The sequence below is a fragment of the Chrysemys picta genome, chromosome 2 (assembly GCF_011386835.1).
Source record: "Chrysemys picta bellii isolate R12L10 chromosome 2, ASM1138683v2, whole genome shotgun sequence".
In the NCBI taxonomy this organism is placed as follows: domain Eukaryota; kingdom Metazoa; phylum Chordata; order Testudines; family Emydidae; genus Chrysemys; species Chrysemys picta.
Window position 1 is genome coordinate 248,043,611 of NC_088792.1, and position 72,089 is coordinate 248,115,699.

The 72,089-nt window shown below is 41.8% G+C and overlaps 1 protein-coding gene across 2 annotated transcripts; it reads right to left on the reverse strand.

The window, feature by feature from the left end:
• Window positions 1–14,643: 14,643 nt before the first annotated feature.
• Window positions 14,644–55,040, reverse strand: CDH17 (cadherin 17). 2 transcript variants are annotated; one of them, XM_065585910.1, is made up of 18 exons: window positions 54,893–55,040; window positions 51,943–52,019; window positions 46,472–46,573; window positions 45,328–45,465; window positions 42,332–42,470; window positions 38,699–38,857; window positions 37,216–37,415; window positions 35,750–35,881; window positions 32,704–32,854; window positions 30,174–30,389; window positions 28,454–28,530; window positions 26,638–26,829; window positions 24,484–24,728; window positions 21,183–21,313; window positions 19,403–19,639; window positions 18,113–18,229; window positions 17,873–17,989; window positions 14,644–15,944 (listed from the first exon to the last, which is right to left on the reverse strand). In XM_065585910.1, the coding sequence occupies exons 2-18, from the start codon at window positions 51,991–51,993 to the stop codon at window positions 15,844–15,846; spliced, it is 2,505 nt and encodes an 834-aa protein (XP_065441982.1). In that variant the 5' UTR covers window positions 51,994–52,019; window positions 54,893–55,040; the 3' UTR covers window positions 14,644–15,843. The 2 variants fall into 2 exon arrangements, with proteins under 2 accessions (XP_065441982.1, XP_023961073.2); XM_024105305.3 differs by lacking the exon at window positions 54,893–55,040 and adding an exon at window positions 54,631–54,767.
• Between the last annotated feature and the right edge of the window lie 17,049 nt (window positions 55,041–72,089).

Genomic DNA, 72,089 nt, shown 5'->3' on the forward strand with positions numbered 1-72,089 from the left:
GTACGCGGCGTCGACGGGGGGAGACTTCCGGCCGCGTCTGGACCGCGGTAAGTTCGGACTAAGGTACTTCGAATTCAGCTACGTTATTAACGTAGCTGAATTTGCGTACCTTAGTCCGAAGTCCGGACTAAGTGGGGACCAGGCCTAAGAACAGGCAGGCATCTGCACTGCCATGCTCCCTCAGGTTTTCCACTAGAATAAGAATCAGCTTCACATCCTTCCAGAGGCTCCAAAAGAGCTTTGTCAGTGGTACTCATTCGTGAGAGGCACCGACAGTGTGGTCTCAGGCTGCTCTGGCCAATCTCCTTTTCTGGTCATCAAGGCTAACTTTTGGGGCTGTGCTAGAGAAAATGACGTCTTTCCAGGTCCAAAGTAGGTGGTTGAACTTTGCATTTACAACAGCATACAATCATAGCAGAGTAAGACTGGAAGGCACCTCAATAGATCATCTTGTCCAGTCCCCTGCACTCAAGGCAGGACTAAGTAATAACTAGACCATTCCAGACAGGTGTTTGTCTAACCTGTTCTTATAAACCTCCAGTGATGGAGATTCTACAACCTCCCTAGGCAATTTGTTCCAGTGCTTAACTAGCCAGACAGTTAGGAAGTTTTTCCTAATGTCCAACTTAAACCGCCCTTGCTGCAATTTAAGCTCATTGCTTCTTGTCCTATCCTCGGAGGTTAAGGAGAACAATTTGCCCCCCTCCTCCTTGTAAAAACCTTTTATGTACTTGAAAACTGTTTTCATGCCCCCCCCCCAGTCTTCTCGTCTCCAGACTGAGCAAATCCAATTTTTTCAATCTTTCCTCATAGCTCATGTTTTTTAATAATTTTTTGTTGCTCTCCTCAGGACTTTTTCCAATTTGTTCACATTTTTCTTGAAATGTGGCGCCCAGAACTGGACACAATACTCCAGCTGAGGCCTTATCAGCATGGAGTAGAGTGGAAGAATTAGTTCTTGTTAACTAGGCTTTATCTAGAGCATCTTTGTTTCATTCTTGTTTGTTCTGTTCTATTTTAGAAGTTTATTGGTACATAGTGATCATAGCCATAGTAGGTTGGTACTGTGACACTAATTCATGCAATCAACAGAAAAATAGTCTCTCAGTTGAAGATTTGGCTATTATAAAGGACTAGACAGTAGGGTTTGCCATAATAGTTAAGTAATGCCCTGATTAAGCAGATTTGCAATGAAATATGGCTCTGGCAGACTGCCAAAGAGAGCAAACTCTGCAGGTGAGGGCCTTCTGTCATTGCTGGGCAATGAAATTCCAGGAATTTACATCAAAAGCTGCCCATCAAATCTTAATTGTGTGGAAGACATACATTATAGGAAGAGAAAATCTTCAAGGCAACCGGGTCCAAGACCATTTAGAAGTTTAAAAATCATGGGCTTGTATCTAAAAGCAAATGAATAATCAATGCAGAATGTGGCAGGGAGGGATAGCTCAGTGGTTTGAGCATTGGCCTGCTAAACCCAGGGTTGTGAGTTAAATCATTTAGGGAACTGGGGTAAAAATCTGTCTGGGGATTGGTCCTGCTTTGAGCAGGGGGTTGGACTAGATGACCTCCTGAGGTCCCTTCTACCCCTGATGATTCTATGGATGATTGGTGACATGAGTTCACAGTGATCCATCCAATTTAGGAAGTAAACCATGGTATTCTGCATCTTCTGAATCTTTAAGGGTAGTCCCAAGCACTTATATAGCCAGGAGATGAAACAAGTGAGAATCCCTGTGGTAAGCGCTGAACTGGAGAGGAGAAACCACAGTCTCCTGGGCAAATTTGGATGAAAGACAGCACTAAGAGCCCCTGCCATCCTCTGGGTTTCCAGGACCAGAGAGAGACTGAATATGACCTGCAGACCATATCACTAAAAGAGTGCCCACACATACCCAATAGAAAGTGCAGGTACTACAAACTGCTTCCAATGTTTCTGCTTCTGACTTCCATCTTGTCTGGGCTGGCCTTCTGCAAGTTTGCTGTCAGCCTCCTCCTCACCGATGTCAGTCCTTGGCAAAGCTAAAAGATGTCAGTATTCAGTTCCAGCAAGAAGGAAAGGTAGAACTCTGTGCCACATACCTCATTTCTGTAGAAGAGGGATGGTGTCCAATCCTGTTTAAGGGATGCACTAATAATACTATTTTGCATTGATGCATAATGCTTTTCACCTGGGGATCTCAAACCACTTAACGAAGATTAGTGATGGTTAGTATTGTCAGGAAGAAACTGAGGCACAAATGGGTTAGTTGATTTGCCTAAGTCAATGGCAAAGCCTGAATCAGAACTCAGGTCTACTGCTTCTCACTCCTGCACCCTATCTGCTGGGCCACACTGACTGCCTTTTTATGCAGCCATAACAAAATGCTATTAACTGTACTTTTCTTGAAAGAAGTGCATTGTGCATCATGGGGAAAAAAGGAGCCCAGTGAAACATTTATGAATAGGACCTAAGACAATAAACATAAGGCTCTAAAAATTAGATTTGGCAAAATGCATTGCAGATAAAATCAATGTTTTTAAAAAAGGATAAGAACAGTATTAACATAAAATATTTCCCCAGGAAATGGAAAAAGTTTCATAACAGTCATTTTTAACATGACAAGGTTATCTGAAGGGCAAGAAAATAATCTGAAACCTCTCACATTGGCCAAAAATGGAAAGAAAAAAACACGGTGACTGCTAAATCAGATTTGGAAGCAGCCAGAAAGAACTTGTGGGGGAGATCTATGGAAATCTCCAAGCCCCAGAGCTCCTGGTCCAAATTAGTCTGCATTGGCTGCCTCCCAGCTCCGCTGCGACCACAAGACCCAGAAGGATGTACCTGGGTCACTAGATCCCGAGGCCCCCTTCCAGCAGCAATTGTGAGGAGCCTTCACAGCCTCCAGGCATCATCATTCACTCAGTTGTTAAAACTGGGCTCTGCATACATTGTCCTCATTTGCTGTATTGTCATTGGTATTGGTTCCACTTTCCTTCTGTCCCCCTCCTACCACTTACAACCCTTCAGCTTCCCAGCCTGACTCTCCTTGCCCATTATGCTTGTCATCTTCCTTCTCTTGTCCTGTCCCTTCTTTCTCTTCTATCTCTCCATCAGTTTCTTCTTCCTTTCCCACTCCCCTCTCTTTCTCCAATAATCCCTTCCTTTTTTCCATTTCAATCCCTAGTGCCCATCTCCAAACCCCCACTAAAATCAACAAATAATGATAAAAATAACGTAGAACCGGTAAGACCTGTGCCCATCATCACCTTGATCACTTTAGCTGGACAAGTTACACCTATTGTCTGTGTTGTGTCCTTTTAGACCTTGTCTTCCATAAGAGTTAACTGGAGTTACAACTCAAGAGTTGCCCCTAACTTGAGTCCAGTCCACACACACAACTCTTAAGTCAAATGTGGTGTTGCTTGTAACTCAGGTTGGCTGGCCCACTAGTAGGTATAATCTAAAGCTCAAGTGAGCACAATTTGTCAGCTGCTAACACTACCAGTCTGTAGTGTGGATGTAGGCTAGTTCCATTTCAGTGTGGCTAGTTCTCAAATTCCCCTTGTGTACCCATAAAGGATAGACACATTCTCTCACAATTCACTGGGAAAGAATTCATAGAGAGTCTTCAGCTTACTGCAGTGCAAAGAACCATAGGAAATGTCCTCAGAAATCTTAATGCCACACATGAGTGAATTCAGGTTAGTGTGGATACAGCAGCTCGAGTGTTGTTTCACAGTGCTCTGACTCAAACTAGGCTAACATGAGAGACGTAACTCAAGTGTAGATAACAAGCTAACTCTGCAGTGAAGACATACCCTTATGCTGTAAGCTCTTCGGGGCAGGGACTGTGTTTTCCTCTGTGTTAGGAATAGTGGGTGCTAGAGTCACTTAAATTAATATGTGCCACTTTCCATATAATGTCAATATTCACTCTCTCTCTTATTCCTTTCCCCATATGTGTATGTTATTAATGACTCCAATTCATTTTCACTAGTTTTACCCTAGAACAATATTTCACACACTTCCAATATGAGTTTAAGATTAAAGTCATGTGACTTGACCTTACCTTTGCAGACCGCATCCAAATTCGGCTTCCAGTTAAATCCAGTGTAATGCCATTAAGATCCATGGATTTAGTCCGGATTTATTGTTGTGTAATTAGGCCCAGTTTGTTGTTTAACTTCCATTCATGCCATTGTTTTCCATTAGCTGTCTCCAAAAGACTGTCACTGTGCTGAGATGTCTCTCAGGAAATTGCACTATATTTCCCAACTATATGTCCTATTATAAATTCCTCTGAATTGTATTTTCCATATAACATAGTACATGCAACCATTCCACTCTGAGTTTATGTTCATTTTAAAAATGTCTAGAGGATCTCTAGACACTTCAGAACAAGTTTTCCAAACTGTCCCCCTATAACTGGCCCCACATATTTTGTATATGCAAATTGGGTAGTTACTGTTAGTATCTAGATATTTGATTGGTGTGTACACAACTTGAAGGCACAATTTTAGAAAACATATGAAATGTAGTCCTTTCTGATATCTTACCTTTGATAGATACGTCCTAATATATAACTATTTTGGTACAGTCACACCAGAATCAAGTGTTCCCTAAATCTCCATTTCCAAATCTTCCTGATCTATATCAAATCTATTTCCTTTGCATTTATTTATTAACAATTCTCTGGTAAAGGTGTACAATTCATCTCTTGATGGGTTTGTTACATCAGAGACATCTTTCTTCTTTCCTAGCATATAGATTATATAGAGGTGACGGTGTACCCCATAAGACTTCATGGAAATATGCTTATGAATGTATATATGATATAACTGGAATATGTTTTATGCTACATATGCCATGTAACATATCTATGTAAAGGTTATGATCTACTGAATACATTCCTCCTATTTGTATGCATGTATCATTTTTGTACTTGAAGTTAGGAATATTGGCTGTATACTTGCTTGATTTCTAGGTAGCCTTAGTAAGCATTTGGTCAGCTTCTTGAGAAAGGAATGTGCAAATTAAGTGCCCAATCAAGAACCACTTAAGCCAACAATGAACTCGAAGATGCCAATCCACATCGGAGCTTTCCCAGGAATGTGGTTTGGCTGGTAAGAAACTCAGTCATGCATGGACATGTGACTTGACCACGTGACTCCAAAACTCCATCTTGGAGCTGGACTTTGCATAGGAGAGAGGAAGGGGACTCCACCCACAAGAGAAAGTCTACTTAAACTCTTGGGAGACCCCTCCATTTTGTCTTCAGCTGTCTAAAGATATAGCCTCTCCACTCCCAAGGAAACCTGAAAGAAATTGGAACAAAGGACAGTAACTACAGGGGGTGTGAGTGATTGCTGGACGCAAACTAGAAGGAGACTAGTCTGTAAAAGGAAGCTTACTGGAATTCCTCTAAGGGTGAGGTTTTATCTGTATTCAGTTTTCTTAGACATAGACTTGCGTGTTTTATTTTATTTTACTTGGTAATTCACTTTTTCTGTCTGTTACTACTTGGAACCACTTAAATCCTACTTTCTGTATTTAATAAAAATCACTTTTTACTTATTAATTAACCCAGAGCATGTATTAATACCTAGGGGGTGCAAACAGCTGTGCATATCTCTCTATCAGTGTTATAGAGGCTGAACAATTTATGAGTTTATTTAACGGATTTATTTGGGGTTTAGATCCCATTGGGAGTTGGGCACCTGAGTGTTAAAGACAGGAACACTTCTGTAAGTTACTTTCAGCTAAGTCTGCAGCTTTGGGGCACGTGGTTCAGACCCTGGGTCGGTGTTGGAGCAGACTGGTGCGTCTGGCTCAACAAGACAGGGTTCTAGAGTCCCAAGCTGGCAGGGAAAGCAGGGGCAGAAGTAGTCTTGGCACATCAGTTGACAGTTCCCAAGGGGTTTCTGTGATCCAACCCGTCACAATAGACTTTTTGGTTTTATTATAAGGACCAATTATTCTCATTAGCCAATGAGAACTGAAAGAGATGTGTTGCTTACTCATACATTATCTGGAAATGGGGGTGAACAGTGAGGTGGCAACATTTTCAGATGATACAAAATTACTCAAGACAAGTCCAAAGCTGACTTTGAAGAGTTACAAATGGATCTCACAGAACTGGAGGACTGGGTAAGAAAATGGCAGATGAAAGTCAATATAGATAAATACAAAGTAATGCACACTGGAAAACATAATTCTAACTATACATATGTAACCCTTCTGCCAGGCAGAGCCAGCATCAACCAGGGCTGCGTTCAATATCTAGGGGTTACTTTCAATCAATACAATACAGAACTGGCTCGATCCCCCACCCAGTGACCTGGGAAAATTACACACCACCCCTGGGTGCCTCTGAGAGGCAATACTTCCCCACTCGCCAGCACAAAGTCTGAGTGTAGAAAAGACACTTTTAATAAAAGGACGGAAGTAACTCAGTGTTAATTTGGGAAAACACCGCAAACAGGGTTCATAAACATAAACCATGAGCAAAAGACCCACCCCAAATAAGTTGGGCTGTGTCCTTTTCCCCTTGGGGTCTTAAGTCCAGCAACCCCAAAGTCCCCTTCACATGCCCGACCCTTCTCTGCACCCCACTCACAGTTGCTGTCCTTCGTCAGTGCAGACCCAGAGTTCAGAAGTGCATCTGCAGAGTTCACCTCCCGCCCTGGGTGGAGATAAGGAAGCACCTTACTCACTCCATGACCTCTCTGTGCCAGCTACCCTGCTGGCCACTCTCTGAGCCTCTCCACTGGCCGCCCCACTGGCCACTCGCTGCACCTCTCCGGCAGTCACCCCACTAGCCATTCGCTGCGCCTCTCCACCGGCCGCCCCACTGGCCGCTCGCTGAGCCTCTCTGCTGGCCTCTCACTGCGCCTCTCTGCCTGCCGGCTGCTCACTGCACCTCTCTGCCAGCCAATCTGCTGTGCCACCTGACCACCCCGCCAGCCGCTCGCTTGCTGTGCCGCCTGCTCGTCCCACCAGCCACTCATTCTGTTCACTGCCTCTGCAGCCACTCATTCATCAACTGACTGTCAGTCACCTTATGCTGCCACCTGCCTCTCTGTTGTGACCTCTGCACATCAGTCTCTTAGTGATTTTCAGCTCTTTGCAGTCTGGGCAGAGACACTGCCCCATCTCAAGTGATTTCAGCTCTCAATAATTTTCAGCTCTGGGCAGAACACAGACCCACCCACAAGTGATTTCAGCTCTGAATAAGTATTTAAAGTAACACAGAGGCATCTAATGAAGCCCATTTAGCTCTTTCTTTAAACAGTAGGGAAGAATAGGTTAAATGGGTCTAGGGAAGACCCTTAGTGAGGGTGTGCAGCTGCCTAGATGGGACACCTGTCCCCACCTCTCTCAGTTTCACAGGGCTCTGGCATTGGAGCCCCTGGCTTAACGAGGTTCTTTCCACTGATGGTGATCCCCTCATTTGGGACAGGTTAAGCACAATCCTGTATTCCTACAATAATTACAACATTGGTAACCATATTTCACTACCCCTGCATTTAGTACTAAAGTGATTTGTAATCCCACACCAGCCAAAGTTGATTATTTTGACACCGCCCTCTCTCTCTCTCTCACTCTGCAGAATATCTAAGCAGAGTAGGAGCAAACTCTGTTTACATAAACACACCCAAAGTCTCTCCCGTTCCCAGCTAGCTGTCAGGGAAGCATTCATTCAGACCCTACTTACACATACAAAATGGTAGAGTCTAAATTAGCTGTTAGCACTCAAGAAAGAGATCTTAGAGTCATCATGGATAGTTCTCTGAAAACATCTGCTCAATGTGCAACAGCAATCCAAAAAGCTAACAATATTAGGAACCATTAGGAAAGGGATAGATAATAAGACAGACAATATCATATTGCCACTATATAAATCCATGGTACACCCACATCTTGAATACAGTGTGCAGATGTATTAAGATGGTTGCCCAATCTTAAAAAAGATATATTAGAATTGGAAAAGGTACATAGAAGGGCAACAGAAATGATTTCAGACATGGACCAGCCTCTGTAGGAGAAAAGATTAAAAATACTGGGACTGTTCAGCTTGGAAAAGAGATGATTAAGGGCGGAAGGGTATATGATAGAGATCTGTACAATCATGAATTGTGTCAACCATTGAAATTAATAGGCAGCAGGTTTAAAACAAACATAAGGCAATACTTCTTCAGACAACATGCAGTCAACCTGTGGAACTTGTTGCCAGGGGCTATTGTGAAGGCCAAAAGTATAAATGGGTTCAAAAAAAGAATTAGATAAGGTCATGGAGGATGGGTCCAAGATGGTTAGGGAGGCATCCCCATCTGCTGGAGTTCCTTAAATCTCTGACTGTTAGAAGCTAGGACTAGATGACTAGGGATGGCTCATTCAATAATTGCCCTGTTCTGTTCATTCCCTCTGAAACATCTGACACTGGCCACCACAGGTGCCAACTTCTCCTGGTGCCAGTGGGTGCTTGACCACCCCCAGCCCCGCCCCACCCTGACTCTACCCCTGCCCCTCCCCCTCCCACCCCAATTCCAACCCCTTCCCCAAAGTCCCCACCCCAATTCCGCCTCCTCCCTGCCTCTATTGGACTCCTTCCTTAAGTTCCTGCCCCGGTCCCGCCTCTTCCCCGCCTCCTCCCCTGAGCACGCCATGTTCCTGCACCTCACCCCTCCCTCCCACAGCTTGTTGCACCACAAAACAGCTGTTTCATGGCGGCAAGCACTGGGAGGAGAAGCAGGGATGCAGCGTGCTAAGGGGAGGAGGCAAAGGTGAGGTAAGCTGGGGCGGGGGGGCAGGGTGGGGCGCTTGGCTGCCAGTGGGTGCAGAGCACCCACCCTCCAGCCCTGGAGCACCCATGGAGTCAGTGCTTATGCTGGCCACTGTTGGAAGACAGGATACTGGGCTAGCTGGACCATTGATCTGACCCGGTATGGACATTCTTAGGTTCTTATGACTTAAACTGCATCAGCGAACATCTGGTTAAATATTAGGAAAAGCTTTTTAGCCATAATAAGTCAGCTAGTGGAATATGTCGGTAAGGGAGGACATGGAATCTCATTTATTGAATATATTCAGCATTAACCCATATTGGTCAGGGTTGGTTTAGGAATAATTAAAATTAATCTGATTATGACACTGGAGGAAGGAGCAGATGATTCAGTAGAGGTCCTATCCAGCCCAAATTATTGTATGAATAACAATTATAGTATTCACTGCAAGTTACATAACACTACATTGTCATCATTCTGCTGAGTTAACTTGCAGTGATGTCCTTCGGAACTGCACTTGGTTTATATTGATTCCCCTGTGTATAGCCCTATGGTTCTGCTTACTCCACTGTATTTATAACAAGCCTACCTATTTTAGCCATTCTGCATCATTTGGCTGACAAATACCTAGCAATGTAAGAACAAGCTGTTCAGCTATAAGTTCAAAGATCTGCTGTTACATGTTTTTTATCTTCTGTTTTGCTTTTGGAACATGTAATATAATGAACAAGTTAGAAATGTTTTTCCTGGCTCAAGTCACTTGAAATTTTGTTTACGGAATCTAATTTTTCATTCTGAGTATCTTCAGGCATTTTCAACTGTAGTCTGAGCGCTCACGAATGTAGCCATAACTCACTGGTCAGTGGGTGTTATACGTCCCTTTCTATACCCAATCAGTCAAGTATGTGATTCTGTTACTGCGTCCAACTAGAGGACCTGGCTTTATGGTTCAAGCAGAAGGCTCATGAGATCTCTAGTTCATCCCCTAGCATCAGCCAACTCGGTGACCATCACAGAAGTGGGGGCTTGTCTGGGATTCGAACTGCCATGGGCTTCAGATGCTGGAGATGAGTTTCATCCATTGAGGGGTAGTATGTAATCTTCTGGTCAGTGTGTGTTGCGCATCCCCTCTCTGACCAATGCACATAGGATCCTAGTCAGTTACAGTCACTGCATAGTGTCACAACATACCAGTTTTAACTAAAGCTGCCATCCAGTTTTGAGGCAATAACAAGAGAAACTGATTTTTCAAAAAAATCTTCCAAAACTCCTTATGAATTGTACTTAGGAATACCTGTTAGACAGGAAGGATGGGGAGACACCTTTGCCACACGAAGCAGTACGATCAATGTGATCTATAAGATTTTATGGGCCAGGTTCTTAATTCTTCCTAAGTTCCCTTTTTCCATAGTCCACACACATGATATGGAATGTCTTATTCCAAATAAGCCATAGATCCTAAAAAACAGAATTGGCAATACATTTCTGCCAGTTTTAACAGGCAAAGCAGTAGATAATGTAGTGTAGGGTGCAATCGTGCATCAACTTGGAGATTGGCTGAGTATTGACTAGGTCTCTTCCATGTAGAGTGTCTATGATTATATGATTAGTACAGATGTACTGTATTTTAAAAGCAGGCATTAGGACAGGGTCTGAACCACGCCCCCAAAGCTGCAGACTTAATTGAAAACAGCTTAGCAGGTCACCTCTCTCCAGCACCCAGACACCCAGCTCCCAATGGGATCCAAACCCCAAATAAATCCATTTTACTCTGTATAAAGCTTATGCAGGGTAAACTCATGACTTGTCCGCCCTCTATAACACTGATAGAGAGATATGCACATCTGTTTGCTCCTGTAGGTATTAATCACTTACGCTGGGTTTACTAATTAACAAAAGTGATTTTATTCAGTATAAAAAGTAGGATTTAAGTGGTTTCAAGTGATAACAGACAAAACAAAGTAAATTACCAAGCAAAATAAAACAAAACACGCAAGTCTAAGCCTAATACATTAAGAAACTGAATTCAGGTAAATCTCACCCTCAGAGATGTTCCAATAAGCTTCTTTCACAGACTAGACTCCTTCCTAGTCTGGGCCCAATCCTTTCCCCTGGTAAAGTTCTTGTTAGTTCCAGTTCAGGTGGTAACTAGGGGTTTTCTCATGACTGCAGGCCCCTTTGTTCTGTTCCACACCCTTTTATAGCTTTGGCCCAAGGCGGGAATCCTTTGTCTCTTTGGGTTCCCCCCCTCCTTATAATTGGAAAAACACCAGGTTTAAGATGGATTCCAGTACCAGGTGACATGGTCACATGTCCTGTGAGACTCCAACCCTCCATTCTTTCCGGCCTGACTCACATGAACACAGGAAGGCTTACAAGTAAACAGAGCCATTTACAACCAATTGTCCTGGTTGGTGGGAGCCATCAAGATTCTCAACCACCATTAATAGCCCACACTTTGCATAGTTACAATAGGACTTCAGAGTAATACTTCATATTTCTAGCTTTAGATACAAGAATGATACATTCATACAAATAGGATGAACACACTCAGTAGACTATAAGCTTTGTCATGATACCTTACAAGAGACCTTTTGCATAAAGCATATTCCAGTTACATTATATTTACACTTATAAACATATTTTCATAAAACATATGGAGTGCAACGTCACAGGTCCATGGTTTATCACTTCAAGGGCAATGTGAATAGTGTAACACAACACACACAGACTTTGCACAGGATTCTAAAACCATTGCTCTTTACTTAATTGCACGAGAAATACGCAGAACTATACAACAATAATAAACCCTACATGCATTTCCCTGCCTCAGTTTCTTCACCACTCTGAAGTGTTCTTTGGTCTGGGGTCCAGGGTCCTCTAAGGCCATGCAGGGTCCTTCTGCTGCAGTGCACAGCTTATGTTCTGAAACATGGATTCTTCATCCCCCTACCCCCCACCCAGTTTGCGGTCTCTGACCTTGGCGAATGCATCCTCTTCCCCCTCCTGCCCAAAACTTCCTTTGTGTCTTTCCCCTGTGACTCCATTTACAAACTTTTAGCCCCTCAAACAGGTGGCCCCCCAGATCAGCCTCTTCAGGTGATCCCAGACTTTGTTGCTCGGTGACCACTCCCCTGAGAAACCAGTTCTCCTGGGGAGGACCCAGCAGGGCCGGTGCTACCATTTAGGCGAACTAGGCGGTTGCCTAGGGTGCCAAGATTTGGGGGCACCAAAAAGCAGCGCCACCAATTTTTTTTTTACAGCGGCTACTGCGCTGGGAGGGAGAGGGAGTCTGAGCCACAGGCAGGCAGCCCAGGGGTTCCCCTGGGTCAGTGCGCCTCCGGCAGTCCAGGGGAACCCCCGGGTCAGAGCTGCCGCACGGATCCCCAGGCCGGGGTGTGGGGAGCTGGCGCGGGGGGGCGCCTCAGGGCAGGGGGGGAGCTGCCGCGGGGGAGTGGGGGAGCACCTCAGGGTGGGCGGGGAGCTGCCGCAGGGCTGGGGGGGGTGCAAGGTGGAAGTTTCGCCTAGGGCGCAAAACTTCCTTGCACCGGCCCTGGGAGCCAGCCTATTGTTTAGAGCAATTCAGTTTCAATGGGACATTGTCATTGGCCCTCTATTGTCAGCCCTTTTCCATCAGCCTTCGGAGTGCCAGTCCAGCATGGTGGTAAGAGGAGAGAGAAGGTAAAGACCCGCACATCCAAAATGGAGTCTGCAGTCTGACACAGATACATGTAAAGAGCCCCCAAGATCAAACAGAAGTCATAAGTTGTACATACAGATTTCCCACGTTTCTCCCCCTCAAAAAAGAGCAGAGCAGGGATACATACCAAGTATCCCAGAGATGTTCTGGAATCCCACTTCTAGACAGAGTATCTGCTATTACTTATTAATTCAAACATCATACATTCAGTCAGTAAACAATCCCGCTGATTAAATATACACACACACATACACGCACACACACACCAATACACGTTTTTATGAAAAAGGGACAGAATAAGTATGGGCAGAGTTCCTGGGCTCCCATATGCTCTTGTCACTTCAATACTTCTGACTGGTAAGGGTGTCCCTGAGAGACGTGTCCCTCTACAAGGTGGATCTTGGCACTACAGTGCTTCTGGGAGATGAGTGGTCCCTGTCCTGGGGCAAGGTAGAATCTCCCTATTTTCTCCCAAGATGAGTCCCATTCTTCATACTCCTGGAGAGAGGTGAGTTGTGCTTCCTCCTCACTGGGATCAATTACATCTTGACTGACCACCCTGAACCATACACTAAGAAGAACCTCCCCCTCTTTTCCATCTTCATCAAGTGATTGCTTCATACCCCTGTGAGGATTTTCACACCCTCTGGCAGGTATCATTAGTTTAGCAGTATTATTTACCACCCTCAGGTTCCCTTCTCCCAGCAGAGGTCTGATACAAAGCATCGTTCACCCATGCCTCAGTTTCCCTGCTCCCAGCAGGATTTTTTACCCTAGATGCAATCAGCACAGACTTTGTTTCACCAGTAAGGAATAGGCAGAGAGCCTGAGCCCTGCAGCACAGAGCATGTGTCAGGCTGTGCTGGTCTTACAAAGGCAGGCTCAGGTTGAGTTCTGGCCCAGAAGAGCAAGGAATTCTGGAAGTTGTAGTTCCCAGAAGGATCCAGGCACTGTAAATTGATAGCAAAGCATGTTGGGAAGAGAGGTTAATGAAGTTCACTTGCCTTCCTCAATACAGAGTCAAAAGGAACAGGTCCTGTTCTCTGGCAAGGGAGACATGGATAGCAGCAAACTTCTGCCAGGGCTAAGTCAGGGCCGAGAGCTGCAGTAGGGTTCTCAGCAGAGAGTGAGCCCATGAAGGAGCTTGGGAGGGGCTGAGCTGAAGAAACCTGTGGAAGGACTGGGGAGAAGGCCTAAGAGGCAGGCCGACAAGCATGGGGGACAAGTAAAGCAGGAACACCTGAGGCTGGAGATGCTAGGAACTTTAGTATTTTGGGCCTCAGTGTTGGAGCCCATGGTAGGGAGAGGGCACAGGCTGTTCTGTGCCTTAATAGTGCCATATAGAAGTAGTTTTGCTGAGACCCCTGCAACCTAGTGCAAAGGATTGTTTGTAGACCCCTAGCTGCAAGAAGGGTGAACCCTTGTTGAGGGGAGGAGGTTGAGGTCTCACACACCTTGAAGAGAGGGCTGTGGCCCAGGGAAGATGAAAGACTTTGTGAGGTCCCTGCACTGAAGGATTAAGATATGGAATGGGGGTGTTCTCTTTTGGATTTTTCCTTACCTTAGACCAAGCAGACTTTTTAATTTGTCCTGAAGGCCAAACTATTCACAGCTGGGAGGGAAGCTTTGCAGAGAGCAAGGTAAATTACTCAAAGGAGGTGAGGAAACTGAGACAGCGCCTGCATCTCCACAGGATGAGATAAGAGCTCTGTGACAGAGCACAAGAAAGGTAGAATCAGGCTCATAGTGTCAAACTCAATAATACAGTATGATGTCTTCTAGCTGGGGTGAATACAGGTGAACCATAGAGTGTATTTACCATCCTACAAAAAAGTTACGTGTCCTAAATGGGAGACAGTCTGACTGAGTGAAACTAAAACAGAAGTTAAAACAAAATGGAACTTTTGCATATTCTCTCTTGAGATAGAACCACATTGGTATATACAAATGCAGTGGTGGTCTTTGATTCCTAATCATTTATTTTATTTATATGATCTATAAAAATATAAATACACTCATCCCTAACACTGCACCCTCTGACGTAATTTAGTGTCAAACACAATGGACTGATCTTCCCACCATAAAATACACTTCAGCAGATGAAATAACCCCCACAGCAAACAACCAAAGCTCTCCAACCTTCAGCAGCTGGACAATGTGATGTGGTGAGACATGGCTGAAGGCCAAAAGCAAAGTTTTTATTGGCAGTACTCTAAGAAAACATATTTTAATGCAATGCTACCAAAGTAATGTTCCTTTCCTTCCAGCTCTGTACTTTATACAAAAGTGACCAAAAAATTGCTATGTAAACACCCACCCTCCCACACCCCTCACCTCCCTTTCAGAAGGGCTTTTTTTCTATCCCTTTCAAAAAAACATAGCCTTTCACATTTGGGACATACATGCATACTTTGTTTTTTTTTAAGCAGGGAATAAAAACTTACAAACAAACAACCCTTCATCAGTGTACCGCCAAATAATTCATCAATATAAGCCTGTTTTTTAAACCATGAATTAGGCACAGCCCACTGGCAAGTTACCATTTCAGGTCTCTATTATGGAAAGTTTTGTGTTAAACTCCACCAACAGCATTGGTTTTATATCCTTGTTTCATGGACAGCAATAAAGCCCTTGGGAGAACATATAATTACTATCTAATGTGTACAGAGCCAGAAGTTATTTGCAATATTATAATACAGTAGCACATCAACAAATTTGTACAGACTTTAAAAAAAATCTCTCTTTTTTGTTCTTCTTGGAACACTAAAGGAGGACAATGGTGCTTATGCAAACAATATAGACTATCCCAGTGGATACATGCAATAAAGGGAAAATTAAAATACCTACTATTTCACTAACCTAGGTTGCTTAATATATTGGTGAGTCACAGTCATTCTTACTGTCCTAAATTTACAAGAATAATGTAATAATATAAGCAGGTGTGGTCCAAGTCAGAATATCTCCAGGCATAGCTAGCTTTGGGGAGCAGTTAAATTTATGGTCAAGGGATCCCTCCCACTTTGTGGGAGAAGCCTAAATTGATTGACACTCTGTTAACTTGTTGTAAAGAGAATTGTAGGAAAACGAAAACTTTCTCTAAGAATATAGAGCAGTCAATATTTACTAATAGTTTCCACACTACAGGACTATAAGTCTTTCTGGGATCACACGTTAACTCCTGGCAAGGGCTGATATTTTTATTAATGGCTGCCACTGAACCTTGTATATAGATTTTATAACCGAATCTTAATATCTAATAGAAGTGGGCAGCAGGGGGAACCTGCATGTATGTGTTTGTGTCAAGAGTTTCTGAAAATACATTTATGGGAGGTCTGAGTTACAAAAGCCATTTGTTCCCCTAATAAAATAAACAATGATTATCTTAATGATTTCAGTTCAGCTGACTCAACTGCATTTTTCTTAAGTTCTTTCCTTTTCTTGTTTTTCATTTTGAGAAATACACCTCCTACAACCAAACCTGAAAGAGAAGAAAAATCATGGCCTAATAAAGGGAATTTTAAAACATTCTTAAAGTATTTCAGCAAGGGATTAAGCTTCATTAATATACAAACTATTCACAATACTTTCCCATCCCTAATTGGAACGAAATGGATTTTAGGGATATAGGAATTACCAAACTGGACCAGACTTGTAGTTCTTCTGGTTCAGTTGCTTCTCTCTGACAGTGGTCAGGATACTTCAGAGAAAGGTATAAGAAATCTCATACTGGACAATTCTGCGATGACCTGAGAGGAGGTTTCTTCCTTAATCCCCTTCAGTTAGAGGTTATTTCATGGCCTGAGACATGAGGGGTTTTATCCCTTATCATTTTTCTTATCCTATAGTGTAACTGTAGATGTTCTCACTATCAATATAAATGTTCCGTCTCTTTCTAAAATTGTACTAAGCCCTTGGCCTCAATGATATTTTGTGGCAATTATTGCACTGTGTAAAAAAAATTTCCTTTTTATCAGTTTTAAATTTATTGTCTTTCATTTTCAGTGAATGTCCCCTTGTTCTTCTCTTCTGAGAAAGCATATGAGTGAGTGTTATCCTCTGTACACCATTTATTACTCTGTACGTCTTTACTGTGTCACCTCTTATTAGTCTCCACTCTGAATTGAAGAATCCTAATCTTTTCAATCTCTCCACACATGAAAGTCTTTCCAGATCTCTCATCCTTTTCATTGCCCAGCTCTGAACCCCCTGCTAAATCTGTCTGAGTGGCTATGGTTCTTGTTCCTGATTCAAAGGGGAAAAGGTCCTTTATATGTGTGAAAGTGAAGCTGTATGTTTGGCATAGTAGTTTATTTTAAAAATCATGAGTCGTATACAGTTTTTTTAAAAACTTACTTTCACTGGCCTCTTTAAAGTAGGCCAGCATAGAGCTGGACAAAATGTCTTCACTGAGTTTGCTGGCAAACCAACAGCGAATAGAAATTTCAAGTAAGGCAGTGACGTGGGATCAAGCCCTTAGTACTAGGAGTCATGTTTTGCTATTCCTGTTAATCTAATTTTCCTATGGTACACTTTGTCTCTAGTTCATATTAAATGAGAGATCGGATGAAGGCATTACAGGGAAATAGTGATTTCAGAGGGTTGAACATAGATCTAATGTAAAGGGTTTCTCTGGCAATCGCAAACTCTGATCCTGGCTTTTTTTCCATTCTCTTAGCTTTCTTTGAATCACACTCTATTCTCCTTCCCCCTTTCATCTTCTAAGGACCAAATTATAGTCATAGGTAGTTTCTCTTGTTCCAGAGGCTTGTGAATTACACAGCAAGTGTCATCACAAAATCTTGGTTTCCTTTTCCTAGTTGCAGGGCAGAAAACTTGTTTTCTGGTGCCCATTCTTTTTTCCTATGTAACTGAAGTAATTGAAAGCTTACATAACTTCTCTTTATATCATCTTCTACGTTTGTCTGATCCCTTCGGATATGATGTCTACATTTTATTTAATTTTAGCTTTTTGATATTTTCGCCCTCTCTAAATCTGAGTCACAGTCAGTCAGTCTGCTGACTGTAGCTACGCCATCCAAAAATCACAGACTGTGCTCTGAATTCTTTTGTTTATTTACTTACTCAGTGGGATTGGTGGGGGGGGGGGGAGAAGAGGAGACTGGATCTCATCAGTCAGTCATCCCGACTCCTTTTGTGCTTAAGTTTATTAAAAGAATACTCAAAAGCATTCTGTCTTGGTTTTGGGGAAAAGGTATAAATCTGTTTGCCTGCATTCCATCAGCTCATGCCTATCCGAATAAGATCCTGTGCAATACAATCTAACTTTACAATCATGCTTGTTGGCACCATAAATGTTGGTGTTCCACAGGCTCACGGGAGTTAAAACAATGAATAATGTTAAACTGAGACATTAAAGTAATCATGTCTCTAAGAAATATCACCTACCGATGAATATCAATACTCCAAGAAGAATACCAACTGCCATGCCTGTGCTTGGCATCCCAGGATGGTTTTCTACTTCTATAAAACATCTCTCCTCATCGGAACACCTGCAAATGTTTACTGCAGTCAAAGAGAAATGTCATAAGATTAGTGGAATCGTTTATCAGCCCTATAGAACTGTCCATGAATATTGCCATTCTCTGTAAATCAGTAACATAAATGCTGTGTGTGTGTGTAACGTACCGTGAAGATTCAGGTTTCCTTCCAAAGGTGGTTTTCCGTTGTCGTTAATTATTAACGGAATGCTATACTGTTTCTCCTCTAGATTAGTGTGCTTTGGGGAAAGGTAAGCATGGGTGCCTGTTAACATGAAACAGGACATACACATCAGGACAATGAGGAACTGTAAAACGTGCTCAGTTTCGCTAAACACCTCCACCTGCAGATGCCCTAATGCCCAGGTCTTTTTTTTTTTAAGATCTAGTGGTTCCCCAATCCATTCAAGCTGCTGTAAAGGAGCTCCAGGGCAGATGCAAGGGCCCCTGGGGAATAACTCCAGGTGCAGACAACCTTTGTGTCTGGCACTTAGCTGCCTCCATCAGCTCTATGCCGCCTCTGCAGGGACCCCAGGCACAGGGGATATTCTAGGACAGACCAAGGGTGGGGCAGAGGTGGATGTATGAGAAGGACTCAGAAGCTCAGGAAGTTCTTACATGTGGTCTATTCTGCCCCCTGCAAAACCACATAGGGACCTTTATGATCATCTCCTGCAATACACAGGCCATAGAATCTCATCCAGTGCCTTCTGCATCTTAACTTCTATAATATACCACCTCTTATATTCAGAAGGAATTCCACACTCATGCAACCATTTCAGAATATCTAAACCAGCTGGGTAGGCCATCCTCATTTTACACCCCATGATAACCTAACATCGCAGGCTTTCCTAAAAAGTGCCCCCAAGGTCACCTAGCAGGACAAGCCACCCCTTTGATGCATGCAAACTAAGCCAGTGTAGTGGGGAACCTGCGCCAAACATTCTAGCTACAATACATACCATAAATCTATAGTCAGGTTTTGCACATTGCCACATCCAACATCAGAATATGACCCTTAAAAATGCAATGTCCTGGGAAAAGTCTCTAATGCACAGTATACTCTAGCTGCTCTGTTTCTTTATCAAAAACGGTTTTATACTGTTTATATTGAAGTAGACTCTCAGAGCACTTTGAGTCACATGTGTTTCTTCTCTCTTCTTGTCAGAAAAATCCCAGTTTGCTAGCACACTAATAAAAGTGTCATCTCTTACAGACAATGGGTTTTATCAATGTAAAATAAAGCCAAATACAACAATCTAAAGTGTTGCCATAATCATGTACTCAAATATGTATTATTTTCTCAACACACCTAAATATTTCAATGTACGGAATATAACACACAATGGTCAGAATGAAACAGGAATCCAACCATTTCTTAAATATACACAATAAATACATGCACATGCTACATTTTCCATATGATTGAAAAACTTACCATCTATTCTAGAAATTTCCCAGTCACTCTTTATATTTTCACCACCCCCGAGAGAAAAAGTGAATTCTGGAGAATACAGTTGTTCATCATCATCGGTGGCCTGGATCTCTGCTCTTACTCCTCCACGGAGCGGATGGCAGAAGAATAGATGATTACCCTTTGCTAACCGGGGAGGATTATCATTCACATCTTTTATGTATAGCATGAAGACTGCTGTGGAGCTCTGAGATTTTTTATCTATAGAATTTAAAACAGTGCAAAATTATACTTCAGGTCATAGACTTCAAATTCACGGTCGCCTGAGGCTGGCTTGTTGATTTTGCAGCCACAGTGGCCTTGAAGAGAGTGGGTATGGTGGTGCAACATGAGAGAGGCAGGTGTCAGAGCTACTCTGTCTGTAGAATACAGAGGCAGTCTCTGGAGCCAGAAGTGGTAGCTAGTGTCACTTTTTAAAAAGCGTGGGGGGATGGGGGGATGGGGGTGTTAACACACCCCTACACATTTTTAAACGTGGCACTAGCTGCCACTTCTGACAGACTAGTGCTGGCTTCTGAGTGCTAACTGGTGAAAGAGGAGATATATTAAGCCACCATATCCAGCAAGCCCTCTTTGGAGCGAACACAAACCCCAGCTTTTTGGCTATTCCCTGCGTGAGCAGGCAAAAGGCAGGATATGGTTGCCTGAGCTGTCTCCCTTTCTTTGCACATCCCTGCAACAGCAGCCCCAATCTAGTTCTTCATCTAAGACCTTCTCTTTCCCCAGTAATGTCAACTATTCTTTTGATAAGTCAAAAACAATGGACAGTATTACAATTTAAGTAATTGCTGTTGTGTTCTAGTTAATTAGGGAAACCTGGGTTTATGCCTTAAAAGACAGATTTCAACCCAAATACATCCCAGTCTTGTTAGCCATCCATGCAGTGTAGCTGGCAAAATGAAATCCCCTGCCGGGATAAACAAAAGAAATACTATTTTTCAGTTCACATCACACAAGCACTATAGTGCAATCTCTTTATCGTGAAAGTGAAATTTACAAATGTAGAATTATTACTTTTCCACATAACTGCACTCAAAAACAAAACAAAGTAAAACTTTAGCGCCTACAAGTCCAATGAGTCCTACTTCTTGTTCAACCAATTGCTAAGACAGATACGTTTGTTTATATTTATGGGAGATAAAACTGCCTGTTTCTTATTTACAATGTCATCTGAAAGTCAAAACAGGCATTCGCATAGCACTGTTGTAGTCGGCGTTGCAAGGTATTTACTTGACAGATATGCTAAACATTCATATGCCCTTTCATGCTTCAACTTGTATCTTGCACTGTCTTGTTTTTATCCTTTTTACAGTACAAATATTTGTAATCAAAATAGTAATATAAAGTGAGTACTTAACACTTTGTATTCTGTGTTGTAATTGAAATCAATATATTTGAAAATGTAGAAAAACAACCAAAATATTTGTAATAAATTGAAATTGGTCTTCTATTGTAGTTTAACAGTGTGATTAAAACTGCAATTAATTGCAATTTTTTAATCTCACGATTAATTGAGATTATTTTTAAATCATTTGACAGCCCTACTCCATATTATCAATAATTTGAAGTTTCATTTTACAGAAAGTATTTCTTAAATGAATATATCCTCCCAAGCATAAACAGCAAGATACATCAAAAATAATTTGACAATGCAACTTCTATAGTTGTATCAGACAAAGTCAAGGTCTTGCTGTTAGCTGTGCATGTAGCCTTGGAAAACATACATGGTGCTTTCATTGCTTACTTTCTTCTGTTGCAGTGACTTCTACTTTGTATTCATGTTCTACTTCTCGATCCAAAGGAGCAGCGGTATATATCTCTCCAGAAAATGTATCAATCCTCAGCCAGTTTCTGTTGTTGCTTTTCAACGAGTATCTTCACAAAGCATAAATATAGATGTGTATATATATTCTGTACCAAGCCATAATAATTTTTATAAAGCAAATGTCTCTTCATTGGTTAAACATTAAATTATCTGTACTGATTTAAAAACTATCAGTAAATAGCTTGATTAATAGTAGAGTATCTAAAGGCCAAGGATAGAATTCCTTGGGGAAAATTGATCGTCCTTCCACCAAAAAAGAGAGAGACAACTCAACAGATGCCCTGGGGTCTGCCCTTCAGTTAGGGTTAAAGGCAAGTGAAAAAAATATGAGACGAGATGCTCAGGGAGGTCCTACTACCACAATCTAAAAGCTGTGCCCTGTGTAAAATGCAGTTATAATAGCTGTATAATTGTGATTTTTTTAACGTTCCCAAATAATTAATTTAAAATGACTCTAGATCCTTAATTTACAAAGAATCTTTAAAATGTGACATGAGTATAAATTCAGTTTAAATGACAAAGAGTCCTGTGGCACCTTATAGACTAACAGACGATTAGTCTGTTAGTCTATAAGGTGCCACAGGACTCTTTGTCGCTTTTTACAGATCCAGACTAACACGGCTACCCCTCTGATACTTGATCAGTTTAAACAGAGTGTAAACAGTGTTGTTTGACAATTGACTGAGTATGCAGACAGCTAGCTCAGAGATACGTGTGAACTGCTCTTATTAATCTCAATAGGATTTTAATTCTGAAGACAAATGATGATTTAAATATCAATATTTAATTCTTTCACTACTGATTAAGTTAGCAAAAACATCTAGTTAATGTGCTTATATATCACTTTTGGATATAGTGGCAGATACTGGAGTAAGATGAAGTAGGGTAGCTGGTTGTTGACTGGGTTGTTAGGGAAGGGAATAAAGAAATCTCATAACATGCAGACAGGATCAATAAATCTTAGAGTTATGTAACTCACTGTTGAATATCACGGCTTTGGTTTAAGGATCTACCACTTACCGGGGACACTCACAACATCAGTTCTAGGGACAATGACCCCATGACAAACAGCCACAGTGGAAGCCATCTGAATGCATTCCATGACACTTGCACCATTTAGAAGACAAGCAAGTAAAGAGGCCTTAACCTTAATGGTCAGCAACAGGGACTATACTGCCTTTTCGTATAAGATAAAGACAAAAATAATGTTTGTACCTGCATACTCTACCAGGGGGAGGAGAGAGGATTTGTATGAGGCACAGTGATAGAAGAAAGTGTAGATAAACTAGACAAGGTGTGTGAGGTAATATCTATTATTGGACCAACTTCTGCTGGTGAGAGAGACAAGCTTTCGAGCTTACATAAAGCTCTTCTTCAGATCTGAGAGACCTTCTAAGATCTCTGTGTAAGCTTAAAAGCTTGTCTTTCCCACCCACAGAAGTTGGTCCAATAGGAGATATTGCCTCCCCCACCTTATCTCTCTAGTATGCTGGAACTGGCAAGGCTACAACACTACTGTCTGTGGTGAGAATGTATTACAGTCAGAGGTTGTGATCATCATGCTTCAGTATCATAGAATATCAGGGTTGGAGGGGACCTCAGGAGCAGGGCCGGCTTTAGGCCAATTCCACCAATTCCCCCGAATCGGGCCCCGCGCCTAAGAGGGCCCCGCCCCCAGTGGCAGGGCCGCCGGGGGGGAGGGGAGAAAGAAGTGGCCAAGAATCCCTTCCCTGGCTAGAGGTTCCTTTTTAATTTTTACTCACCTGGTGGCACTCCGGGTCTTCGGCGGCACTTCGGAAGCGGGTCCTTCACTCGCTCCGGGTCTTCGGCAGCAGGTCCTTCAGTGCTGCCGAAGACCCAGAGCGAGTGAAGGACCCACCGCCGAAGACTAGGAACGCCGCCCGGTGAGTACAAGCCCCACGTGTTTTTTTTACGTGTTTTTTTTTTTTAGTCATCCCTGCCGGGGCCCCGTTGAAACTGTTCGAATCGGGCCCCGCACTTCCTAAAGCCGGCCCTGCTCAGGAGGTCATTTAGTCCAACCCACTGCTCGAAGCAGGACCAATCCCCTGACAGATTTTTGCCCCAGATCCCTCAAGGATTGAGCTCACAACGCTGGGTTTAGCAGGCCAATGCAGAAACCACAGAGCTATTATAAGTGATTGTTAGTGCATGGCAGAGAGCACAAGTTGTTGCCCTGAGTGTTTCCCCTTCACACTAATTTATCAGGGGCAGAGAGATTGTCAGTCCATCTTTAAATGCTGTCCTCTAGGTGTCACCACTGGCATTTTCACTGAGACAAACCAAGTTTATGGAATCAGTGTAAAATATAGATCATTCATATGTGTGGTGCTGGGGAGACTTGAGGTCAGATTCATCTTTCATGTAACTCCATTAGCTTGCTTGGTGTTTTCCTCAAAACTAGTTAACGTTGTTTTTTATTTTTCCGCAAAACCCTCAGTATGAATTGTACATTAGTAGTGTCAGAGCATTTTTTGCATCCTAAACAGAGGCTTAGACTCTGAGAATTGAACGAAAGAAGACTGATTTGAAAAAAAAATCTAATGTATTATTGAAGACCTGCTTTAGATGTGTTAAACTCTTTGTTTAGTTTGTAGGTGTGTTCTGCTGCATAAAAAGCACTAACATGTGCCTTACTGAAATGAAAAAAAATCATTGTCCTCTTGCTTATTCTTAGTCTCCATCTAGGAATATTTTATACACAACTCATTCATTATTAAACCTACTTGAAACCACAAATCCAGGCAAAAGGGATTGTTTTCAAGTCAACAGTGCCTTTCTTTGGAGATTTACTTTGGCCTATTTTTCATTATTAATCTCATAAACCATGAGCTCCATTGGAATTATTCTTGCTATAATACAGGTACATACAAAAGGCTCTACCCTGGAGTTTGCTGCAGAGAAGACCATGTACTGCAACAGAAACACACCCAACTGTTTTGTATTATCTTCCACAATCAAATGTAAACTATACATACATTGAAAAAATTGTTGCATTTCCTTGTATTCTATGTTTGGATGTGTCCTCTTACTAGCACAGATGTGCTATTGCTCTCAACCACAGCATTTCAATCTAGATGCTCACTGGTTTAGGACTAGATTGACAACTGATGTGAGAATCCCAGTCAATGCTAAAAACTACAAATAAATAGAAGGCAGGGTTTTTTTGTTTGGTTGTGGGGATTTTTGTTTTTTGTTTTACCTTATCTGGTCCCCCTCAGGATCATTGGCTGTCACTGTCATCACCAAAGTACCTACAGGAACATCTTCAAATATATTTCCTATATAAATGTTCTGAGAGAAAACTGGCACTTCATTCACATCCACCACAACAACTCCGAAATAGGCAGTGGAGCTTGAATTATACTGTACTCCTTGTACCAAAGGTTCTGGATTTGTGGCCTTGACTGTCAGGTTGTACGTTGAAGACATTTCAAAATCAAGAACCTGGGGAAATGGGGAGAGATTGCAATAAACAATCATTTCACTGTTCTCTTCAATAAGATAAACAGTTGAGGAATCTCTCATGTATGCCTATAATCTCCAACTCATTTGAAGATTTCCATCCCTGGGGGAATTGGAAGCACGAGGGTGGGTATTCTCAATGCTGAAGATAAACTAAGAAGTTAAAAGTAAGGTTTTCAGGCAACCTATTGATTCTCCCCTAATGTGAAGCCAACAGACACAATGGTACCATCTCCCCTGCTTTGGAGACAGAGTATATCTTAGGTAATGAAGAGATAGGGCAGACTCATCATGTAGGAGGACAACAGCACAGCACTAGAAAGAATTATTTCAAAACGAATAGATCTTGGGAGTGTCCCTCAACAAGTAACATTTCCAATTAATTTCCAATTCCATTGATAGCAATAATATTTATTGTTACATACAAGAAGACTCTGGCTCATGATTGGTTGAAAACAGTTATGCAATTAGCTAATAGGTTTCTAATGGTTATATCCTTGGAAAGCAATAATAGTGAGGTCTAGAACAATGTTAATCAAGAAAACTGAACATGTGAATGACTGCACCCAAAATGGCTGCAGGTGAGGTAATGAAAACTATATTTTACCCATTAGATGATGAATAATTATTTGTTTGTTTTTGGATCTAACTTCAACTGCCTTTGAGAAGGTTAATTTCAAAGGAAAAGCACCTCTGGTTTTTAAACTTATGGTCATAATACAGGGTTTTCCTGGTATTTCTAACTATATATTCGCTGACTTCTTGTTTCAGTGAACATCATGATTTGTTATCTATCAAGGTAAATACTGACTTTGGCTTTGTCTCAGTCAGTGTTCACTTTAACAGAAACAAACCCTACATTTGTCCTGCTCCTGAGACATACTGAGCACCTGCAACTCCCATTGTAAAAGTCAGTATGGGTTGGAAATGCTCACCAGCTCTAAGATTCCATCCCGGAATAGATATCTTTTACTTCGTATGGTATTACAAACAAATATCTGTGAGACACTGTAATGTTTACTTGGCTTAGTTTTCCAGTGACCTTACAGTGTTTGCGTAAAGAACAAAGATCTACAATACAACATACCATCATCATATCTTGTGATATAGTCTAAAGAAACAAAAGAGTTGCAATAAGGGACACTGTATGTTCAATGTGTCAAAATAACTCCACTGACATCAAAGCAAGTTCCACATAAGGAACAAGCAACCCTTGTGGGAATATTTTAATTTATTGACTAGAATGAGTAATTTATTTCATTCTGATGTTCTAGTAAAGATTAAAATATAATTTTGAGTCTGTATGGAGTTTGCCTCAATTGAAGAGACATGGGTAACAGGTACAACATTTGGTGTAACAGTGATAAAAGGCATACATATTTTGAAGGGCAAAGAAAACGACTCTTTGTGGGTAACTTGTCTGGAAATCAAAACCCTTTGCTGTGTAGCGCTCTACAAACTATTACCAGCTTTGTTATACTGTATGTGGCATAGGGCTAGGATACACTTAACAGTTAAAACACACTTTCTGCTATGGTACAGCCATTTTGTAAAGAGTTCTAGATATTTTTCTGGTTTCAGTTACCAATTTTTGTAATACGTTGGGCTTCCTCCTCATTTTTTTCATTTTTCTTAGGATGCAGGTAGTTTAATTATTGCTACTGTACTGGCCACTTCCTTCCAGTTCAATATTCAAAGCTTTAGCTCACCGCGTTACAGTGGGGAATCAATGAGACACACATTTTAAGCTGTGTTTTCTGGAGATCCATAATGCATCAGCAAGCAGTTAAAAAAAAAAGCTTACTGGATGTTGTTTAAGAACAAAAAATAAGGCTTAAAGAAAAAATGTACTTGTACTGCTGTAATTTAGGAATTAAAGAGATCCACTTACCTTGTTAATCTTTACAAATCCCCTATTTGTTTTGGTGTCTGTCTCTATAATGAAGTTTTTATTTTGATCTCCCTCTTCAATTTGGTAAATGATTTGAGAGCTCCCAGTGAATGGTTCATCAGCATCTGTAGCTTGAATTTCTAGTATTACTTCTCCTACTGGAGTATCTTCAAGAATAATCAAAATACCATACTAAAGAGAAAAGAAAATTGAAACATGAGACATCAGGAACCATTCAAGGAAATGGGCTTCAGTGCTACAACTTAGTGATGCACAATCATTAATGAGTTCAACCACACAAGGAAGTAGAGAAATATTTTCTCTATTTACAGATGAGGCATAAAGAGATTGAGGCTCCGATCCTCAAAGGTATTTCAATACCTAACTCCCATTGAAATCAATGAGAGTTAGATGCCTAAATGTCTTTGAAGATCTGGCCCAAGGTCACACAGAAAAATTGTGGCAGACCCAGGAATTCCACCCAGTGTCCTGAGTCCTAGTCCACTTCCAAAAAGACCATCCATCCTTCTAACTTAGGTAAACATCCGAATGATAAACTCAAAAAGCTGAGTTATGTCAATCAACTGGCTTGAGTGCCCCATTCAATTGGCAAGGTTGGGTAGTAGTTGCTATACCAGCCTAAAGTAGGTACTTTTTATTCAGTTAACCATCAGGGATTTCACCCTCAATCATTCTTTAATTAAAAGTGCCTATTTGAAATTTCTAGGCCCATGTACAAACCTTACACAAAAGATACATTGGACATATGTCAACAATAAACCTCCCGAATTGCCAACATGCTCCTTAAAGATTTTTTTCCTTAACAGTTGAATTCCTTTACAAAAATAAATAATACTTCTCATGCAAGCAGTGGTTAGATTGATTTTTTTAATTTATAAATGTTTTTATCTTTTAAATAGATCATAATTATAACTATGTATTTGTATGGTTCATATTGCTATTATTATTTTGGAAAGAAATTGCAGAATATTATTTAATTGAAATCAAATATCTGTAAAATTAAGTCACGGAGCTACAAAGGTGTAATTGATGGCATAATCTGGCCTTTGACATGTTTCCTCCAACTATTTAATCTGCCCCAAATAGCTTGTTACAATTTTTTTTTCAATAGTTCTTTTATTAAAAGCCTTACATCCTTGTAGTCTAGAAACTGAAGGGATGCTGCCAGGTTAAAATTTATATATTTACATACAATTATTTCTGTATTACTAGAAATATTTTAGTTTATTAGAACTGAGCAAACTTTCTAAATCTAATCCATTCTTCACCATTCATGCTCTTTGTCTTTTGCACTTTCCCTTTACAGAAAGAAAATAGACTGGTCAGTTTCACTTGTGATTACAGTTAATTTCACTTTCTGGTGCATATGCACTAGCACTGTTTTTGCAATGGTATTAAGGGGAAATCTTAAATCAAATACATTTTTTACATTAAGCCATTTTAATCCATTTCATTTCCACTCCCCTTCCCCCCTTTATAAAACCTAAATTTCAGGCCTGATTTCCCAATATTGTCCCTTTAAATGAGCAGTATACATTTTAACTTATTTTCATACTTTAGAATGAACTATCAGATTTGTGTGTGTAAATCTGTTTACCGCAGCTATTTAGATCTCATAGGCAGGCCTTGCTGCAGAGGCATAATGTTATCTCTACTGCTCACTAGCAGCCTTAACCAATGACCATTGTAGTTAATGGAAAAACTTCCATTGACTTCAGCAGGCATTGGATCTGGCCATAGCTTTAGTAAAAGTTTGTCTTGCAGCATCAGAAACAATATTGTGAGGAATACTCACGTCTGATTTTTCAAAGATGGGAATCTGATCATTGATGTCAATGACGTTTATTTTCACATCACACAATGTTGTGAACACTGTACAAAACAGAATAAAGCATGTCACAAGCAACATTTCTGCAGAAAACCTGGGTTGTTTTTTTTCAAGTGTCCACAATGCGATAGGCATTGTACAAGCATACAACATGGCAAAACAACAACGTAGCAATCAAAGCAAAATCCTACTGCTGTGAGAAAGCCTGGCCACAAGATATTGAGAGTCACAATTAGTTTATACTTTGACGGGGATTCCCTCAGTCTCTCCTTGCCTCTTCCTAGTTCTCTCAATATTTCCTCCATCCTTACTCTTATTCCTTTTTCCAAATTTACTTTCGCCCCACCGTTGATCAGGAGCAGGAAGATAATGAATCTTTTGTGTTCTTCATAACATGGAGATTGCAAGGAGACTCCTCCCTCCCCCATCCAGAGATATCAGTCTTTTTTTCCCCTATGTGGGTCATCAGAGAACATTGTGATCTTTGCTTATAGCTGGGCCCAGGGCCGGCTTCAGGCACCAGCTTAACAAGCAGGTGCTTGGGGCGGCCAAGGGAGAGGGGCGGCACCTGTGGCAATTCAGAGGCGGCAGGTCCCTCACTCCCTCTAGGAGCGAAGGACCTGCCGCTGAACTGCCGCCGCTGATCGCGGCTTTTCTTTATTTTTATTTTTTCCAATTGCCGCCGCCGGTTGCGATCGCGGGTTTTGTTTTTGTTTTTTTTTTTGCTTGGGGCGGCAGAAATGCTGGAGCCGGCCCTGGCTGGGCCTAAACTAGACATAATTAACAGAATGCCAATCAGTGAACTCAGACAGCAGCAGACCTCACAACCTTGTTTTAAATCCAGGAATGTGCCACAAATGGGGGAGAGCCCTTAGTTGGTTTTATGGGTCCAAAAAGCCTGCTCTGATTGACTGTAAATTGTTCAGACATAGTCAGATCCCAGTATTTTCATCATAAACCAGGACTCAGTGAGTATCCTAAACAAAATAGTTTAGATATAATTCTAAATGAGCTTCCAAAGCCAACTACCAAGCCTTTTGAAGTTCTATCATTTGTTTAAACCACGCTGTTTCATTAATGTAAGAGAAATGTAATCCTGCTTACTCTATGCGCTTCTATCTCCTATGGAGGTCAATGTAAATTTTGTAAGTTTTGCTTGGCTAAGAACTTCAGGATGAAGCCCTTAATCTTTAATGGGAAAATGTACGTACTTTCTATTCAGTTAACCATCAGAGATTTCTGAGCTCTTGGATAATGAGTCTTGCAAAACCTTTTTGAAGATGAACTTTTGTTCTGAACATTTGTATAAACCATCTGGACTCTCTGGCCAGCTGCACTGAACTCACTGAAGTTTCTTCAGTGAGACATTAATGCTTTCCAATAAAACCAGTGGAAACATCACAAATCATGCAAACCCTTCAGAGATTCCCATGCAGTAGAAAACCTCTTACTGGAGAATTCTAGTGAACCCTCTGCCCTAGTGCTTGCTGAATTTAATGATCACATTATGAGTCATTTCTCTGTGCATCTTTAAAACAATTAAATAAAATTCAGCCCTCAATACTGCTGCTTCCTGTAATGCCCTGTCTGGGAATCGCTTAACATGAACGTCGTGGATACTGAACACTGAAACAGGAAAGCTGACGAATGAAATTATTTCAGTGTGTGATGGGCTGTTTGTACTGACCTTTATCTGTCACCTCCACCCTTACAAAATAATTCGAAACTACCCGCTTGTTTAATGAAGAGCGAGATAGCTGGAAAGTCCCAGCTTCTTGCTGGATAATAAAGAGGTTATCTAAAGGGATTTTGGGGTTCTGGTCCACAATACGGAACTGCAGGCGAGAATTAAGAGTGTTTTCTTGATCCATGTCTGTAGCACGCAGAGTTCCAATATTGCTCCCTAGGGTCAAGGAAAGAATGAAGTCAGTTAGATAACACATCTATCAATATATCCTATTTTCCCATTGAATCAAATACTATAGACAATGCTGCTAGTAGGAATATAACAGATACCATAAAAATGCCAATTGCCTGGAAAATACTGTTTGCAGTGTTGCTGTAGCCGTGTAGTCAGGATATTACAGAGACAAGGTGGGTGAGTATGGTGGGCTTCACTCGCCTCCTTGTGGATTATCTCCACTCAGGTCTGATGCCCCCTTCCTTGCACCATGGCCCCTCTCTCTCCGGGCTCAGGATACTACTTCTTTGTGAATCAGCCCCTCCAGCGAAGTCACTCTACTCCTCCCCTTCTGAGGTAACAAAGTCTCTCCAGACCAGCTTGTGCAGTTGGCATCTCCTCCACTCCTGTGTCATTTCCCAGTGGCTGGTAGGAGAACCCAGGCCTGCCCTCTACACCGGGTTCCATCCTAGGGACCCTACAACAAACAGCCCAGGTCTGCATAGTCCTACCCCTTGCTGCTGTTTCCCTGGGCTTCTTCTTAATTAGCCCTCACAGGCTTCCTTTCCCCACAACTCCTCTGGGATTTACCCTTCTGTTAGGGCTGGAAACCCAGGGCTTATTCTTCCTCCTGGGTTTTCACCTCTCTTCCTCTCTGCTCCCAGGGATTGACTGCAGGCCCTCTCCCTGCAGCCTCCTTCTGCTGCAAACTTTCTGGTTTTATAATCCAGCCTATTCCAGCCCAGCTGGGTTTCTTGTTCAGTTAGGCCTGGCTGTCCCTCCAGATGCAGCCAGGTACCCTGGCCCCTCAGGTCCATGTTAAACCTTTCCAGGCATATGTGGAGTAGGCACCCCATCACAGTGAGGTAATAGCTTTTATTGGACCAATTTCTGTTGGTGAAAGAGAGAAGCTTTCAAGATACTCAGAGCTCCTCTTCAGATCTTGAAAAGGTACTCAGAGTGTCACAGGTAAATACAAGGTGGACAGATTGTTCCATAACCCTGCAATAACAACAGATGCAAAACCTGCAGACATATCTCCAGTGCTACAGTGATCTGTATCCCCCACAACACACATTTTAAGATGCATGAGTCCCACATGTACCTATCACAGCATATGGTGTACCTCATATAGTGCACTAAATACCCCAATTACAACTATGTGGGTAAAACCAGACACTTGCTACATTCTCAGATGAATTCACACAGAAAAATGATAAAAGACAAAAATACCATATCACCCATGGGCAAACACTTTTCACAAAACAATCACTCATCTGACCTCTCAGTCCTCATCCTCAAAGGAAATCTGCACAACACTTTCAAAAGATGAAGCTGGGAACTTAAATTCATAACTTTGCTAGACACTAAAAATCATGGTCTTAATAAAGATATTGGATTTTCTAGTTTATTACAACAATCTGTAATCCACACAGCCCCTTTTTTGTCCTATGACTGCAGAGGTGTTAAGTGACTACTTCACCTTGAATGGTCTCTTACAATGTGTGTTAACCACTTACACTAAACAATCTGTTCCACCTTGTATTGAGCGGTGACCCTCGGAGTACCTTCCCCAGACCTGAAGAAAAACTCTGTCTAGTTCAAAAGCCTGTGTCCTTCACCAACAGAAGTTGGTTCAATAAAAGATATTACCTGACTCACCTTTTTTCTGGAAAATACTGTGAAGAAACACAGTAGCTTTATATTAAAGCTATGCATCAACATAGCTCAATCAACAGATATGGGATTGATGCAGGAATTACTGAGTGCAATTCTATGGCCTGTGTTGTGCAAGAGGTCAGAGTAGATTATCATAATGGGGTGTTCTTGCCTTAAAACCTCTGAACAAGTAATGTAGAGACTTAGGGGCAGATTTCACTAACGTTGGTGTAAATCAGAAGTAACTCTATTGAAATTAATGTAGTTACACCAATGTAGCATCCATATAAGGGACAGGAGAATCAAAGCACTTATCCAGTGAGAGCAAACCATACTTTTTATCTTAAAAAAGGAAAGCAAATTCTATTGTACATTTTAGCATTGTGATTGTAGGAGAGCACAATATTGTATTTTAAATGACATTTCTGTTTTACGCATTGAGGATTTGATTTTGCAGCTCTCACTCACCATGACTAGCTTAGTTGCACAAACAATCCAACTGTAGTCAGTGGGACAATTTGCATGAATAAGCACTATTCAAAGTGAATAAATGTGACAGAATTGGGCCCTGAAACTATTAATTCTAGTTTCATCAAATGGAAACAATGTTCAGACAGTGAGAATGATTTATATAATAGTTACTTTCATGATGTCTTACCTAATCCTTCATTCTCCTGAACTTCAAATATAGTCAAAGCATTCTGGCACACAGGAGGATTATCATTAATGTCTTCAACCTGAACGAAGATTGGCAAAGGCCGGTCCAGTTCCTCTCCTCCTTCATCTTTTGCAGTTGCAAAGAATGAATACTACAATGATAATATTGCAATTAGGAATAATAAACGCAAGAACTATAATAGCTTCCATTTAAAGGGATCGCAATGAAAACCTTGCTACCAAATGAAAGCTCTTTCTGTATGTCTTAATAACATTTTCATCTATTTTAATAATAGTTACTTATAGGCTCTTACATGGTACCTATTACCATGTTATCTGAATGCCTCACAATTCATCAATGCATTTATTCTCCCAACACCCAGGAGAAGCAGGAAAACATTGTTCTCTCCATTTCACTGATGAGTAACTCAGATACAGATAGGTGAAGTGCACAAGACATCTGTGCGAGAGCTGAAACAGAATCTATGGGTGACATCCTAGCATCAATGAAGTCAATGGCAAAACTCCCATTGATTTCAAGGGGTTGGGATTTCACCCTATATACCTCTACCTCAATATAACGCTCTCCTCGGGAGCCAAAAAATCTTACCGTGTTATAGGTGAAACCGCGTTATATCTAACTTGCTTTGATCCATCAGAGTGCGCAGCCGCGCCCCCCCGGAGCACTCCTTTACGCATTATATCCGAATTCGTGTTTTATCGGGTCGCGTTATATCGGGGTAGAGGTGTATCTCCATCTAGTCCCAGGCCAGTGTCAGTTACAACCACAAGACTATCGTTCCTCTCTGTGGCCACAATTTAGTAAGGAATTTAAGAATGTGCCTAACTTTAAGCATATGATTAGTCGCATAGAAGTGTTTAAAGTTAGGCACCTGCTTATATTCTTTGCAGAATTAGGGCTTATAACTGTATTCTTTCCTGGAAATACTTATTCTACCTTCAGTGAGAAGTAGGCAAATGATCACGGTTTTATTCATTAAGTCTCTTTTTCATGCCCCTCTTGATGATGCATTGCTGTGAGGTCAGCAAATTCCCAGGCAAATGCTGACTGTACAGTTAGAGAAAACAAACTGAGAAATACTATGGAAGGTACCATTTTTAAAATTAAACACAAAACACATAATGGTGATGGAGATCAAATCCCTTTAGATATGCTGACTGGTCACTATGTAGTATTTTAGCAATTCTTTCAACACCACAAGAAGGGAGATTTATAGCCTGAAAGCTTATAAATTATACAATGTATTTATTGCCCCATAAAAAGCATGGCATTATTTTCCTTGTCCAGCAATTCTTTTTCATAAAGAGAATATGTTTAATACCAAAATAGACTCACTTTAATTCAATGATGACCCCTAATGTCAGCATCGCAGACTATTCCTGGGGCGAAGTTAAAATGCAGCTCTTCAATTTTGTATTTGTTCAAGATGACAGGCTAGATCCTGTCATCATGGGAATGTCTACACTGCCATTAAAAACCCCTGGCTGGCCTGTACCAGCTGACTTGGGCTCACGAGACTCAGGCTAAGGGGCCGTTTAATTGCAGCGTAGATCGGGCTGGAGCCTGGGTTCAAGGACCCCGTGAGGTGGGAGGGTCCCAGAGCTCAGGCTGCAGCCCAAGCCCAACCATCTACACTGCAATTAAACATCCCTTAGCCCGAGTCAACAGGCACAGGCCAGCCATGGGTTTTTAACTGCAGTTAAAAACTTCGTGTCTTCAGTTCCAGTCACAGGCACCAACTTTCCACTTTCCCCGCTCCACCCTGAGGCCCCACCCCCACTCGGCCCCTTCCCCCAAAGCCCCACTCTCACTCCACCTCTTCCAGCCCCAGCTCCTCCCCCTCCCTTCCAGCACCTCCCACCCGCCACTGAACAACTGATTGGCGGTGAGTAGGAGGCGCTGCGAGGGAGGGGGAGGAGCTGATCAGCGGGGCCCACCAAACAGCTGATCGGCAGGTGGCTGGTGGGTGCTCTATTTTTTTCCAGGGGTGTTCCAGCCCTGGAGCATCCCCGGAGTCGGCGCCTATGATTCCAGTCCACCAGCACAAAACAGTCATAAGGCTGGTGCATACAGCTGTCTCATTATTCCCCCAGCATGGGGGAAACCCCAGGTGGTATCAGGTCAGCATAGCAGCTCCTGTGCCCAAACCCCCTTTCCCACTCTCCTCTCTAGCATAGGACCTATGGGCCGAGACAAGGGAGCTTAGCCAAAGGGCTGCTGCACTCTAGTGAACCCCAGCTGCTAGACAGACCTCTTAAAGCCACTGACAACTGGCACAACTTGGAGCAGCCCTGGAATTACAGTTGCTGTTCAAATTTAAAGTGTTCTTTGTATGAACACTTGCTTTTAATTAGTGAAGCACACGCATGTGTGTGCTGTTAAATCTTAGCCCTAGCTGATGTAGGCTACACAGAATATACATGACTAATTTCTTTCCTCTTTGTGGAAAGAACCTGTAGGAATGTATCTGAAGAGAGAGGGAGAGTCTGATAACATCTGTTGTTGGGTAAACTCTTCATCATCTTTACAGTAAGTTCATTTCTTTTGTTTTGCCTATTGTGAAGAGATGCCTCCCCACCCCACCTCTTGGAGAAGAAAGGCAGGAAGACTTGAGAGAGCTAAGAATTCCACCCACCAGCAAAGCCACAGTCCGCCACTCGATCAGGTATTATAACACTGTCTCTGTACATAGCACATGTTCTGTGCAATTCAGGATAGGCTGTGAAAACTGCAATAACTACAGAACTCGTGTTGCTTTAGAAAGAAATATTATAAAGTGCAGAATTAATGGCTGTTGGGTGGATGAATGTAGTGTGGTGTGATGGGCATGCCTGCTGGTAAATTGCCTGAGAGTCCATGTCTATCAAGTCACTCAAATTCATCCAGAAACCACATCAAATTAAACATATCTATCCTCTTTCTCCTCCCTCTCCCACCACTAACTCTCCTACATTTACATGCCCAGCCACTATTGAGTCTCAGACTTTGGGCTACTGCATCAGTCAGGTTTCTCATGTTTACTTACCAATTCTTTTTCTTCCCTATCCAAAGGTTCAGTCACATAAATCGTCCCATTCTGATCAATCATAAATGGGAACCTGGGTAGCCTCTCCTTTTGCAAAAGGTCATATTTTGCACCTGGCTCATTCCAGTGCACCTAAAATCCCCAAAATGAGTTAAGACAAAGCATTAAAAGTGTGGACTGAGATGTAACTGGTTGAAGCGCTGGGAATAAAAAGGAAAAGATAGATTTTCTGTTTTGCACATTATTTTATTTTAGGTCATAAACCTAACCATTTGGCAGGCCTTGGAACTGGGACTCCGAGGCAACAGATGATGGTCCCAGCTCTGCCACTGGTCTGCTGAATGACCTTGGACAAGTCACTCTCTTTGCCTCAGTTTCCTTATCTGTAAAATGTGGATAATAACACTTACCTCCTTTTAAAAGCACTTTGAGATCTACAAATGAAAAGTGCTGTGTAAGAACAAGGTATATTATTACAGTATTGTAATGGCATCATGCTAATTTACAGCATCTTTTTGTACCAGCCAACTTCTGTGTTTTTCCTCTTCAGCTTTAGTCACCTAAGCAGTTTGGTTTCACAGATGGAAATGTAGAGTGGCAAGTCAAATCTTGGAGGGAGGGCGGGAGAGGTGATACACATAAAATTGTCTGCCTGGTCTGGCACATAGTCTGACCTCCCAGGGACTTTAGGGGCTGAACCACTACTGTTTCCTCATGGAGGGGGTGAGGGTGGGTGAGCATAACCAACCCTGCAACTGAAGAAGTTGGAGAATATTCCCTAAGGGGAACTTGAGAGAGTTTTCCTCCCTGCTGGGCACCCTCCCATGGTTTGTCTGTGAGAGAGGCAATCAAGCCCTACATTTGCTATTCCCAGTGGTAGTACCTAACACTACTACTATTTTTCCCAACTGTTGTATTCCCCATCTGTAAAAATTCTCCCTGCATTCTTTAAAAGACTAATTCTCTATTACATCAATGAGCTCTTGCTTTCGTAATTTATATTGTGCCAAACAGCCTTGGAATGAGTATTCTTTCTGTTCCTTTGAGTTTTCTATACATCAGCAGAATTCCTTATGCATTGCCTGCAGTTCATAGAATATACCAAGACTAGCACTTTCTGTAAGCTTGAGTGGGAAAATCCTTGTGTCACTGTAACATTGATATTGCTCTGGGCTGTACCTTAATCATCTCCCTAGCATCTATTTCATAATAAGTATATTATAGGGAAATCGACACTAACGCCCTCTTCCAGTTTATGTAAAATATGCCCAAGGGGCCAAATCCTGAAATCCATATTCCATTTTTACTCAGTCCTTCCTCAGCCTAAACTCCCATGGACTGCAATATCCAACATGGAAGATGTACCAAAGTCTTGATAACTGGAAGCAGTTCCTGCAGCTGGTAGGGAACATTTAAGGCTTGTAGATGCACTGACATTAGTCATTTCTGTGATTTCTATATCCTACCTGCGTGATAGAAACGGGATGAGGCTCAGTAGAGTTTTCTTTGATAGATACTTTCGGAGGTGCCTTCCAAAGGTTCTCCTTCACAGTTATTTCCACGTCAGTGTTACTGGTTAAAGCGTTCTCTGACATTCCTGCCAAATCCTTCACTGTGACAACAAGGGTGAACATAACCTGCGTTTGGGGATTTAATAAATGAGAACCTAGAGAACAAAACAAAGAGGCATGAGAGAAACTTAGCAAAAGCTCTGTTACTGGTTCATTGTTTAGCTGCAGAGAAATCCCAACCTCTGCTTTGTATGCATCCATTGCTTTTACAACTGTTAGTCTAGGCTTCTCTTCATGAACTTAAAGATGATCCTCTGTGTTGGAACTTGGGAAACAGGCGAAAGCGGCATTCCAAGAGAGGCAATGGGTATTAACTAGTACAGATAATGTTTTAGGATCTGATCAAATCCCATTGAAGTCAGTGGAAGTCATTCCATTGATTTCACTTGGAGTTGAATAAGACTCTTAGGCTACGTCCTCACTACAGGGCGGGGGTCGATTTAAGATACGTAAATTCAGCTACGTGAATAGTGTAGCTGAATTCGACGTATTGGAGCCGACTTACCCCACTGTGAGGACGGCGGCAAATCGACATCCGCAGCTCCCCGTCGACGGCGCCTACTCCTACCTCCGCTGGTGGAGTAGAAGCGTCAATTCGGGGATCAATTGTCGCGTCCAGATGAGACGCGATAATTTGATCCCCGAGAGATCGATTTCTACCCGCCGATTCAGGCGGGTAGTATAGACCTGCCCTTAGCCTGCTACATTGCTTCAATTTCCTGAAAAAGTTGAGAACTACAATTTTAAGAGATACGCTCTCAGAAAAAAAAAATTAAAAATCAAATGCAGAGTTGCATAGTTGGAAATACACCTGTTCATGACAAATTCTTAAACTAGTACTGGTTCCAGCATATTTAGATTGTAATCTCATTAAGGCATGGACCATCTCTTTGTTCTGTGTTTGTACAGCACCTAGCACAATGGGATCCCAGACACTACCAAAATAAAAAATAATTAATAATAGCAATAACAGCAAATGAGACTATAGTTCCGAAAATAGCTCCCATTGACTTCATTTGGAATCACAAATCCTCCATACCTCTCAGTATCAGGGCAGGCCTTTAATAAATATGTCCCATGGGCTAACTTTATTCTGGGGATTGGTTGGAAAGGAGCTTTCTTCTTTTATCTTGATTCAAGTCACTCCTAGACCCACTCCTTCCACAATGATCACAAGAAGAGGCTTAAATAAATAGCTAAGGAAAACCCCTCCTAAATTATCTCTCTTCTGGGATTCCCTGTGCTCTCTGTTTTTAGTCTATAGACTCTTCAAATCAGGAAGTAACTGTTGTTATTATTTTGCGTCACATACAGCATGGAACTCGTGGTCGGTGCTTAACATACAAACAATAACAATACTAATGGTAATTTTACATACCACGCTCAGTTGTTGAGATTGCTCCAGTTACGTTATCAATCTGAAAAAGCATCTGCTTATAAGGGTCGGGGAAATGGTGGAGAATGTTGTAAAACAGCTGTGCATTGGGAGTGGTAGGATCATCACGGTCAGTGGCATTGACATACAGGAAGGGTTTGCCTGTTTGGATGTAGAAGAAAAGCCAGTAGAGAATGGAGAAAGGGCCTTGATTCTCTAATCCATACATGTGGAGCTCAGGTGTGGGGGAGAGGAGGAGACCCACAGGGATGTGCTTGCCAGCTCTCTGATTCAGGACCTCACATGCCCTGTACAAGTTAGGGTTGCACAGAGCAGCCTTAATTTACATCATTGGCATAAGTAAGGTCCCTCTGTGAACCTTGCCCCCCTGACACGCCCCTGACATGCTGCCGCTTTTCTCTTACACAAGGTGGGGACTGGCTGATGCAGGGTGTGGCAGTGCCATCTCAGCCAGCTTTCCACCTGCACAGAGTTCCTTGGGAAGGTGGAATTCTCTGACAACTCTCTTTGGTTAGTTTAGGGCCACATTGTGGTGCTTCTGCAAATAATCCATCACAGAGTGTATAGAGAACATGCAACACTGTCACTGCATTTAGAATTGTTACCATTAAAGAGGCTGCTCTACACTAGAGCTGGTCGCAAGTTGGGATTTTGGTTTCATGGGAAATGTTGACATAGCAAAATTTGATTTTGTTCCAGAACAAAAAGAAATACTTTTGAAATTTCCTGCAAAATGGCAATTCAAAAAAAATCATTTGGGAAAATGTAATTTGGGAAAAATTTCACATCACAATGAAATGTCTTTTGAAGTATTTTTTTTTCCATTTCTACATTTTTATTATTTGTACATTATTTAATGACATGTCAGTGGTAATAGTGCATAGTATGACATACCATAACATACCCAATCATGTCCTAATATAACATGACGTCTTTTTTTTTAATTAAGGGCAGATGCTACTTAGTACAGATTGAAACATTTTAGTTTATTTTTGATCAAAGTGTCTCCTACTTGTAACAAAACATAACATAAAAACAGCCGTACTGGGCTAGACCAATGGTCCATTTAACCCAGCATCCTGTCTTCTGACAGTGGACAGTGCCAGGTGCTTCACAGAGCATGAACAGAGCAGGGCAATTGTTGAGTGATCCATCCCCTGTCATCCAGTGCCAACCCCAAAGCATGGGGTTATGTCCCTGACCATTTTGGCTGATAGCCATTGATGGACCTATCCTCCATGATGTTATCTAATTCTTTTTTGAACCCACTTATACTTTGGCCTTTACAACATTCCCTAGCAACAAATTCCACAGGTTGACTGTGTGCTGTGTAAAGAAGTACTTTTTTGTTTGTTTTAACCTGCTGCCTATTCATTTCATTGGGTGACCCGTGCTTCTTGCAGTATGCTAAAGAGTAAATAACACTTCCTTATTTACTTTCTCCACACCATCCGTGATTTGATAGACCTCTATCATATCCCCCCTTAGTCGTCTCTTTTCTAAGCTGAACAGTCCCAGTCTTTTTAGTTTCTCCTCATAATGAAGCTGTTCCATTCCCTTTATCATTTTTGTTGCCTTTCTCTGTACATTTTCCAATTCTAATTTATCTTCTTTGAGATGTGGTGAACAGAACTGCATGCAGTATTCAAGATGTGGGTGCACCATGAATTTAGATAGTGGCATTAAGATATTTTCTGTTTTATTATCTATCCCTTTCCTAATGGTTATTAACATTCTATTCGCTCTTTTGACTGCCACTGTACACTGAGCAGATGTTTTCAGAGAACTATCCACGATGACTCCAAGATCTCTTTCTTGGAGCTAATTTAGACCCCAACATTTTATAAGTATAGTTGGGATTATGTTTTCCAATGTGCATTAGTTTGCATTTATTAACATTGATTTTCACCTGCATTTTGTTGCCCAGTCACCCAGCTGTGTGATAACCCTTTGTAATGCTTCGCAGTGTTTTAGACTTAACTGTATTGAGTAATTTTGTATCATCTGCAAACTTTGTCACTGTTTACCTCTGTTTACAAAACAATTTGACCCTTTTCACTACAATACAAACAACAGACACTTTTAATTTTTTCAGTCTGTGTTATGTAGCAGTTGCCATAATTTTTTAAAAATAAAATATTTGACTATTATATTGTCAAAATATGACATGAAAATATATGATGTCATATTATGCACTATTACCACTGACATTCATTAAATAATGTAAAAATAATTTTAAAATGAAAAACATAAAATAAAGTTCAAAATAAAAATTTCATTTTGAAACTACATTTTTTAATTTTTCCAAAACAATTTTTTTTTTCAAATGAAAAAATTTTGCTTTGGGAAACATTTTTCTTGCAGGAAATTTCATTGAATTTGATATGATTTTATGAAAATTTTCAGTTCAATCAAAATAGCATTTTCTGATGGAAAAATGGTTGAACAAAAATTTTCAGACATGCTATATAATAGACCTTCTTGGTGAAAAGCATAATGTGGAACATTAAGAGATAGTGGAGAGTATATCGAAGCATGGAACTGTGAACAAACTTTTAAACTTTAATTGTTGATCCATTCAACCAATAAAAAACGCTATCACCTGGATGAACTGCAAATATACTCAAGAACTATTGCATTTCTTTCTTGCCTGCTCGAGCCACAGATTCCTATACTTTACTAAAAGCTCCTTTTTTGTTCCATGATCTGAGGGCATGTCTACACTTACCTCCGGAGTGATCGATCCAGCAGGGGTTGATTTATCGCGTCTAGTGAAGACGCGATAAATCGACCGCCGAGCGCTCTCCCGTCGACTCCGTTACTCCATCGGAGCGAGAAGCATAGGTGGAGTCGACGGGGGAGCGTCAGCAGTCAATCTACCGCAGTGAAGACGCCGCAGGAAGTAGATCTAAGTACATCGACTTCAGCTACATTATTCACATAGCTGAAGTTGCGTAACTTAGATCGATTCCCCCCAATCTGCCCAGTGTAGACCAGGCCATAGTGTTAATAGCTGGTTATATCTCTTTTTTTATTCTCTTGGCTCTTATCACTGTTTTCCATACCTTTATGACTTCTAAATTGGTTTACTGCAATCTACAATACAAAACTACTTGGAAACTACTGATGGTGCAGCCCACTTTCTGGGCAGAGTTTTGCCACAGGAAATATAAAGCACCAATTATCTAACAAATCTAGTGGCATCTTTTTCCCCCCCTCTATGGTGATCTATAAAGACCTAAATAATTTAGATCCCTTGTAACACCTACTTTCAGTGTGATCTTGGGCATGTTTTTTAACTTCTTTTAGCTTCAGCTTCTGTCTGCAGTGCACAATAGGGATAGTGATATTTACTTACTAAATAATGTTTGTAATATGGTAAGTTCTGTGAAACATTTCAGCTGTGATAGACACACATCACTCTGTTTACCTATGTGCTATTTGTATTATATTGTACCCAGTCATGTCTTTAGTTTGTCACATCCTTTTTGACAAGGTGCTATTCTTTGTTTAGCATTTTCAATCTACTATATTGCACATCCTCATTAAATTGCACAGTATACATTTTAAATAGTAACAATAATAATATTAATTATTAATGATAATGGCCTTTACCTGGACGGGAATTCTGCCATACTACTCCAAAGTATTTTGACTTCTCAAACTTTGGTGGGTTGTCATTAATATCCTGAACATTGATAGTAATAGAGTAGGGACCTTTCTCTTTCTGTCCCATTACATTCAGAGCCTCCACCTAATATTGAAAAGCAAAAGAAATGGCCAGGAAAGATTTTCACTTAAGTGAGTTGGAAAATTCAGCATGTTAAAGCTGAAGAGTAAAAATGGCCTGAACCTGATCATTTTCATGTGAAGATGAAACTACATAACAGTCATGACAGCAACTGCTGAGACACACTCAATAAATCTTGGTACCACCTCATTTCAAAGTGAGTTTCACTGGAATGGAGCATCATTAGCATACACCCTTATTATAGTTGTTTTATTTTAAGCTTCATTAGTCGTGACACTGTTCATCGGATGATTTTCATTGCACAGTATACAAACATTATAAAGTAGCCCCTGATGTTAGTGACCTGTTTCAGTAGCAGTCTGATCTTCATGGTGGAGACCAGGTAGGTCTTAGGTCTGGAAGGTGCTGGACCAGGGCAGAGTGCTCAGGACCTTTCAGAAGCGACTCCTTAATGCTTTCCCTCTTCATATAGAAATTGATGTTTTCCATACCACAATGACAAAAGCATGAGTATGTGTCTGCGTGAGTATGCTATTCTACAAGTGGCCAGAAAAAGTAAACTGAGCCACAGGGTCAGTCTAAGGAATTAGCCACAGCACAGTGTGTTAGCAGAGCTCTCCAGGGATTTTCCTTTGCATAAACATTTTTGAGATTTTGGCATTTTTGGGGGTGGGGCGGGGCAGGTTTGGGAGGGGAGAGGTTCATTCTGAAAAATCTCAAAAACAAATTGTGGAAAGGAGACTGGAAAAATTCCACTGTGGTAGAACCAAAGCAGAATGTTTTGGCTTGTCAGCTGCCTGCCTAATTTTTAAAAAAGCAAACTGAAAAAAAAAATTCCCTCATATGGCATCAGTCTGACACCCACATTAGTCATTGACTAAATTGGAAACTTATGTCCCCAGCACAGACTTTTGCCACTTGAGCTAACAGAGTAATTGATAGCAAAGTAGGTTGTCATTCTCTCCATGAGCCAGCACTGGAGAGGGATGAGACAACACTTTGCCAGAGGGTTTCACAGATATTTGCTTATAGCAGAGGAATGGTGAGACTCCAGGAACCTTTGGTTCCATTCCAGGCTCTGGAGGAGAGTGTGCTCTTGTGGACGCAGAATCTCTTCTGCCTGTTTTCCCCAAGCTTCCCCCCTTCTGCCCCATACTCTCCAACCTGTACCTATCCCAGTCTTGTCTTTTCTCCAGCCCTGCCTCTTTGTCCAAGTCCCATTCTCCCTGCCTCCCCAGTCCCAGTCTCCACTCTTCAGACTTCTCGTCCCAGTCCAAATTTCCTTGCCTGTCCATTCTTAATCTTCCCCCTCCATGATCCATGTGTAAGTTTCAGTCTCCCCTACCTACTCCCAATATCTCCCTCTCCCTACTCACAGTCTCCTCCCTCAGGCAGTCCCAGTTCCTCATCTGATCTGTCTCTCCCGACATACTTCCTCCCAGTCCCAGTGTCCCTCCCCAGGCTCCTCGTCTAATCTCAGTCTCCCCCACATTCTCTCCTTGGCCCCTAGACCCAGACTCTTTTGCTCAGATAGTCCCAGTTCTCCTCTTGCGCCCAGCTTCTTGTGAGATCTGTCTCCCTTTTCCCCACTTTCCCCCCAAATTTGTTCCTATTCCCAGTCTCCTTGCCCAACCAGTCACAGCCTCCCCTTCCAACTTTTCCAGCCTCTCCACCCAGCTCCCAGTCCCAGTCTCTTTGCCCAACCAGTCTCAGTCTCCCCCTAACTCCCTGTCCCAGTTTCTCTCCCCATCTCCAGTCCCAGTCTTATCAGACTCCTTGGCCCAATCTATTCCATTCACTCCTCCCCCACAATCCAGCTCCTTTCCCCTTTGTATTCAAATTAAACAGCTTCCTCCTCCATGCTGCCTGGATTCCAGGGGCTCAATGAGAGGGCAAGAAAGACAGGCTCCCTGCTGTGAGTTCTGGTGCCTGGCCCCACCCTGCCCTAGAGCAGTAATTACAGGGAAATTACCGGGAAAGTCTGGTTTCACCCCTGTATTGCTGGCCTGGAGCATGTTCAGTCACTCTGGGAGGATGGTGCACGTGGTGTGTGGTCAGCACTAGGAACTGTGAGAGGCTTGAACATGGATGGAATCTTCAGCAATTTTAGCTGCTAAAATGGCAGATGTCTCTACTGAGCATGTGCAAACTGTAACTTTTCAAAGGCTTTTAACTTGTCCAAATTTGGGCAGATTTTCCCGAGGATGACCTAGGGCAAATCTTTGACACAAAAGCTTTCCCCCTGATAAATTTCAAACCCTGCTCCAAAGCGTGGGATCACTAGTGCCGTTCAAAGAAAAGGACGCCAGAAATTTTTAACAATTTTTTTCCCTACCCTTGTTCTTGAAAACAGCTGAACCACTCTGGCTGAAATTAAAAAAACAAAAAATCAGCCCGGGGCAGACACCCAGGATGAAAAATTTCAACCCAGGTGGTTAAAATTGGACCAAGTTATAAGCCACTGAAAACAGGATCTTATCATGGGAAGTGTCAGGCAGCCATAGTAATAAGTGGCTCTACCAGGCCTACAGACATATCTGGATCATTTATAAAAGGTTTATCCAAGTACAAACATTTTCAGTGTCCCAACCCCCTCCTCTGATGACAGTAGCCTTCCACTGTAAAAACGGAAACAAGCACTCAAATAAATGAATATAACATAGCTAGCTGTCCCCAGGCTGCCAGATGAGGAGAAATGTCCTGGAGTCAAACTCTCTACTGGCAATGAATTAGGTGGCAGCAAACAGGTTGGTAGGAAATTTCAACTGACATGTTAGTTTCAAATTTCGGCAAAAAAAGAGAAAAATTAATAACACTCCCCAACTCTTTTTCAACCTGCTCCATTTCTCATTTATTTCACCTGTAGCCTGTGGATTGCTTTGTTTTCCCTGTCTAGAGACCCGTTGAGATACAGATAGCCGCTAGTTGATGCAATCTCAATGACGCCATCTTTTTCACCAGACAGTCTCAAACTGACAGCAGGTGGCTCAATTGTAAACTAGAGAGGAAAAAACAAAAGTCAGGGGAAGAGGTTCCTTTTCAGGAATATTTCAGAGAATTTAACTTTCTTAATTCACAATTTTTTAAATTCATTGTCAACATTGCTCCTTGCTAGAGTGGGCAAATGATATTCAAACTCATTGGTGTTTTTCCTGTCTTAAATTAGTAGATGAATCATTGTTAACATTACTTTCCCAGCTCTAGGATGCAGTAAGGGGGAAAGCAGACATCTGTCTAAAACGGAGGCTGGTCTGAGTACAGGAATGGAAAAAACATAACACACTCATCCTCCGTCTATTTGAGTATTGGCTCTGCCATTCATCTTTCACTAGAAACAAAGCTCGTGACAGTTGGAATGACTATCACTGTGGGTAAAAGGAATCTCTAAAGAAAAGGAAATCAGGTAGAATGCAGTTCACAGATTCATAGATTCACAGGCCAAAAGGCCCACTGTGATAATCTAATCTGACCTGTTGTATAACACAGGCCATAGAATTTTCCCCAAATATTTCCTTTTGAACTAGAGCATATCTTTTTAAAAAAACAACCAATCTTGAATTCAAAATCGCCAGTGATGGAGAATCCACCGCCACCCAGGGTAAGTTGTTCCCATGGTTAATTACCCTCACTGTCAAAAATGTAGATGTTATTTCCAGTCTGAATTGGTCGTGTTTCAGCTTTCAGACATTGGATCTTGTTACACCTTTGTCTGATGGACTGAACGTGAACTGCATGTAATTTCTTAAGTTCATTCTCTAGGAATGCTGATTATAGCAATAGACTATTTTAGATTTATCCTCTTGGAACTCATTTGATAGAGGCTGATGCTTTAAATTTTATCAGCAGGCACTTAAATTATCAGATAATAAAAGTCAAAAGTTTCTATCATAACACATCTTGGGGTTGCTTTTCCTACTGAAATCAACAGCAAAACTCTCATTGATATCCATGAGCATAGGATGGGTCTTTTGAACAAAGAGCTAACACTCAGAGTTAATGATTACCTGGTATATTACATGAATTCCAATTGTACCTTCTGATACAGAGAAAGTCATGTCTTGCAGAGGTCCACTGGCATACAATTCATTTATACCATGGCACGTAGCCTGTGCAGGAGGGAAGTAGAGGAGATGATCAATATCTTTTCTATGCTAGCTGTAATTCAACAGTGGCCCTAGCATCACTGCAGTATGAAAAAGAAGCTTTTAAAAAAAAAATTTGCACTAAAATAACGTGAAGTGAACAGTGGTGAGAATGGCTGGCTTTTAATGTCAATTTTTAATGTGTTTTGAATTATTTTTAATGCTGGTTTTTAATGTAGATCCATTTTTTTTAAATTGATATCATTTTTTTAAATTCTATTTCAAAACAAATATTTAAATGCTGCCTTTTTCCAAAGTAAATATATTACTTAATTAAATGTCACATGCTCAGCTTGCAAAAGGAACCAATTTGTGTGCACAAAAGGACTGAGGGCTAGACTGAGACCATACATCTAGTCAGAGCTGTAACTAGGCATTTTAGCACCTGGAGTGAGCAAGCATATTTGCGCCCCCTAGAAGCAATGTGTGGCAGGACATGCAGGGTCACCCCTCAGATTTCTGCTTCCGTTTAGCACAGAGGTTTTCAAACTGTGGGGCACACCCACCTACGGGGCGCACCCCACAGTTTGAAAATGGTTGCCTCTTGCTAGGAGCCAGCAGATCAGAAGCTGATGGGAGCCACCTGGCCTGCTCAGGCCCCTGGTTCTTCATGCCCGCCCTGCCCTGCTCTCCGAGCCAGCCACCTCTGTATGGGTGGGTGCTCCCCAAGCATGGCGGGCAGCACAGCTCTGAGCTGTGCCCCTGACACACTCCTACCTCTCCCCCACAGAGCCCAGCTGCTATGAGATGCTCCGCAATGGGCTCACTCGCCGCTGCGGAGCAGCAGCAGAACAGGGACAGTAGCTGGTTCAAGAGGCCATCACCAGCCGGCATTGGGCTCCTTCAGCATGAGAAGCCAAGGGCCCAAGTGGGCCGGGCATCTCCCAGTAGCTTCCAATCTGCCGACTCCTGGGAGGAGGTGACAGTTTTCAAACTGTGCTAAATGGAAGGCAAACATCTTGGGGTGGGGGGAGATGTCCCCCCCCCCCCACACACACACACACGCACACACACATACTGCCCCATTTTCCCACCCCTGCACCTTTGCACCCTGGGCAGCTGTCTCACTTGCCCCTCCCCAGTTACAGCCCTGTGTCTAGCCCCCTATAAGGGACAGCAGATAGCTGTGCTGCCCTAAGAGCAGCTTACTTTCATTCTGACCGGCATCCTGGAGGCTCTGCCCACTCCTGGCTAACATGCCTGTGGTATTGGGGGCGGGAAGGGGCTGGGGTGCCTGCTCTTCCATCTCCTCCCAGAGTGCTCATGCAGGGAATTGGGGATCAGGGCTTATGCCCCTGACTCCTCTGCTTGTCCATGTAAGGGCAAGTGACAATCTTGCCCAAAATATGTCAGTTGGTTGAGCTGAAAGCAGAGCGGGCCAGGGCCTAACAAGTTTCCAAAGGGTGGTTCTTAACTACAAACAGTGAGGAAAAATGATTTTCCAAATGATGACCAATACCCTTCACAGTGTGTGCCTGTGAATTCGGTCACCTGATTTCTGATATTCATATTCTTTTTTTCTTCTTATTCAAAACTGACTTGTCTTCATGTCACTGGCTGACAAACCTAGATTACAGCCTGTACAGCGATAGTCTTCCCTATGTACTTCACTACTAAGAACATAATGTAAATACACTGGAGTAGTTATTGTCTTTTTAATGGGATTGACGTTCATTGTAAACATCAGTGTTCCAGCACAACTGTTGTGGTTATGACCAAAGCTCCCTAGGAGTGGACATGCTGTTCGAAGTTTGCTTCCTGCTCTAATATCTTGCTGTGTTATTAAAAACATTAAATAAAACCGGTTTTCTGAAGCAGCTTTTAACATATACACATTAATGTTTCAGTAAGCTCCAAAATTTACAGAACATTTTTAAAAAGTGCTTTTAATGGATTAATAATGTGCAAACATTAAGAATATCCATAGTGCAAGTCATTTCCTTCCCATTAACTTTCTTTTAGTTTTGCCAGGGAAAACACAGAACAACAACTGATCATTGTTAATACAATTTCCTTAATAAAAACATAACACCATGGTAGTTGTTTATATGAAATTACACACAAAAAACTATGTTAAAAGTTACTCAAAAGTTAGGAACTGCCAGAATAAAGGTTGTCTGGCAACCATGATTCAACTCCTTTGTGCATATGCATTATGATGGCCTCTAATTAATTTCATGATTACATACTGTTTTTTCCACAGGACCCTGCCTCTTTCAGTGCACTGGCTGGATCTGCTTTGGGGATGAATCAAGGTTGTATAGGGAAGGTGGCTGTTGTCTGTGGGACTCCCTGACTCATTTGTTGCAGAAGTTGGAAAGTGTGTAGTGAATGAGGCAGAGGATTAGGGTCTCATAATTAAGGCAGTCGAATGCCACCCTTGAAAACTGGATTCTAGCCCTGCCTCTGCCACACAATTCCCATGTGAGGCTAAACAAGTCACTTAAACCAAACTTTTCACAGGTGGTCACTAATTGCATGTTCATCATTTTCTGGGTGCCCAACTTGAGACTCTGGGGCTTGACTTTCAGAGGTGCTGAGCACTCACAGCTGCAACTGAAGTCAGTGGGAGCTGTGTTTTGATTGTATTAAGTTCTACGTAATGCTAAGTATTCTGAAAATATAGGTCCTAAGTATCTCAAATTGGACACCCAAAATTAGTGGAGACTTTAACCTTAATCTCTCTATGCCTCAGCTCTTCATCTGTAAAGCCACCACACCTCACAGGGGTGTTGTGAAAATAAATGAATTAATGTTTGTGAAGCATCAGTGCCATAGAAAAGCCCATGAGAAAATTAATAATTCTGTCTTCAGGGCAGAGTTTGAAGATTGAGGATAAATCAAAATATTGAATAGCTGTTCATTAAGTAGGCACAGGCCATCCTATGCATTGAATGAGGCAGGAAAATAGTACGGATCGTGTAATTAAAGATTGCATCATAATGCTACTGGAATAAAATCACTTTTATTCCAGATCAGTGTGTCCACATGTGGAATTATACCAGCATAGCTATAGTGGTATAATTATACTGCTATGTTCTGCTGGTCATTTTCCCTGTGGAGATAAGCCTGATGAGTGAAACTTGTCTGTTGGATGCCTTCCATCATAAATAAGATCCAGTCCTTTGTGGAGAAATTCACAACAGAAATCCAGAGTCACAGGGCTAGAGACACAAAGGGATTTAGGTGACTAACTGCGGCAGTAGGTGCCTATGTCCAAATGTAGATCCTTAAAACCCCCGCTCAGCTGCCACCTAACCCTGTAGGCACCTAAAGTAGCTAAGCACCCAAATATCTGCCATAATGCCCCCCCCCACACACACATCTGGAACTGTCAGTGAGCATGCACACAGCTCCCGGAAATAAATTCTGACACCAATCTCATACCTCATCCCAGGTGGAATCCTCAGACTAAGTGTTCCCTGCCTATCTTGCCTGCAGGGCCCAATTCCACAGGCATTCTGAGATGTAGGCTCTCAGTTTCATATCCCCCTCTTCATGATTTGCTCCCACATCTCCCAGGAGAGCACCCTAACCACTGAGCTATGGGATATTCTGGGGTGGGGCTGTTTCTCTCAATCTCTCCCCTTGAAATTGTTCCACTTTGTATTAATAATTATATAGTCATTAGAACAAGGACGTGAACTTATGTCTCCTGCAGCCTACATGAGTACCCCAACCCCTAGGCTATAGCACTGGTGTCATGCTCTCTGGCCCACTGAATATTTAATTATTTATACAAAGTGGACCAATGCTGAGCCTAAGTTCCCTTCGTGGATCTAGCCTCTGGGTATTATGCAGCAAAGTGCAGCCGTGTTAAAGACAAGTGTATTCAAAGTACATGCTTCCATACTTACTTTCGAGGGAAAGACTTTATACAAGCTATGACAGAGGACTTGCAAGGCTCAGTACAGTTTACCATGAAGTGCTATTGTGCTGTGCTTCAGGTGAAGTTCAGTTGACATTGGATCCTACTGTGAGAGAATGATGACCATGGAGCTGTCACCTTTACTTACATAGTGTTTGTGCCCTATTGGGCAAGTCGGCTCAGGGAGTTCAGAAGGGCTTTTCAAGAAGTAAGATCCCTCTCAACAAGAGCAAAGGAGGCAGAATCCGGCCTTATAGATTGTAAACTGGTTTTTTTGTATTATTATTATTGTTGACCATTGGTTTTGGAGGGATTTTACTTTGTCATGTTTTATAAGTTGATGTGTCTATTCTGAAGGAACAAAGGCTAATATTGTTCAGTCTAACTGTAGGGTTCAAAGTTTAGCTCTTGTATCAAGCAACAGCTATCTCATCCTGTCAATTAAAACTGCTTTATGTGAGCCATAAACATTTCCTAATGCATGAGTATGTTGTGAATCATTATTCATGAACCAACAAGGAAGAGCTGTTTACCTTTTTGGTCTAGTTTCTGTTTGGCAGTTGCTACAATCCTGTACAAACTATAACCGTTGCAATACAATTTCAGGAGTTCTATAGGTGCACCAATTGGCAATAAAAATTTGAAGTACAACAAGGAACATAGGATGAGTCTTGCAATCCTATGTTCACACAAGTAATCTACTGAGGACAATGGGATTTATGAGAGTAATGGTTATACTGGTCTCCATATTTGGGGGGGGCATTGTTTTATTATGGTTTGATCTGACTCTTTTATACTTTATGTTGGTAACAAATGCAGCTTAGAGCCCCAATCCTTCAGCCTTTACACATATCAGTAATTTCATTGACTTCAATAGGCCTGCTCCCATAAATGAGGATTACTCATATGCGTAAAGGTTGAAGGTTTAGGCCATAGATATGAAGTTAAGTAAAATAAATAAGTATGATTTAAATGATATAGCACAGTCTGTCCTAAGCAAATGCATTTATATAGCAGCACAAGTGTAAATTATAATACAGAGCACAGCACTAAACTAGTGTAAAAAGTCATCATTGTTTGATGATGTAGGGTGGAATCATTCTCAAATCTTTATTAATGTGAGGTTCAGCTACAGCAAAGAGAAATATGACACCATGTCTTAATCATTCTCCCTTAGCAGATTTAGTTACTATAGGAGAGGTGTAAGAAGATCTTTTTATTTAAAGCTTGTCACCAAACTGTTTTTTTAAATGACTGACATTAATTGTAATCTTTTGAATAAGGATATGAATGTCCAGGATTTTTATCCACAGTCAGTATTATAAAAATTTTCTACATAGACTATGTTGCCCATCCTACTTTTATACTGAAATGCCATTTATGAAAGATAATTTAAGGGCCTGGATACATCTGTTGATATTCATAGGTTTTTACCAACTAAACAAAAGAAAAAGCAATCACTCACCAGGTGAAATACCAGGAGATAGAGTACATGAAGTCCACAGAGCTTAACCATCTTGATGATTTCTTTTATTTTGGCTTCTGTGAATGATTACGTAATAGTTTACAATCCATTCATCTTAGTCCATCAGAATTCTCATTCCATATATTTATAAATAAAGGTTTAAGCCAAACTTTTAAAACCTGGGTCCCAAAAGTCAAGCTCCCAAATCCATATATAGGCACTTAAATTAATGCTAAATTAAAGCTTCCTGAATTTCAAAAGAACTGAGCACTCATAGCTCTCAATGACAGCCAGGGCAGTTCAGTGCTCTTACATTCAAGGTTGCTATTCAGGAACCCATCACAAGGAACCCAGCTTTGAAAACTGTGGGCTCAGTTGTGTGTATCACTTCCTGTCATAAACCTAAGGGACTGGTGGAAATGAAATTCCCTTCTCCTCGGGTTAGAACACTTCCACTTAAAGGACTAGCCCAATTCTGTAAAGCAGTGCTGACACGCAGTGAAAGTTAATGTTGTAAAAAGTAGTGGTGGCCTCTGCATTGATCATTCATATTGCAGTTGAGCGCTCAGCACCTCAGCATCTTGGCTCTCCCCCATTCCGCAGTACACAACCTTAAGCTACCAAGCCCCAACCACAGGGAGGGAAGAACAAATTGTGGAGGCAGAGCCCTCTCTAGATTCCCTGCTTTTAGGGCTTTTCCATCCCATTTAATTCTTCTGTTTTCTCCTCTACAATTCACAGGAGAAGGCAGTTTCTGGACTTAAATATCGGAACTATATTGCCCAGCACTAGGAAGGCTGTATTTGTTTCCCTGTATACAACTGTGCTACACAAGAGGAGCTTGACTTTGCACTCCCCCACCCACCCATGTGAGCAGGCATTAGTGATATAAGGAATCGCACTGAACTCAGGGTGGCTACTTGCATGGACAAGACCTAATTGCAGAGGTATAGAAAGAAGAAAACTGCTCTCCACTGAAACTGCAGGAAGAAGTTAGATAAACAGAAAATTAGCATTTTGCCAGGAAATGGGTTCACATCCCACCCAGTTGTCGATTATCCTGGCAAAGGGGGAAGTGAAGAAGGTGACTCGCTTTTCCATGTGCGGCAAGAGAATCTGGGGTGTGGTCTGAGCAGTACTGAAGGAGAAACCCTTGGAGCAGCCAAACCTGGGGAGATGGTTTGATCTGATCTTTATGTTATCTTACTGGAGGAATTCCCTCCCACTTTTTAATAAAGCCAAACTCCAGAAAGAGGATGAGTTTTGACTATACATACCATGGAGACTATGGTAGCAGAGTAGGTTGGCAAAGGTATCCACTCACATGGCAGTTATATACTACCTCGTCCACTTAAACCAGGGATCGGCAACCTTTGGCATGCGGACCATCAGGGAAAGCCGCTGGTGGGCCGGGATGGTTTGTTTACCTGCAGCGTCCGCAGCTTCGGCCGATCGCAACTCCCACTGGCCGTGGGTCACCCTTCCAGGCCAATAGGGGCTGCGGGAAGAGGGGGCCTGGCCCTCACAGCTTCCCGCAGCCCCCATTGGCCTGGAATGGCAAACTGTGGCCAGTGGGGGCTATGATCGTCCGAACCTGTGGACACTGCAGGTAAACAAACTGCCCGGCCTGCCAGCGGCTTTCCCTGATGGGCCACGTGCCAAAAGTTGCCGATCCCTGACTTTAACCTATCCCAGCTTGACTGAGAATTACAGTAATATGAGGGATACATTGGTTTGGTAAATTATAGTTTGGGGAAGGCCTATTTTTCCTCCAAATTTCATATAATTCCTTATCAAACATATTTATAAAACAGGCCACTGTATCAGTTGATAAAACCTAGAACAGAGATTTGATCAATGCTTATTTCTTCATCATAACCTTGCACACTGAGAGGTGGGACCAGTATTCCTCAGGTGGCTAGAGTCTCTTACCAGATCTCTTACATTCTGGCATTCCCAGGGGTCAGAAGCCCCTGAAATGCACAATCCCCTATCGCCCAGGAAACCTCAGAACTCATGAATCCAACTGATCCAACTCAGCTGGTCCAGTATAGAATGCAAAACCGGCTGAGACTTAGAGAAGGGTTTTAGCTAACATACAAGAACAGTATAGGGTTAAGCAGAAGGAGCAATATCTACCTAAGCTCTATCTAACACACACACAAAAATGGAGAGTTTGATAGCTGAGATCCAGGCTGAGGGTTGAACTAGTTCATTTCACCCACTTCTCTTTTCCTAACCAGTTTATATATCCCTAATGATCTTTTTTATGGATTCTCTATCTAAAAACACTTAAAAATGAAATATATATGACTCTAGGGTATCCAATATGCAAATATACAAACAGTTTTGGGTAATAAATGCTCTGTGAGTATAGTACCTATTTCCAGATGAAGAGTTAAAAGTATCTGATTACATGAAAAGTTTAAAAAAAAACATATTTTAAATGCCTGCTTTGTATTTTTTGTTTTAGAGATTTAAGTTTTAAAGTATAAACTACTTTGCCTTGAAGGAGAAAATTGATCTGCATCAGATACAAGCCACTCCTAACACTAGCAATACAGCCTTCCATTTTCCAAGAAAAGGAAAAGCGCAGGCCATCGAGTTGCTAACATCACCAAAAACCCAACTCCCTTGCTTTGGCACTTAAAAAACTTCCAAAGAAATGTTAGTTAGAGCACCCCTTACCTTTAGTATGAAAATGTTGTTTCCCTCTAAAATATATTTCCCTCTTTGAGGCTTTAGAATCACCTGCTGCAGTTAATGATGTCTCTCTGTGTATCTATGCACAGTTTTTGGTTTCTCAGATTCTCCGTGCAGGTTGGCTCAAACATTAACTACATTGATTACTATTGCTCCATAATGACTAGGTGTGGCATGAAATGGCAGCTATGAAAGGAAGTAGTATAGCCATGAAATAACCTACTCCTCTTTAAGCATTTTTACTTACCTTCGGGATTTCAAACTGAACTCTGCTTTTGAGTAAGAGAGCAAGGAGCTACGGGTAACTAGTTACATAGATAGGAATAATTTCTCCTCTCAGCCTCTATCTGTAAGAGAGGAATTGGAAAGGGATGTACAAAGGGCACTGTCCTTCTGGGGAGATACTCTCTCTGTCACTTTGTTAGTAACGGCGATGACTCAAGATCAGAAGACAAGAACTTGGACATGAGGGTGACCTGTCTTTGTGACCATTGATCAATGCCGAGCGAAGAGAGTCTGTTCACTAGGAATAGTGCACCCGACTGGGACTTTGGATATTTGGGTTCAAATCCTAGCTCTAGCACAGATTTCTGGGCAAGTCATTTAATTCCATCTGGAATTGTGGATAATATTTCCTTCATCCCACCTTTTGTCTTTCATGTCCATGTAGATTGTAAACGCTTCAAATCAAGGAATATCTTTTACTTTTTGTATGTACAACAGCTAGTACAATAACGTGTTGAATTCAGTTGGGGCCTCTAGTCGTTATTTTTGCAATACAAATAATAAATCAAATAGCATTGAAACTCTTCTCAAGAGGAACAGCAGTTTTTAAAACTCTACCATGCAGTGTGCTAGGATTCTTTTTATTCTAATTTCTTAATTTGCTTTTTATTTCATATATTTTGAGTCCACAGTAGGTTTACTTTCTTGTCTAATATTTTGAAACAAAGATGCAGATGTTAATCCTTATCCAGATTTTAACTTCCATTTTAGCTTTCCTAAATATCCTATCACACCCTTATTTGTTGCTTTATTATTTCTGTAATGTCCAAAGCATTTCCTGAGTTCCTATTCTATATTTTCAAAAAACAAATTTTAAATCAATTGCAACTTTATGTTAACTATAAAAGGTTAGCTTTCTGTTTGGACTCCAGATCACAAATCTCAACCTGAAATCAATATTTTAGTATTTATTCCTGAAGGAAGAGAGTTTTGATTTATTATAGATTTTAACCTGCTTTCCAGCACAAAGTGTACGGTGTGTCATTTACCCATAGACTCACAAAGGATGTTGATCCTCTCAAAAGCTGCACCTTATGAGCAAATTATCTTTAGAGCACAATACAAAACCAACTCCTTCCTTTATCTATTAGATCACTCTTTAAACTACTTAGAAGTAGTATAATATTATATATATTTTTGAGTGAGACAAATCCATTCCTGGTGTAAATAGCTTGAAGTCAAGTGTCTTACACTAGGTCTAAGTCTTTTTTATTGCAGTCACAAGTGAATAAAACAGTAAAGCTATTTTCAATATAATGCATTATATTTCAAAACAGTAAAGTCTCACTGGCTATAACAATCAAGTGCACATAAAAGACCAAGTGTCAAAATTAATTCTCTTTTACGGTGATATAAATTCAGAATAACTCTTGAATTAAATTAAATTACACTGGTGTAAATGGCCCTACACTTTGGCCTTAGAACTCTACGATGCCTATTATTAGGAGCTACAAGATGATTCTATTCCAGAGACTTAAGTTGCAAGTTCTGTTTAACTGAATGCAGATCTGGTGAGAGCTTAGAAAAATGTGTGTCGTTGATTGTGATGTACTTTTTAGACATCATGGCATATTGTCAGCAAAGTCTGTTAACCCCCTTTGTCTTTCCCTGACCGGAGTAATTTCTTGGGTGCAAAGCTACTGCCTCCTGGTTGTACCCACACAAGAAAAAAAAAGTCATGATGTCAAAAATATTACAAAGTCCAGAAGCACTTCAGGTTTTTCAGCAGTCATAACATGGTGCTACAGATTAAATTGCAACAAGGAGAAACTCAATAGGGAGGGCGGTTTCTTGACCCAGCTGTTTCTTTCAACAAATGTGATGAAAAAAAAGCCAAGTGTTCAGGTATTTATTATGTGATTCATTGTTAAGTGAGTCAGTTTTTCCAGAGACAGCACTTCCCACATCTTTGCTCATATCCTCCTCACCCTATCCATTTTTCACCTTTGACATTCCTCCCACTCCTCTACTTCTCTTTTGCTATTCCATTTTCTTTTACAGTTTTACCACTCTCCTCAGTTAAACTGATATCATTGTTGTACATCCTCCTCTTGCACAATTGGATGGCCCTCTGTAACCACAGCATCTTTTCTTATCTGCTTATACTGAGATTATTGTTACTTTTCTGAAACCTTTTCAAAATGTGTTGTGGAGCACATTTCTTTTATAGTAGTCGCATTATGATTTGCAGTGAGCCGGCACCAAAGAAGGAGGTGATAGACTTTGGATGCTCTTATAATCCATGTAGGTTGTCATGTAATGGAGCCAAATAATTCTTTTGGAATAAATAGTGCATGTTCCAGTGACTACTGTTATTTACACTATTTATTGTAAGAGCGCCAAAGGAGATTAAAAGCTTGTGTTTCAGATTGAAGTTGCACAGAACAGCAGCACTGTGCATTAGAGAAATTCATTTTCTTGAAACATTCATGTGACCTCTGTCTAATTCTAGTCTGCACTTGGAGTGAAGTATGCATATCACTTATGAATTGTGTAGTTCCATGTTTATTACCAGCTTATATTTCCAAACTATGATTTTTTTTCTTGTTGTTCCGATATGCTGGAGAGGCAACTTTTTGCAGCTACTGGGCATTTTTCATTTATGAAAAGATGTCTCCAAATGTTGTGAGATTCAAGACATATCATGAAACATATTATAGAATCAGAACAAAATAAGGGGGCAGCTCCTGCTCCCAGTTACACTAGATTAATCCTGTTTAGAAAGCAGAGATACTATATTATGATCTCATGAACTGAGACTGGCATTCATTTATATTTATTTGATTATAATAATGTACACCACTGAAAATGCAAGGGCAGCTGGCCTTTAGGATCCAGGATGCCCAGAGCTTGTGAGTGGTCCCTGATTTGGGTGACCTAAGTTTCCTCATCAAAATAGTCCTCAAAATGCAAACTGATCTTTAGGGTTGAAATTTTGCCACTGCAAATTTTCCTAAAGATCATGGGATATTCATAGCCCCACTAGTTGCCCAGGTCTGGACTTTGGGACCCACGAGACCTAAAGCCATAGGTCTTTTGATTTACATAGGGAACTCAAAATATCCCATCTTTTTAGGAAGGAGGGGTTTGAGGCCGAATTAGAGGTTAGAGGCATCCCAAGCTCCTTTCCCTCTCGCTGCTTGTAGTTGAGATGTTCTCTGTTGAGCAACCACTGTAACCTCTAGCCACAAGATCTAAAATGTAATAAGAGACAGCCTGGACTAGCAGACTAAGCTTGGGACGTAGAGCAAGGGACTCCTGTATGCTAATCCCAATTCATTAAGTTCAGGGTTGCCCCAAAGAAGCATTTATCTGACCCTCCCCAAAATCCTAGTCCTGTTACCATGCGTAGCAGTATAATCACAGTAGACAGGGGTTAATTATCTTTGGTGGAACCTGTAACATTGTTACCCACTATAAACATCAAAGCCTGGCTCTGACAGTGACAGCAGTGGGTCAATCCAAAGCTCTGCTGAGCTCATCTCAATTGCATTCTGCTTAGTTCTAAAATGGCGTGATTTATTTTCATCATACTGATATAAATGTACTAAACTATACTAAGAATTAAACATGGAAACAGAGCTTCCATCACCTTTACAAGAGACCAGCTTGAGCCACTGGGTTAGCTTCAAAAAAATCACAAGATTTCCCCCCATCAAATCTGGTTGTCGGGGTCCCCCTGAGATGGGGGCCCTGTGCAGGTGCACTGAGTGCATATTGGTTCATCCATGCCTGAGAAGTCTGGATTGCAGGAATCTACAGGAATTCTGAATTGCAATGAAGGTACTGAAAGAGTAAATGGCCAACTCGCCGCTCATATCAATGAGTGTTCCATTAAGAATAATGGACCAGTGAACATAAATTCATTTCCGTTGGAAAAATATCTGCTTATCAATTCTGTTGCCTCTAATCCGAGTGGAAATGTATGCTCTGGGTGTAGCTGTGCACATCATCTGAAACGTTGTGCACTTTAGCAGGGTTACTATATGTGGACTTGAGCCCTACTGGGAACTGGCAGTATGCTTTAAAGAACATAACAGTATATGGTACTTAAACCACAAATCAACAATTGGATCAATGCTCAGCCAGAATTTTATCTATTGTAAGAGAATTTCTATACAGTACAGGCCTAGCCTAACTCAAATTATCTACTTTTGTGATCAAGGCCTATTCCCCTGTGTATGCATTTACAGGGGGAGGCCCTTATTCTACAAGATTTTCTTTTCTATTTGTGTGCACATTTATACTTGCAGTTATTAAAAGTGGACATCATTTAATGTAGCATTTGCAATATTTCCTTTACTTACAGGGAAATCCCACAATAATTTTAACTACCGCCTGTGGTAAATATCCAGTTTTTCTTGGCTGACTGTATACATACTATTGAGTGAGATCCTGTGGGACTACCCGTGTGAGTAAGGATTACTCACATGAGTAAATATCTGTGTTATTGGACTAGCTATACCACTACATTTTTTATATTCACTTTCTCTGGATTTTCAAAGATTAGTAATGCAGCTATTTTAGTTCATTCTCTGCCTCCGGTTTTACTTGGATGGAAGTCATAAGTACAAACACTCTGGTTGATGAAAATTAATGTAACCTCCACATCTTTAGCATGTTGTACTTTGTGTTCATTGTATTTAGAGCTGGCCAGATAATGGAAATACCTTCCTGTGAAATATGTTGTGGTTTTGAAAAATGTTTCATCCCAAACCAAGATAAAAAGTAAAAACAATTTTTGTTTTTTTTTTTTGTGGGAAGGGATTTCAAGAAAAAAAATTTGGTTTCCTGGCTGCTTGCAAGAAAGGGTCTTGTCAATTGCACTTTCTGCTCCGCCTCCCCACTAGCTCCAGCAGCCAAGGAAGCAGAAAGCCTGGCTGCTCATTGTCCCCACAAGCCTCACATTGGAGAGGCAGAGAACTGAAGTGGTCTGTCTCTTTGATCTTGAAGCTGGGAGCGAAGCATTGAAGCAGAGTCAGGGCACTCAGCCTCATCAGGCCTCCTAGAAGTCTGTTGTCAAGTTCACTTTCTGCCAGCAGGTGAAAGCCTTCTAGTCAAGCAGCTGGGGAGCCACCATTCCCAACGAACAATCAAAAACGTTCAGCAAAATTGAAATGTTCCCATGGACAATTTTGACTTTGTGGAAAAGGGCATTTTTTCCTGGGAAAATTATTGTGACAGAAAATGCCCAACCAGCTCTAGTCATAGTCTATTACTTTGTAAGGTAAATAGGCAGTAATTTAAGACAGGGTATGCATTTGTCAGCTAATCTATACTCACATCTTCATTGCATCTCAAGCCTTAATACAGCCATGTGGCTAAATTCTGCTTGAATACAGCAGGGCACTTCAAGGAGATTACACCAATGTAACAGACAGCAGGATTTATTGGCCTTCTGGGAATGAATGTAGACACTAGAGCAGTGGTTTTCAAACTTTTTTTTTTTGGAGACCCAGTTGAAGAAAATTGTTGATTCCCACGACCCAACAGAGGTGGGGATGAGAGGTTTGGGGTGTGGGAGGGGCTCAGGGCTGGGGCAGAGGGTTGGGATGCGGGGCTGAGGGCTGCAGGATGGGGCCGGGAATGAAGGGGCTCTGGGCTGGGGCAGGGGGTTGGGGTGTGGGAGGGGGTCAGGGCTATGGTCTCAGGGTGCAGGCTCTGGGGTGGGGCCAGGGATGAGGGGTTTGGGGTGCAGGAAGGGCCACCGGGTTAGGGGGGGATCAGGGCTGGGGCAGGGGATTGGGGCGTGGGGTTGGGGCACGGGAGAGGGTCAGGGCTCTGGGCTGGGAGTGCAGGCTCTGGGGTGGGGCCGAGGATAAAGGGTTTGGGGTGCAGAAAGGGACTCTGGTTTGAGGGGGCACAGAGTTGGATGTGGGCTTACCTCAGGCGGCTCCCAGTCAGCAGGGATGCTAAGGCAGGCTTCCTGCCTGTCCTGGCACTGCGGACCGAACTGCGCCCCAGAAGCAGCCAGCATCAGGTCCAGCTCCTAGGCAGAGGCATGCAAGTGGCTCCATGCGGTTCTTGCCTGCAGGCATTGCCCCCCCCCCCCCCCATCTCCCATTGGCTGGGAACTGCAGAGCCAGTGCTCGAGGTGGGGGCAGGGGCCTAGGAGCCGGACCTGCTGCTGGCCGCTTCTGGGGCGCAGCGCAGTCCTCAGTGCCAGGACATGCAGGAAGCCTGCCTTAGCACCCCCGCTGCATGGCTGACCGAAAGCTGCCTGAGGTAACCCCGCAATGGGAAGGAACTGTATCAGAGCATTCCTTGGCAATCCTGCTGTGCAATGAGTCAATGCCTACCACTTCTTTGGCTGAGCTAGTCCCAGCAGAGGGGAACTTGCAGATCTTCTGCGCTGGGAAAACCTTGTCTAGTGGACTTTCCATGGGTGGGGGGGAAAGGGGATGTTATAGTGCCGAGAGAGATCAGGCACACTTTATTAGTACTTCTATAAAAACAAAGAACAGCAGCTCCTTATAGGCTTGATCCTATGAATTCCCATGTGTCTTCTACAAGGTGCTGAGTGCATTCACTTCAGCTAATCCTGAAAGAGCTCAGCAGTTTGCAGGATTGGGCCCTAAGGAACTGGAACAGGAAACTTTCCTGCTGTGAAGTGTTTTCTTCTTATGATTAAACACATTTCCAATAGATCTAAGTTACTTTGAACTATTAATTTGAAATGGTTAAAAAAAGGTGAGGAATATTTCACAAATACTGCATGCACATCTGCAACATTATCTAGAGATATTGCTCAGAGAGACCGATTATACAAGTGCACAGTAGTTTCCCATAACTTGGTGTGAAACTGCTAATGAACTACAGTTATAAACAAATACATCTCCAACATGTTCTATATCAAATACATCATCTAACATTGCTTTAATACATGATTTTTAAGAGCCTAATGGGAGCTCAGCACTTTGCAGGATCAGGCCTTAATTGCTTTTCAGGGAATTAAACTGTGTCAGATTATCTCCCTGTTTGCAAACATGGGGCTCAATCCTGTGAACACTGACTAGAGGGTTCAGCACAGTCACTGGATCGTAGGTATTTGCAGGATTGGGCTGATGTGCTTTATGTTGCAACCACATGTGACAGCTTTATGCTAAGGCAGGGGTTCTTAAACTGGGGGTCGGGGCCCCTCAGGGGGTCTCGAGGTTATTACATGGGGGGTTTCAAGCTGTCAGCCTCCACCCCAAGCCCCGCTTCACCTCCAGCATTTATAATGGTGTTAAATATATTTAAAAGTGTTTTTAATGTATAAGGGGGGTCATACTCAGAGGTTTACTGTGTGAAAGGGGTCACAGGTACAAAAGTCTGAGAACCACTGTGCTAAGGCAAGAAACAGTCAGCCAGTTTGCAAAGCCCCACTTTGTGACTTTATAACATGTCTATGCATCAGCCGAATATTGAAATTTTAGCAGAAAAGTGTTATGGTACCTGCAGAAATCAACGTGGGACTGCTCACTATGGAAGTCTGACAGGGGCTCAAACATGTCCAGACAAGAACTTGCTGTTCGCCAGAGCACAGTGGACTTAGCCTGGAAGCAGGGTTCCAGACATCAAAGTGAACTGCAAAGAAAACCAAAAACCTGATAAGAGGAAGATTTCAGCCCTTGAAATGATGCTACGTCCCCAGTCAAAGAAAGATGAATCATTAATCCTTAAAGAAGTGATAATTAAAGGGTGACCTGAAGAAATAAGCAGTTGCTGTCCAAGTATATCAGACTATTGGAACTGCAGACATGAATTTACTGTGATGGATGGGGTGATTTTCAAGGGCAGTAAGATTGTAATTCCAATGAGCCTCCAAAAAGAAATGCTACAGAAGATCCACAAGGATCATTTAAGAACTGAGAAGTGCAAACAATGAGCACGAGAGGTGCTGTATTGGCCGTGGATCAATCACAACATTACTAACGTAGTAGGAAACTGCTTTTCAATCTTTATATACAAGCCATGCCACCAACAAAGCCACTGAGACCTCCTCCTGTTCCACAAAGGCCTTATGAGAAGGTCGGCACTGATTTATTTATCTGTCACTCAAAGGATTATTTAATAGTCACAATTATTATTCTCTGTATCCAGAAATTTGCACACTGCACAGTACTAATAGTAAATCCATGATAGCCGGCATGAAGGGAATCTTCTCCAGACATGGAATTCCAGATGGAGTCTTTAGCGATAATGGGCCGCAATTTTCCAGTGCAGATTTTAGGCAATTTGCCATAGATTGAGATTTTCATCACAAAACATCAAGACCAAATTACCCCCACCCCCAAACAAATGGTCTTGTGGAAAGGTCTATATGGACAATAAAGAACCTTATGAAAAAGACTTTTGACAGTGGGGGAGATTTGTTTACCAAAGTACACCCATGGAGAATGGCTTTTCTCCAGCTCAGCTGTTAATGGTGTGGAGATTAATGGAAGGAGGAGGCACACATCAGAGCCCTAGGGAGTTTACGGTCAGGGCCCTAGTGGGGCTCTGGGTGATCGCTACTTCCCACCACCCAACACAGATGTAATGAGGTTGAGTAGTGTCTGCAGAAGAAAAACTAAACAACTAATTATTCCTCAAGAAGGGTTTTTAATGACTTATGGCTATAAAGGCAACACAGACAGAATAAGAAAAACAAAATTAAAGACCAGCACTGAGTGAGGATTAATATAAATGGCAAGTTATACTGGAGACAAGCACAAGTACAAGTAATATTATGCATTAACTACCTATTTCTATAAGTGCACATATAAAGGGTAAATTATATTGAAAATAGTTACAAGCACATGCAACGCTACTATTACTGATTGCCTAACAACTTCACATGTACTGTAACCACCCTCAACAAATACAATTCTATATGCAATACTAATATATTGATTAACTATATTTTACTAACCTTAACCTACCTATAACCTTATATAACAACTTATAAACTTTTATTGACTTTTATGATAAACTTGATGGTAACTTATACTGAAGACAGGCACAGCGACTTGTAAAGCTATTATGATTTATAAACTACTAACTTCACCAGCGCTGTACCTGCTTCCAGCAAGGCACAAAACATATACAGTTACTATTGTGATGGACCCAGGCCAGTTGGGTACAGCAGAAGGCAGACATACTGGCCACTGGATTAACAGTTTTCTGTTCCCTGACTGACCAGAGCAGGGGCTGCTCCAGGCTAATGAGAACACCTGACTCCAATTAACCTGCAAAGAGTCAGGTGAGGCCGTTAAGCTAATGTACCACCTGACTCTGATTAAGGCCCCGCTGATACTATAAAAAGGGCTCACTCCAGTCAGGCAGGGGAGAGCCAGGGAGCCAGAGGAGAGGAAGTATGGCTGAAGGACTGGTTAATGAAGACACCATCAAGTTATTGATAAGGGAGCCCTAAGGTAAGGGTGAAGAAGGGAGAAGCAGGAGAGCTTTGGGGAAGTGGCCCAGGGAAATGTAGCAACTCTGGCAGTGAAAGGTTGGCTGCCACAGCTGCTACCATTAGGGTCCCTGGGCCGGAACCCGGAGTAGAGGGTGGGCCCAGGTTCTCCCCAACCCACCACTACAGGAACATCTCCTGGAAGGGGAAGTCAGGCCCCTGTCAGGACAGGAGGCTAAACTGTTCTAAAACAAGCCCTAGGGACAACAGAGACTATGGGAATTCTCTCACCAACCTCCTTGCTGGCTCAGTAGACTGTAACCCTGGCCCTAGAGAGAGAAGGGCTATGTGGAGGGTCACAGAGAGCCCCTGAGGCTAGCATAGACCGCCTAGAAACGCAGGACCCACGGGGACAAGGTCAGAGCTCTGCCACACTATATATTGATTAACTATTGACTACTACTATTTTTAAACAATTTAAACAATTTACTAATATACTTAAACTATAGTATTAATACAGACTTAAGATTAATTAGCTCAAGCACAACCAGACCTCTTCACTCCAAAACCTTACCCTGCGTTCTTCCAAAGATACATTACCTTCAGTTGACCATTTCCTGCACTGGCCAGGCACAGATAGTCAGTGAAGCGCAAGTCCCTTTTGTTCAGGGGGTGTATGTGAGCCTGACAAAGAGTGATCTCTTTTAGGTCAACACACATACAAAACACTTGCGTCTTTACACCTTATTTATACGGTATTTGCTGGCCATGTTTCAAAACAGATCAACCAATGAAGGTGGCCAAATGTTTCAGTGTGGTATTTGCAGTTGTTTTGAACTTATGAACTGTGCACCTATGCTCAGTTCATCTCTTCTCTATGTGGCTAATTGTGGTCAATTTGCTAGACTCAAAAATGCTTGATTTATCTTAAAGAGGTATTTGGTTGCAGAGCATAGTAACCACAAGTCTGTATCTATCTGTAAGAGTTTCCTTTTAGGCTATAAAGCTTCCTAGCTAGATTATGCTTATGCTTGCAGGATTCAACTGTACTCGCTTCTTACAACTTCCGGAAGTTTTAGGCCTAACACTGCTTAGCCTGACACTACTTGACAAGGCTTATGCACATTAATCACAAATGGGAAGAAGGATCAGCTCTAATTTGCCATTTACTGATAACCTGCTGAAATCTAATAACAATTAAATCAAAATGAAAGAAAATCAGAAGTGGAAGCAGAAATATTATTTGACAAAAAGGCCCGTGATCTCCCATCTCTTAACTGAGGTGATAGATTGTGCTTGAGGAATCACACCTCTAATACTTGGCACCAAGGGGTACCATTAAAGAACAGCTGCATCCAAGGTCTTGTGTAGTCCAGACAGGCCAAGGGGACACATTTAGATGTAATCAAAGGGATCTATGAGTAATCCCAGAAAGTTCCAACACATTGCCAGTAGGTGTGGATGTTGGCATTTCCCATCTGACTGATCCTTTATCATCAATGTACAAAAAAGAAACTGTCAAGAGAACAACTCAGACTCTAATGAAAGGCTGATACTGAGAAGTTCAGAACAGAAGATTAAACGTTTTGCAAGACTCATAGAGATTTGCTAACCTGCCTGGAGAAGGGGTATTTGAGAAAAGAGAGTGGTAAAGACTCACTTGAGATTGATGTGCTGGTAACCTCTCCTCTGTAGATAGTTGACACCTTGGGTTTATGGAAATGTACTACATGAGTTGAGAATTTAATACATGTGTTATTACATAGTTGTTAGCTGTTTATATATATATATATATATGCATATAGCTATATGCATCCGAAGAAGTGGGCTGTAGCCCACGAAAGCTTATGCTCTAATAAATTTGTTAGTCTCTAAGGTGCCACAAGTACTCCTGTTCTTGTTATGAACATAGGAATTTGGAGATGTGCCTTGGAGGCAGGGGTTGGGAATACCACATGGCTGTGTGCAGCAGTTCACCAGAGATGCTCTCCAGTTTGTTTTATTAAAGTTTTATTCCTTTCTCATTCCCTGGTTTGTTATTTAATGAACCCCAAGATCATTACACATACAACTTTTCTTTGAAAATTACACTTGAATAACAATATTCATAGCTCTTTCCACTCTCCAACTACTTTTGAGCAGTGCAGAAAAAGCCAGGCAGGCACATTCTTGCATTCTCGCGTGGGTTAAATATGCCTTATGGTTGTTCACTTTGTGCATGTCCACTTTCTAATTTCAGTGTGTTGCAAAGGCATGACATGTCTTGAAATTCTACCCCACAGTGTCAAGGATATCATTGTAAAGTAAATATTAGCTGTACCAAATGAGACATTCCAGAGATGTATTTCTTCTTCAGAAGGAAAGCAATGGAGCTTTTCACCCACCTGTAATATCACAGAACATATCAGGTATTTAGTCAGTTGATGAGTCAACAAGAGGATAAGGCCCAATCCAACAGAAAATGACTCATGAGATTAATCCTTCATCTGGACTACTGCATGAGTAAACATTTGCAGAATCTGGCTCATCGTGTCTTTCTTGCAAGGCTGTTGCAAGAATGGAAGGCAAATGGTAGTTGGCTAAACAAGATGTTATTTTAGAAACTGTGCCCCTCTTTATGGATTTCCCATTAAAACTTTAATTTGCAACAAGAACCTAAGCTCGTAGTCTATAAGAAGGAAAATTTTGCTTGCAGCAGAAATACAGGGTTTGTATCTTGTAGCCAAGTAAAAAGTACATTTGTATTTTTAAAACTCTACAATTATAAAAATAGATTGGGGGCAGGGACTCTCTTTTTGTTCTGGGATTGCACAACCCCTAGCAGAGTGGGGTCCTGACCCATGACTAGGGCTCGTAGGTGCTACAGTAATACAAATAAATAATAATGAATGTACTAGACAATTCATTGTCACTAGGTCAGTGATGAGCAGTAAAATTGAGTAAGTCACATATCAGTAAATGAGCTTAGAAGGCTCTCAGGGACTCTAAATTAGTGAAAATCTCATTTCAGATGATAGAAAGGTGCTAGTGCTCTGAAATTAGATGTAACATCACCTGAAATCCATGCAGAAACATACACCTAACCTCTACTGCAGGAACAGTACAAGGTGAAAGGTACAGTGAAATGTTTCCTAGCCCTATGAACAGCTCAGTCCCCGCCTTCACTCCCTTGTGATTAGATGGGCATTGTATAGTGACAGTCAGAATGGGTAGGTAACAAAACATCTCGGACACTGATCAAAAGGCACCACTGTCATTATCAGCAGCTAGGACCTTGGTTCAGGATGTGTTTCCTCACTGGTGAGTACAACCATTGTTGCTGCAGGCGCGAAATCAATGGCAAAACTCCCATGACTTCAGAATTGCCTGGATTTCACCCCTCACATTTCGCAGCCTTAGTTTGTAATCTGATTAAATTCTGGTTAAGAGGTGACAATCATGGTTTACTGGTTTACAAATAGAGGAAAAAAGAAATTAAAGCCCCGGTGTCAGAATTTTAGTGCCTCTGACTGAGCAACAGTCAATGATTTCATCATCTACAGAAGAGTTAGCATGGAAATAGCATGGACCATGCTCGCAGCAAAACTATCATTCAGTAAAGTCTCACGCCACCTAGTGAGAGGAAGGTAAAAATATATTTTTCCCCATTGTACAGAGGGGAAAACAAAAACACGTGGGGTGAAATCCTGGCCCTTTCAAATCCAATGGTTTTGCTATCTACTTCAATGAGGCCAGGAGGGTTAAACAACTTGATCAGCATCATATAGAGTTAGTGAGAGACCTGGGATGAGACCTGAGAACCATCTGATAGAACAAGCACAGTTCTGGTTTCTTGGACATGCCAACTCTGCCTCTATACCCACCTTTGCTCACTTTGTGTGAGCACTGCCTTTCTGTTGCCTCCTGCTGTCTCCTTTCCTGAGTGCCACTCACTTTGTCTCATGTAATGGTCTGGCATTGTTTCAGCATGGAATCACTTATTTCTGGAGAGCTGGCGGTGTGAGTGTCTAATGGTTGATAACCATGTCAGTGACTTTGGGAACTAAGTTTGTTTCAGTGATGTGAGTGTAAGACTACTATTTCTGTATGATATTTTGAATTCTCCCTGTGTTTCCCTATGCAGCTGTCTCCTGTTATTTTGCCCAGTGTGAAAGCTGAACAGTTTCACTAAAGTTCAGTGGATGTTCAGATCTGGGGTACGTATTTAAGATTATGCATGGGCAGCAGGTATAATAGGCCAGGGGAAGCTAAACCTCCCTTAATCTAGACCGTGGCCCCACCAACACTCTGCCCTGAGGCCCCACCCTCACTCCCCCTCTCCCTCGTTCCCCCTTAAGCCAGTGGAGGCTCATCTTGGGCTGGCGGCATGGAGCTCGGAGCTCGCCACACTGGCAACTCAGGCCAGCTCGAGCATCAGGCTGGTGCTCAGGCCAGCTGGCAACCCAGGGCGGCTTAGGCCAGTGGTCAGGCTGGCCGGACTGCCTGGGGGTCAGGCAGTTTGGCCGGGACTCCTCCGACCACGGGGGAGGGAACTCGGGGCTCCAGCAGGCGAGGGGGTGAGGTAGGGGTGGGGCCAGAGACTAGCCTCCCCAAAGGTGGAGGGTTCACCCACCGCCTATGAGATTATGCATTGGATTTCACACAAAATAATACCTCCTTTTGATTTTCAGTGCTCCATTACATTCTGAAATACAGTTTTTTGATGAAGCGATATCTCCATAGAATTTATACATACCAGAAGTTATAAGTATACTGATATGACTGCTTTTTAAAGAGTCATTTAATCTTAAAATAAAAGTATCCAAATGCTAAAAATAAATATTTTAAAATAAAGGAAGTGTGTTGCCTTAATCATTCATGTAGTCAATTATTATCTATATGATTATGTGACACAAATGATGTCTGGTCCAGGTTTGTTTGTTACTAGGTGCACTCCTATGGTTTTATTGTCTTAGGTTCCTGATCTACCAGACAACTGTTGCTCCAGAGCAGTTAAAAATATGTGAGTGGGTGGCATGTTGAGCTTCAGTATTACAAGGCAAAAAAACATTAGTTTCATGACATTATAAATGTGACTCCAAGGAGGAAAAGGTGGATGAGGTAATATCATTTATTGGACCAGCTTCTGCTGGTGAGAGAGACAAGCTTTCAAGCTTACACAGAGCTCTTCTTCAGCTTTGGGAAACTAACTCAAAGTGTCACAGTTTATCTCTATCACCAATAGAAGTTGGTCCAATAAAAGATATTACCTCACCCACCTTGTTTTGCTAATATCCTGTGACCAACATGGCTATAACAACACTCCATACTCTAACCAGGAGACATTTCAATGTCTTTCACTTTACAATCTGTTGAACACAATTGGATTTTATACAGAGCCTGATAGTTTTAAGGTGTTTTCAGAATGATAGCTAAACTGAGGGCAATCTATATTTGGAAATTTCAGCATGTTAGATCACATCTTAACGAACATGATGTTAAATACAGACTGTCATATTTTAAAATTATGTCAGTTGGTCATTGTTAACCCTAGGGTCCGCAACCACTTGACATGATTTAAACACAACGGTCCTTGTCTACCACTGAGTGCTAAGTCATGTTTAACATTGTGTTTGCACCATGTAATTTCCCCACTTACACAAACCCTGAATGAGCCAAATTCTCCCCTGACTTGCCTGCAGTGAGTAAAACCACCCAGAGATCAGCAGAGCTAACAGGGTTTAAGACAGGGTAGAATTTGGCCCTTCTATTAATGTAGGAAAACCAAGCAATCATTATTAAATATTATGATTTATTTCTGTATTATTTGTTAAGCACCAACAACATGCTGAGAAGCCAGGGTCTCTGCCCATAAAGCTTGCTATCCAAAGAGACAAAAGCATATCTCAGTCTCGTATGTGCTAGGATATCTAGAGCAAAGTCCTACTCCAGAGCTTTGTCTTGATTTTATATTTTCATTATGGGGGGTGATGGCAAGTCTGTAGTGACTTATAACCTATGCAGTCCCATAGTCTTCAGTAGGGTTGAATGGGGTGCCTAGCCACCATAGGATTTCTTTGTTTATATACACCTGCTTAGGACATCACCTATGTTTAGAATTTAAAATACTGGCCAGGACACTTGTGTTATCCCATAATCTTTTGGTTCTCCTCAGGCCCCCATAATATCCACCTAAACAGCCATCAGAGACAGAACAAGGACCTTGGGTTAACATCTCATCTGAAGGACATTACCTCTTACAGTATGTCTACACTGCAATTACGCACCCGTGGCTGGCCTGTGCCAGAGGACTCCGGCTCACAGGGCTCGGGCGAAAGGGCTGTTTAACTGTGGTGTAGATGTTCAGGTTTGGGCTGGAGCCTGGGCACTAGGACCCTGCAGCCCTCTACACCACAATTAAACAGCCCCACAGCCTGAGATCTGCAAGCGTGAGTCAGCTGGCACGGCCCAGCCGCAGGTGTCTAATTGCAGTCCAGCTCCCCACCCCAATACTGCACTGCTATGTCTACTGGGTCAACAATGTTATCAGCATAATCCATATTATCAGGAAGTTAAGCTCCATCTTCCTGAGCCCTTTGTCTCCCTCTTTCATTCACAGCTACGCACCAAGATGGAACAAAACAGCCTGGTATTGCTACACAGCAAAGAAAAACCTGTGGCTGGCCCATGCCAGCTGACTCAGGCTCGCAGGGCTGTTTCATTGCTGTGTAGACTTCTGGGTTCTGGCTGGAGCCCGAGCTCTGGGGCCTTCTCACCTCACAGACTCCTAAAGCCCGGACTCCAGCCCAAGCCCAGAAGTCTACACCGCAGTGAAACAGCCCCGCAGCCCGAGCCCCGCGAGCCCAAGTCCGCTGGCACAGGAGTCTATACATATCCTAAGTAGACCCAGAATCTGGCCCTTTATCTGTAAAGATTTCCAAGCGGTGTAATTTAAAAGTATTGCACATATGTGGATTAAAACCATACAACATCCATCTATCCATTTTTATAATCTTATACTTGCCTAAATGTTATCAATAATCCTTACAAGACTACATGTGTGCTGTTTAATATGCTACAGAGGCATGTGCTGTCACAACAGAGATAATGTAATTCCTTCAGGTAGGATATTAGGTGGGAACCTATTGACTATTATAGTTATTCCTTAAAACTTTAATAAATAAACCTTTTCTCTGGCATTAAATCTGTCAAAATGAAATTAATTGAAAGCGGAACTTTCTCCCTAATTCATGTCACTGATATAGTCTGTCTTTTAAAGAGGGCTATTATTGTAATAATTAGTCATTTCACATGATCATAGAATTTTTTGTTGCTATGTTTGTTTTATTTTATCCAGGCTTCAGGAATTTCATAGTTGTTGCCTTGGATCTATCAATCTTATGACTCAACGATTCCACAGTTACTGCCAGATCTCTGTGGACAACGGAGCAATTATCTTGTTAGCTTCTATTACTGTAGCCCTGACTTCATGAGTAGCCAACACAATGGTTTGAGTCCCTGAACTGCTTTTTTGTATGCTTTCTGTTGCTTTTGCATTTGGGGTTCGTTTGTTGCTTGTTTTCACAACTTCCATGGCTCTTCTGTTGTTGGAATGCCTGTAGCACTCATTTATTTATAGATACCCCAATAGGGCCCCTGACATTTTTCTATGATGTTTCACATTTCTTGAAACTGCCCTCTGAAATCAACACCTAACAGGCTTGTGGATAGTAAAGGTTTGAAGTGTCAATATTTACCCAGTATTTAAGGTACCAATTAAGTAACGTGATTATTTACCTGCCAG

Coding starts and splice junctions, on each gene's coding strand:
- CDH17 (XM_065585910.1), bottom strand. CDS start 51,993: ATGGTTAAGCTCTGTGGACTTCATGTACTCTATCTCCTGGTATTTCAC. Junction 42,471..45,327: donor AAGCAATCCACAGGCTACAG/GTGAAATAAATG, acceptor TTTCAATATTAG/GTGGAGGCTCTGAATGTAAT. Junction 17,990..18,112: donor AGGAAACCTGAATCTTCACG/GTACGTTACACA, acceptor CTTTGACTGCAG/TAAACATTTGCAGGTGTTCC.